This window comes from Akebia trifoliata, chromosome 13 (assembly GCF_017979445.1).
Source record: "Akebia trifoliata isolate Shusen 1 chromosome 13, ASM1797944v1, whole genome shotgun sequence".
NCBI lineage: Eukaryota > Viridiplantae > Streptophyta > Magnoliopsida > Ranunculales > Lardizabalaceae > Akebia > Akebia trifoliata.
In genome coordinates this window covers 32684268-32756356 of record NC_141387.1, presented here as the reverse complement: position 1 = coordinate 32756356, position 72089 = coordinate 32684268, and the positions used below count along the sequence as shown (strand labels likewise).

The following is a 72089-nucleotide window of genomic DNA, read 5'->3' as shown; positions in this document are numbered from 1 at the left end:
CAATGTACCACTCTTTTTATTCTCTTATAAGATTGCCTTGTTCAAATATTGCTTGTAACCCCAGTCGATGCATATTTTGAGGTAATGCTTTTAGTTAGCATGGGGTCAAAAATAAGCTTCAAGCCCTCTTTATCATTCTCCCCCACTTCAATTGTACAGTCACACTTTGACAATCAAGTTAGATAGAAATTCAGTAGAGTAGTGGTATAAAAATTAAAAATTATATACATTTACTTTCAAATAAATACATGTTTATTGAATAAGGAAAATGCTGGAATGACATGAATGAAAACACAAGGGTGACACAAATGATGTGATGGCGCATACATAATCGTAAATGCTTTTTACTCGTATCTCACGGAAAAGCATCTATGGTAATGTGCACAACACCCATGTCATTTTGTCACCCCAACATGACTCATTAAATAAATGTATGTTTGTATCACTAATTGGTTTGCACATATCATGTTCTCAAGAACAAACACATGTTTGCTTTGTTGTTTTGAGAAGCAACTTAATTACTTTCTTGAAAAATATAGTATTGCTTGTGATCAATCTTTGTCAACGAACCATGGATTAAGTGGAACCTACCACCACAATGCCATAACGTTAGGTGGGTAGGTTTTCTAGGGCAAATGCGTGTTTTGAAAATGTACCAATTGCTTCGGTCACATCAAGATGGTGCCTTATTTCGTGGGGTATTATCTTATATGTCCCCTTGCACTAATTTCACTTTCAAACTTGAGCATCTTTGGACCAGTCCTCTAACATAAATCATGCACTTGAAATCTCACATGATTTTCACGTCCCCACAATTAGGATTAGTTGCATAATTTTATATCTATGTAGTTAACTCCGTACTCTTTCTCACATGCATTTTCTCTTCACTAATATTTCACAAGAGAAAATAATAATAATAATAATAGTAATAGAATTAATTAATTGTGAAGTTTTAAATATAATAATGAATTCTTCTAATCATAGTCATCATGTGGTGTGATATTGGGGATTGTTTATTATATAATTGAAGGCATATGTGTGTGTGTGGTAATGAAATTAACAAATACATAGAATTTGTGAGATGATGGGGAGTTGGTAACTAACTATCATACCTAACCATTAACCACGCATTTGATTGATAAATAATAAGTTTAATAGGGCAGACCATGTGATGTGATCTTATCCTTTATATCTTACAAATTTGTTTCTTTTCTTTTTAGGTAAGAAAGAGAAGATTAATAAACCATTAAGATTGAGACATGAGTACGTGTGGGTTATTTTCTTATTCTTCTTGGAATCCTAATCCATTTGTTGACATTGTAGCTTTCAAAGATCAACAACCAATCTTCAAATCTTCAAATAATCAATCAGAGAGGTAATTGGAATTGATAGTGATGTGACAGAGTCATGCATGTGAGTTGAATTGCTCAAAAGGGGCTAAAATAAGCCGACAGGATAGTAAACCATGAATCTGTTAGTGTTATTAAATGTCAGAGCTAACGAAAGAGACAGATGAACCTCTTTTCCTTTAACTTAATTTACTTTAATTACCATACCACTAATAACACACATCAAATTAAAACGCTCAATAAAGCCAATGCAACAGCAACAGCAACTGCAAGAGCAAATCACGGTAGTTTTTGCAGTTGAGATGCTCTATCTAATATTCTAGTTAGGTATCTGATAGGGTGGTTGATAATATGACGTACTTATGCATATAGTTTTAAATCTCAAAATTTATATCTTCATCCTCGAAACAATAATGATAAACCGACGTGAAATGTGCCCAAAATCATAATAATAAAAATTGGTGATTTTTTTTTTTTTTAAAGTCAAGTTTAAAACACAATATGCATCCCTACCGATTAAAACGATAAAAAAATAAGATTTTTTCCTGTGTAACAAAAATCATTGATTTTTTTTTTTACCAAGAACAAAATTTTAGATTATTATTATTATTATTTTTTTTTTTTTTAAATGTGGGATTTGATGCATAATAGAATTTGATTATTCATATGGGATTTGATGATAATAACTTAATTTTATGAATATTCATTAGATATATATTTTTTCATAAGTTCTAATATATTTTTTAACCTTTTATTTTTATCATTTTTTTTTCTTTTTACCGTTTGTTTTTACTAAAGTCTTCCCTTGTCGATTTAAATCCGTACTCCGACTTTGTGACTATGCACAAAACCATAGATTTTTTCTTGTATATCTCGAGGAAAGTCTGATTTCTATACAAATGCCACATCACTTGAGTATGTTTAATCTATATGCCTCGTTATGCACAATTGCACTTCTCTATAAAATGTGTATCTCAAGGAAGTCATGTTTCCTGAGACATACAGATCTACGGTTCTCAAGCTTGTCCACGTCAAGGAGTTGATTGAGTATGCCACCTAACAAGTCATATTATCTAGACTCTTGTTTTTTTAAAATCAGTTTATCATGCCTCATAAATCAATTTGGACAATCTAAATATGAATATATTAATTTTTTTTTAAAATCACCTTTGGTGGGGTCAGAAGTTTTAGAACTGGCTGATTTTTTAGTAAGGATAATCTTCTCATCGTAGAGATCAACCTCACAAAAAATCTGTACATCCCGAAATTTCTGACCCATACATTAAAAAATGTTTGGCATAATGCTTGACTCTCTTTGGGGCCTCCAAAAGCCACCTATATATATATATATATATATATATATATATATATATATATATATATATATAGAAGAATAACTCCCAATTAAAATATAAGTTGAAGGTCGTAAAGTAGTGGGGAAAAAAAAAACCCCATATGAGCATCATTGATTGAGACACTTCTATTAATTACTTGGAATAAAATCGATTGGTGAAACATAAATCATTTAGCCGACCCTGATTCTTTAGAATTAGGCTATGAAAAAACCAAAACCCCCAAAATCTATGTTGATCAGCTTAGAAGAACATAACCCTATGTCAGGTTATGGAACTACTTTGTGTGAATTTAGTTGTTGCTCTACTACATACATTTAAATCACACAAACGCTCCAATTGTATAATAAGAAGTTTATTCAAAGTCAAATAGAAAGAGAAAAAGACACTAGCTTTTTTATGATGGTATGAGGGAATTTTGGGTAAGATATGACAGACCCAATTAAAAGGAGCTATTGAGATTAGGGGTCCTAATGAGGATAATTCATCCATTTGGGATATTCATTCAAGTCTCAGTTGAAACTGGAATGTCTTTGGCGAAACATTCTGAGAAGGAATGAAAGTCGAGTACTTAAAGAGACATCTCATCACTAAAGTAACAAGGATAATTTTAAATTATAACAATAATTCAAAAGGAAAATATATAAGTACTGTCTTCTAGTCCAATTTATAGATTTTTCGATCCATGATTTCTCAGCATCAGTTGGATTAAAGGAGGATCCTGCAAAGTCATTGATATCAGGCGTATTTTGACTAATCATTATTTAGTTATTGAGGTTGATAAAGGAAGTGCTTCTGTTTTACTGGACCAAATGTCACTCAGGAATAATGAATGGGGGATGCATGGGAATGGATTGTACATTCATCTCGATTCCTAATTTATATATCAGGTTTCAGTTGTAAGATCTATGTGTTGGAATTTGGGTTCTACTTGTTCTGCATCCTCCTTTCGACAAGGATTTGTTGGAGCATTCAAAGATCTGTAAACAATTTTCTATTATTAATACACTAATTAGCTTCTTTACCTGGTCAACAACCTTACCTTTGCAAAAGATTTTTTTTTTTTTTGAAAAAAAAAAAAAAAAACAGAAACCAGCACAAATGTGTCCTAAACAATTTATAATATGTTTGACACGAATAAAAAATAAAACCCTGAGAAACTAGTCAACTCACGCATGTATAAAAGCTGGTGAAAACAACTTACAAGCGTTATTTTCCATTCCAAAATGTTAGGAATTTAGTCCCATTTGATTGGATGAAGCAGACAACATGGGCACAAAATGAACCCAACTGACCAACACAATTCCTAACTTTCCCTTTTTTCTTCCTTTCGCGAGATCCTTTTTCCATGTTGCAGAATTCAGATACAAACCAGTTCAAGTCGTGTGCAACAAATTCTCCTGGTGTAATTATATCATCAATAGGTTCCATTCTTTCTTTAAAACTACAAGGTTGGCTGAACTGACTTGTAGGTTGTGTCTTGCTTGATAGGTTTGATGAGCCAAGTCTGTTGGCTACTTTCTGAATCCATCTTGGATATATGTAAAACCTTGCTGTGATAGTCGTAGAGGGTACTCCGATGACCAACACTGACATAGGTAATCCCTGCAGCTGCAATCTGCTTGTATAGATGAGCCTGCAAACACAACAAGTTCAACAGCAAGAATCAGTAGAAATAATAAACAATATGAAATCAGTTATGATCCATTACTTGAAAGGTCCTGAAATCACATAATCCAAATATCATTGTATTTAGCAGATGAATTAAGTAACTTGGCATAGTAATTTTGCTAATGACAAATATTCAGTATGTCTAGATGATCATAACGTATATCCGAGTGTTTTTGCACATCCCCTAAGGGTTGGTACCAAGAAAGAATGTGCTGAATAAATGAATAAAATATTGTTTGCTCATATGCAACAAAGATCGATAACAGCCCCAGACAGAAGGAATATATAAATTGAAGGTTCTAAAAGAGTGATAGGAAGATCTAAAAGGTGGATCTGAACGTACTTGAATAAATGAAAGTCAGGGCTTAGGACAATTGTATTGAAGAATAGGATTCATAAATCTGATGCCAAATTTTTGGGATAGGGCTTTGACGATGATTTATTTCAGGGGCTACTGGAAGGCTCATATTTCCGGGGACTGCTGAAGGAATCCAGTTCTTTCATTCAATTCTGCCTAGAGCCAAGCATTAATTGCATATACGATCTGCAACCCGTATAGTCTACTGGAAATCAAACAGTCAGTTGAGATACTAGGGATTCCCAAGAAAAATGTATCCCTAAGGAAACTATATGATCTCTTCAGCCTGTAAGGCAGTTATCTTTGCTGTTGTGTATTAAATAATTCTGAACATTTCAAAGTCTGATAATCAGACATGCATTAGCCTGTGTTGTCTGTATGCTAAAGCTCTATTTTTACTCCAAATGGTTATGGAAGTATGTTGAGTTATTAGTCTGTTTCAAAGTATACATTTCTTAAAAATTTCAATATACACCACCTATGATTTTTCATATTTGCAGAATATTTACATGACTGAAATTTTTTAGTATCCTATATTGATGAAACTATTCCCATCTTTGAGCTAATTGAAATTGAAAACCCTACTTCTTAGAGTGTGTTTATTCCAGACACAATGTCCTAATACGATCTACAAGTCATTATAGGCTAAAAACTTTACCCAATGTCTTTGGATTCTCCTTACATGTCTAGTAGGTCTCAAACAAAATTTTCAACGAATTTTTAAGTCAAATCCAAGATCTTCCATTATTAGAGAAGAATTGTAGAAAGTGAATTGTCAAGTCTCTTTGTGAAAGCTTGGCAGGAATTTATATTAATAAAATAGTCAAAAGACAAAAATACCCTTACAAGTCAAAAATAAATAAAAGTTATATCTAAATAATAACTAGAGCTAAAATAATCAGATTTCCAATACTCCCTCTCAAACTGGGGTAAATATATCAACTAAACCCAGCTTGACAATGTGAGAATTAGTGATAGATGGACCAACAAACTTCATAAGCATGTCGGCAAGCTAATTTGAAGAAGGTATGAAGACTATCTAAAGATCACCAGATCAAACTTTCTCCCTGAGAAAGTGAATATCAACCTCTATATGCTTAGTTCTTTCATGAATGACTGAGTCGGAAGCAACCATGATAGCGGACTTGTTATCACAGAACAAAGTAGAATAACCAGAGAAGAAATCCCAACTCTGTCAGTAAAGAGCGAAACCAAGTTAGCTCACATGTACCAAGGGCCATAGCACGATACTCAGCTTTAATAGAAGAGCGAGAAACCACATTCTGCTTCTTACTTTTCCATGATATAAGGTTATTGCCATAAAACGTACAGAAACCAGAGGTAGATCTCCCATCTGTGAGAGAACCAGCATAATCAGCATCTGTAAAACATGACAAATGTGATTGAGCAGTGAAAGAATAGAAAAGTCCAAGACCATGACGCGACTTCAGGTAGTGAAGGATACGATAAACGGCATCAAGGTAAGAAGTATGCAGAGTATGCATGAACTGACTGACCACACTCACCACAAAGGACGCGTCTGATCTAGTGTTAGTCAGATAAATCAGACAACCTACAAGTCTCTGATAAGAAGAAGGATCCGATAAAAGATCATCGGAGTCGGCATTAAGACGATGATTTTGATCCATAGGTGAGGAAACAGGACTGCAATCAAACATTCCAGTGTCCTAAAGAAGATCCAATGTGTATTTACGCTGAGATAACGAAATACCACGACGAGAGCGGGCCATTTCTATCCTTAAGAAGTACTTGAGTGGATCCAAGTCCTTAACTTAAAAAATACAATCCAAAAATACCTTAACTCTGTCAATCCACTGTGCATCATCTCCAATCACAATTATGTCATCCACATAAACTAAGACAATGATACAATAACCATCTTCTCGACAAACAAAGCAAGTATGATTTGAGTGACATCTAAAAAACTCCATAGATAAAATAACATCAGAAAATCGTTGAAACTAGGGTCGTGGGGATTGCTTCAAGCCATACAGAGATTTAAGAAAGCGGCATACCTTCCTAGAATACTCTCCCTGAAGACGAAATCCTGGAGGAAGATCCATATAAATAACCTCAGTCAAATCACCATTCAAAAAGACAATTTTCACATCAACTTAGTAAAGTGACCAGAAGTTACATGCAGCTAGAGAGATAAGAAGTCGAATAGTGAAGAGTTTGGCGACAGGAGCAAACGTGACACCAAAATTTTTCCCTGAAATTTGTGTAAATCCCTTAACAACTAAACATGCCTCAAACCGATCAACAATACCATCTGCGAGATATTTTATAGTAAAGACCCATTTACAACCAACGGTCTGTTCCCCAAATGGGAGAGTAACAAGCTCCCAGGTATTATTTTTCTGCAAAGCATCCATCTCAACAGTCATAGCTTTAGTCTATTGAGGATCTCACAAAGCTTCTAATACAAACCGAAGAACTCGAATAGAATTAGTAATTGTAAGGTAGGCCTGATAACAGGAAGAAAAACCTTGATAGGAAACAAATTGGGCAATAGGATGATCAGTAACACACGCCCGCTTACCTTTGCGAAGGGCAATAGGTAAGTGAGAATCAGAAATAGAAGGGGGATAAAAATAGGTATATGTGTAGAGGGAAAAGATGACATAACTGAATCCAAGGAGGAAGTGGGCAAGGTTGCAGGGGGGAGGGGGCAACGAGTGTAATGGAGTTCGGGTTATGTTCTTAAGTCTTCTAAAAAACCTTGCAAGGAATTGGCTAGATCAAGGACAAAGAGGTTGGAAGAGGCTTTACAAGCATTACAAGGCTTGATTGTGGAAGTATAATATAAGGAGGCCGTTCTAGAAGATTCTAAGACTTAAATTGGAGATATCAAAAGCTTCCCCAATGATGGTCAACTATCTTTTTGTGCAAGGGAGTGATTTGTAAGAACAAATTGGATGCAAAGATTAATTGGGAGTTTGATATTCTAATTGTCCTTAGTTTTGGTCTTTTATTTCCAAGGGACTAATTAGACCCAATCTTGATCTAATTTGTCTATAAAAGGGCACCTTATGTTGTATTTTGAACACAATTTTGATAATTTACATTTTACAATTTACGTCTTATGAGTTTGAAGTTTATTCAAGAAACTTTAGCTTTGTTTCATGTGTTCTAATTGAGTTCTTTATACGTTCTTTATGAGTTCTCATTCGAGTTCTTGAAGAAGGGCATGAATCTTCGACTTATCAAGGAAGTGATCAATCCTTGTGGTGTCACTATATTGGGGTTTCAAGGACTTAGTTTCCTTGGGGTTCTAGTCCGATCAACATTTTAAAATTGTTTCTAAACAATCTAGAACGTTTGAAGCCTTAGAATTAAAAGGGTTCCTAGAAGAGTTCATCAAAAGAAGGTCTTAATCCAAGAGGGTTCACATCAGAGTGTAGACCTTAAGCGTTGATGAAGATATAGGAAAAATTAGAAATGACAGCACTATAGGAGACAGGTCCTTCAAAATAGGAGTCCTGTAAAGTAAATGTGGTATGAAAGTATGGAACATTTTCAAAGAAAGTAACATCAAGAGAGTGTATGACACAGTGAAAAACTGAATCATAACATCGATACCCCTTGGACATAAAGGAGTAACCTAAGAAAACACACCGAATGGTTGTCATCCAATTTTGTATAATTGAGAGTCCTATTTTGAATAAAGGACGTGCACCCAAAGACTCGAGGGGTAATACGAAAAAGTATATTATCAGGTTGAAGAACGTGAAGAGGCATTTGCCCCCTCTAAGGTGCGAATCGGGACGCAGTTAATACGAAAAGCTGCAGTGAAGACTATCATATTCCAATATGCCTTAGGAACATGCATTCCTCAGAGAAGACATCGAACAACGTTAAGGAGATGGCGATTCTTACGTTCCGCCACCCCGTTCTGTTCAGGAGTATATGGACAAGTCAACTGATGAAGCATATCATGTTCATGAAGATGGGAGCGTTTTCTATCAGATATATATCCCCCCCCCCCCCCATTATCAGATCGAAGAGATTTAACAATAATATTGTACTGAGTTTGAATCATTTAAAGAAAGTTGACAAAAATAAGAAGCACCTCAGAACAGAAACACATCAGATAAACCCAAGTACAGCAAGAATAATCATCAATAAATGTAACATAATATCTATGACTATTAAAAGCAATAATAGGGGAAGGCCCCCACACATTAGAATGAACTAAATCAAATATTACATTAACGCGATGCATATGAGGAATATAAGAAGTACGTGTGTGTTTAGAAAGTTTACACATAGAGCACTGAAATTTGAGCCCACTAAAGTAGGAAATAAATTACATAAGTGCTGAAAATTAACATGTCCTAAGCGAGAATGCCATAAATCTAAGGTATGAGAAGAAAACGTATGACTCCCAAAATAAGGAAGCATAGAAGCCGGAACCACAGTAGGTTGAGATCCAAACAAGTACAGCTCATCCCTCTCATACCCCTTGCCAAAAATCCTCCTCGAAGTCAGGTCTTGAAAAATACAGTGAGTAGAAAAAAAAGTAACTGAGCAATTTAGAGATCTAGTAATACTACTCATAAACATAAGATTAAAAGATAGATGAGGGACATGAAGCACAGAGTCTAGTGATATCTTAGAGGATAAGAGGATGGTACCTTTGCTGTGGATAGGTGTAAGAGATTCATCAGCAAGGTGAACCTCCCTATGAGTAGTAGGAAACATAGAAGAGGTAAAATGACTAGACTCACCAATCATGTGATCAGAGGCACTAGAATCAATAACCCATGTCAGTGGAATAGAACCAGACTGAGTTACATGGAAAGCAGAGGATGTACCTAGAAGCGTAGTAACAAAAGCCACAGTCGAAGATGAATAAGTGAGCATGAATTTGATCCTAGACAATACTGGCAATCTAAGTATATAACTGTTGCAAATCAATAGTGCCGAGTGAAGACGGAGGGTCACTGAGAGGAATAAATGGTGACTCCACTATAGCAGCACAGGGAGCAGACTGTCTCAAAGATGGAGTGGCGGGAGATCGCAACAAATGGGGATAGAGCTAAAAGCAACAGATGGCCAATCTTCCCACAATGACTGCAAGTAAAGTCATTCCCTTTACCATGACCACAACTACCACGATTCCCAGATCCCAAGGTATTCGAGTTGAGAAAACTCGAGTTGGCTGCTAGAGCCATCTGATCTATAGTTGGAGCGAAAATGATTACAGGGACATGAGTTTGGGAAGGAACAATACGACGATAACACTCATCACTATCAATAGTCGCAAATATCTCAAATAAAGGTAAAAACATAGTAATAAGGATTTGGGTCCGAAGTGTCTCAAACTCAAGGTGTAATCTCATGAGAAACTAGTATGTCTGCTGTCGAACAATCCTCTTAACTACAAAACCGGCTGCTTCTGCAAATAACTTAGCCATAGACTTATAATGAGAGAGCTCCTCCCAACGGGAGTGAAGAAACCCAAAATAATCAACTACACTCTGTATTCCTTGGGTAGCCTGGGCAATGTCTCGATAAAGCTCATAGATACTCGAATCATTCCTGGTGTGAGCATATGTCTGAGTAAGGGCTGACCACAAAGATGGAACAGTTTCATGATACATAAACATAGTATATATCCGCTGCTCCATTGAGTTAAAGAGCCATCCAAGAATAGTGCAGTTATCAATCTCCCACTGTTCAAATTTGGGATTAGTGAGGGGTGGTTTAGTGAGGGTGCCCAAAAGCCATCCAAATTTACCTCTATTACCCAAATAAAGTCGCACAGATCGATACCAGGATTGAAAGTTTCGACCATCCAGTAGGGCATTGGTTATATGCTAGACTAAGGAATTGGCCCCAAGGGTTGCGTTGGAATCTTTGGTCTTATGAGTTGTTGTCATTGCGCACTATGAACAATAAAAAAACTTTGGATCGAAGGGAGATCTACCCGTAGTAGTACTGTCAAAGGGCACTAATAACAGTAGGATAGAAACGATGCTGATAGTTACTAAGAGAGGCTGTCGCAGCACCAAGAACAGCAACTGCTGTTATAGTAGGCAAAAACAATGCTAATAGGTTAAAAAAAGAATCAAAAACACAATCTAAAGAGGCTGTTGTAGCACCAAGAACAGCAATTGCTGTTATAGTAGGCAGAAACGATGCTAATAGGGTTAAAAAAGAACCAAAAACAGAACCCAGAGAAGAATTGTAGAAAGTGAATTGTCAAGTCTCTTTGTGAGAACTTGGCAGAAATTTATATTAATAAAATAGTCAAAAGACAAAAATGCCCTTACAGAAATAAATAAAAGTTATATCTAAATAATAACTAGAGCCAAAATAATCAGATTTCCAATAATTAGAAGTATGGTCTTTTAACTCAAAACTAAGGAGTTGAAATTGTTCAATTCTGAGACCAATTCAAATCAGATGATCTTCATGATTAGTGCCCAAGTCAATGAGAGTTAAAAATAAGATAAAGGTTGGGTCAAGTTGGACTTAGACCACTTACCAAACTGGGAAAAAAAAAGAGAGGTGCCAAGTTAGTCAAGGTTGAGTTAGACTTAGTTAATGCTGAAGAATTCTTATACCGAGTCACGCTACTTGGGTTTATTTACCTAGTAGTAGGTGACACCAAGTTGACTTGAGAGAGCCAAAAAGAGTAATACAAAATTAAAACCATTAGTGAAAGACTAATTTGTGCTTTCATTTGCATCAACCATGCATTTTGATTGTTAAATAAAGAAATATATAAATTCTTACTCAACCTAACAGAGGGAAAACAACTTGGGTACATTAACATCGGTTTATAAGTGGCCATAGTTGATACCACTATAGACCACAATATCCATTCCCTTGCAAAAGATCAAGATACACTAAAATCACCAAGGAGTCCACAATAAAGTTAACATACATCTAAGTGTTGATAAGATGGCCCATAGACCACACCTCAAGATTTGGAGGTCTTGACTTTGAATCCTACCTTAGGGGCCACCCTCTGGGATTTATCCCATAAATTACTTAGTGCATGTGGAGGAAGGGGACTGCACGTGCCCCGAGGATTAGTCGGGTGCTCTAAGAGGTCTGGATACCTCAGTTCCCAAAAAAAAACAGTTAACATGTGTTGGAAAACTTGGGAATTAATTGATCCAATGTGAACTTTAAGGCATTTTAACTGTGAAGCAAACTAATGTAGATGGGTTTGCCAACACTTATCTCAATACCTATGATCGAGTTGAGTTGCGTCGAAAAAAGAAATCAACAACATTGACTGAGTCGACTCTGTTTGACCGAGTCAAGTCGGTCCAATTTTTTACCGATCCTCAAGACCTAGTCCAACTTCAATTAAAACTCTTTCTTTTATTGAGTTTCTATTTTTTAAGTTGTTTAAGTAATCCTAATTAGTTTCTATTTCAATATTAGAAAGTTTATTTTCTAAGTTAATTTTTAATTTGTTTTATATTCAAAATTCGTTTTTATTCTTTAGGTTATAATTAGAAGTCCTTTTAGATGTTCAAATTAAGCTCTAATAAGATTAGAAGGTTAGTAATATGTTATAGATAGATTAGAAAGTTACTTTTTAGTATTTTAAAATGTTTCTAAGTTGTTATGGAGTTATCTATATAAGGAGCTCCAATAAACAAACTCAGTGAGTTAGTTTTTTGAACATTGATTAATAATAAAAAAAAAAGAGAAACTTTTCTTCCCTTTCTTTGTTTTCTTTTGAGCATAAGAGGCCGATATTGATTCTTAATTTTAGTGTTTGCAGTTGATTTCCATCAATCTCAAACCTAGATTGAATTTTCTAATCTGTTTTGCTCGACATAGAGATTCTTCATTACTCCTAGTTCTTGGAATTTCACTCTAGAATCAGATTTTTAACATAAACTCTAGGATTGTGTGTTCTACCCTACATCACAAACAAAATATATTGACATTCTCCGACGTTGATATATTATTTATTTTCTTGCCACATTTTCTGAAAATACTGAATAGAAACATGAGATAGTATACTAAAAAACATGTGAAAGTGTGATTCGGTCGAACACTTGACAAGTAGTATTTATTTAATCAAACCATGAGCATGATTTAACTGAAACAAAATATGTAAATAAATTATGTATGAGCACCTACCTCATTCGCTTCATCTAAAGCACTGGTAGATTCATCCAATAAAACCAATTTTGGCTTTGAAAGCAACAAACGTGCAAATGCAAGGCGCTGCTGCTCACCAAGGGAAAGGACGCTAGACCACTCATATGTAGAATCGAGGCCATTAAAACGAGATAATATATAACCCAGACGGACATCTTCTAACACCTGGATAAGATCATCTTCTCTGGGCTTCTTAGGCTTTTCACCCATATCTTCTGAGCTTGGAACTTGCAATAAGAAAGGCAGTGAACCTGTGTTGTGATCAAATTCAACAGTAGCTCATACAAGTTCTAAATTTCTGGCAAGGAACTGACACATGACAATTAAAACTTGTATAAAGCGGTTTATATATTTATGTGGCATGTTGAATACTTAAAGAAAAAGACAACACAATTGGGACCAGCATAAAGGTATAGAGTGCGGTTTTGGGAGGATATTTGGTGTGGTGATAGCCTCTCATGAATGAGTTCCCATCACTATACTCTTTGTCACTGAAGAAAAACTTTCCGGTCTCAAGCTTTATGATGAATACACGAGGAGACACCTCTTGGGATTTCAGATTTCGTAGAAGCTTCAATGATTGGGAGGTAGGACCCATCACTGGATTGCCATCCTCTCTAGACTCTATAGCAGTTCATCCGAATAGGGAAGACATGCGCACATGGAAAGTAAAGAGGGAGTCTTCTCGGTGAGCACCTCCTATCGATCCTTGCACACGATGGAGGAAGCTCCATTTCCATTGGTGGCTGTTTGGGGACCCACAGTTCCTTCCAAACTGAAAATTTTTATTTGGACTGCAGTTTGGGGTTGACTCCTAACAATGGACAACCTGATTCGGAGGGGATTCTATGGGGTTAATGGTCGTCCAATGTGTCTCTTCAACGGTGAATCAGGGGACCACCTTTTTCTTCGTTGTCTCTTTGCTGCTCAGATTTGGGGACATTTCTTTAGGCTGTTTGGTATTGCCGGGTGCTTCCTAGCCACAGTGAGGCAATTATCTGAAGGATGGTTTATGCAAGGCAATGCGCTAACGGGAAGTAAGAGGCAGTTATGGAGCTCCTTGCCATTCACAATCTGTTGGGGCATTTGGAAAGAAAGGAATAGGAGAGTGTTTGAAGCTAAATCGTCAGACATTCTATCGATAATCTTGTCGGTATTAGGTTCCTTCTTCTATTGGTGCAAAGCTTTTGACCAATTTAAAGGGGTGGGTTTTGACGATTTTGTAGTCAATTGGGATCGTGTTTGTAATGTTCAATTACTCTAGTGGCTTTGTATTCGGTTGTTGCTTGGTTGATCAGCTCGCCTGACCTTGCTTTTATTCTTAATAAAAAATTTGGCTTATCAAAAAAAAAAAAATAACGGCGTATGCCTGAAGAAAGGGTGGATTATAAACCAACTACATGTCAAGGTGCCATATTTCATATTTCTTCACATATCTGAACATAGTGAGTTGAGACATAGATATCAACAAAAATTGTGTTCAGGCCAAGGATGCAAAATATCGTCACAAATGCTTGATTTGCCCAACAAAATGTGTGTGCCAGTTCTGATACTACACTCTACACAAGTAAATTCTGATCCTTGAATACTAAGCTTGCACAATTCCTAAAAGATTTGCTGTGTCTTGTGGAGAGAATTACAAGGTGAAGTTCTCCCCTGGTAAATAGGACGAGGGATGTGGACTGTAGCTTATCCTCTTTGGTCCTTCAACCTTTGAAGAGCATCAGTGGAATGACCTGATTTGTATTTGTGGCGTTTCCAGTGGTGCTTTGTAGAATATGTTGTTTTGCTCTCTTCTTTGGTGTTTGAGTGTGTGAGGAACGGAAAATCATTGGGAGTAATCTTTTAGTCATTTTCCGGACACTTCCTTCTAACCACAGTTTGAAAACCGAGGTTAGAAGTTACTATTAGACATTAGTTATACTTGTGTAGGGGTTCAATAGGGATAGTAGTCTTTACAACTTATTAAGGGCATACATGTAATTTCATTGCCCACCCGCCTGCACGCACAATAAGACTAACATACACACACTAACACTATCACACCCCAAGATCACATGCACACAAACACCATCACCCCCCAAGATCTGGAATCTGGATTATCCCAAATCCCAAGTGTGAATTATCACAACTAATCGAATATGGCATGCATTTATTTATTAATTTATTTTTGACAAAGTAACTTTCATATTTTTACTTATATGGAAGGCCCTGTGAAATTTACCTTGGCACACTATAAATAATTCACTCATATATAGACCATGCGCACCATATTTCCAAACCAAAAACATATGACCATACAAAGCATACTATGCAACTCCACTAACTGGCTATTTGCCCAACAACATCTGATCCACTATAATATATACATACCACTTACAAAATCCTACAAGACCGTATATCACACTCTACACTAGGTACGTCTCAAAGCTCCATAACCTTCACTTCACCACCCGAACATCTACTATAAGTCAATCTTACATCCAATAACAACCTTTCCACAACAACACACACCCTTTCTTTCTTTCTGCTTTTTCTCTCATTTCTTTCCTTCTGGTAATGTAAACCTAGACAACAACAGCAATTCATTGAAATAGCAACCTAAGTTTGCATGCCTCCACAAGTTTCATCCATCAGATGTACGTTAATGCATTTGGCACCAAATAAAAAACCCCACTTTTTTTTCAGTTTTGAAGAAATTAAATTAGATGGCTTTAACCAAAGATAACATATGCATTAAAGCAGCATTTTTGTTTACAAATGTAACCGACCATATATTCGAAAGGTTTTATAACCAAATAAATACCATACCAAAAATAGGCATAAGCAAAAACCTATTACAGTTAAACATCTGAAAGGTTATGTTTTTGAAAGAATTACATACCTTCTTGACTTTATTACAAGAAGTTGCAAACTAAGCACAACAGGTTTTAAGTACATAGCATTCAAAGAATTTAAATATTTTAGCTGCTATATACAGACATGCTACTCCGACATTACACTCATGTGGTATTAATCAATTATGTTTTTCATATGAAACCGAAAATTAAGAAGGAATTAAACAATTAACAGGCAAATCATGTCATCAGAATGTCCTTTCTGAAATATACTTTAGTATCTTCATGTTTAGGTACCAAACTAGAAGCACACAAAAAAATTCATACCATTTAATTTAGTACCATCCGAACTGGGAAGTGAGCCCTCACTCCATGTAGGATAAAGCAATTGCTGACGAAGTGTCCCCAAAGCCATATATGGTCTTTGAGGAAGGAAAAATATGCCCCTAGCTCTTCTGCGTTTGAAGCTCTCAGTAGTCACTTCAAGAGGAGGTGTATCTGTAGAAACGGAGGGTTGTGGATTTTCTGGATCTTTCATATAGAATGTAATTTTACCTTCCCCTGTATTCCAAAGACCAGCCATGGCTCTTAACAATGAAGTCTTCCCACTCCCACTAGGACCTGTGACCTGTAAATGTAGTAATATATTATAGCCACTATCTTTATATAGAAGAGCAAAAAATGTCAGTATATAGTGTGAAAATTGCTAACCAGTAAGTGATCCCCGTTGTTGATCTCCAACGATAGATCCCTAATAAGCGTAGTTTTACATTTTGGTGTCTGTAATGTTAAATTCTCAATTTCCAGTAACTTATGACATTTTTCCAGAGGCATAGATCCATTTGATTGCATATAAGTTGAATTAAGTGCATCACTGTATGTAACAATAATCTCTTGGGTGGGTTCAGAGCTACTTTGTGAGCTGTCGTCAAGAATGTCATCAAACTCACCTGTACATGTGGAAGGCATATAAATCAATAAAGAAAGCCAAGTCAAAGAGATCCACCTCCGCGAAGACTTATTGACAGATTAACATGGATTTGTGGGGTCCATGTAAAGATGACCCAACAGCTAATTTTTTATGAGGATGATTTCCTTATAGCCCAGCAAGAAGTGGATTAAAAGTAGAAAATTTCTGGACCAAGGTTCATGATTAATATCAATGTCCACATTTGAAATCTAAGACCGAGGTTCATGATTTTGAGATGGACCTCAGAAAGGTCCAAAATATTGTCTTCACGTATTGTTTACGCCAAGGAAAAAAACCGAAACATTCCGTGAGACGGAATGGATGTTCCAGACCATTCATCAAGACCAGTATTTAGTGATAAAATTTTGCTTAAAAAAACATGTTTCAGGTAATAAATGAATTCGATGAGACTTTTTCTTGTTGATGAGCACTGGTAGATATTGGTATGCTGAGAATACATGAATTTGGTTTCATGTTTCAAAAAGCAATCAAATCCCGTATACATGATCGGGCAGTAGGGTGCACCTGATACTTTCCCACTCCAAAACCAGATTCTTGGGGCTTTTCTCTTAAAAGAAGTCCAAAAATTGGTCCCAACAAATCTCTCCCCCTTGCATTAATTATCCAAAAGAGAAACCAAAATATGAATGAGGAAGAAAACTAAATGCAGTACCTAGTCGATCAATGACAGCTGAAAAAGCACTGATGGCCTGAAATTGATAAACAATGAGGGAAAAATCCCCAAGGATATGATTAAAAGCTGATACAGACTGATTAATGACCCCAAATTCAATTTTCCCTGAGAAATACATGGGAGCAACAACAGCAGCAGGAAGAATCTGAATCAGGTATCGATAACCACTGGTGAAGAACTCCAGATTTCTAGAGGAAATCAACAATTTCTGCAGATAAACAACAGAAATCAAATAAAATTTAAAATAAAATAAAAATGCATACATAGGAATTTACATTACATTACAGCCTCAAAGTTGGCAAAAAAAATGTATCCAAATGTAAATAGAAGTATTAAGAGAACTTAGTGAAAAAATGATTAAAGAGAACCGTGTTGCAAACTTATCAGTATCAAGGGCGAGGGAAGATTCTAATATCTTAGAGCTATGTAGGATGTGAAAAGTTTCTAGTTTTTTATAAGAGGAGGTATTTAATGATTGTTTCGATGAATATAATATATACTATAAAAAGGAAAAGAGGTCAGGGAGACCTACCTCATGTAGAAGGAAAACACAACACATACTTATAAAAAAAACCAACCCACAAAACAATCGCCCAAAGCCCAAAACTATCCTCTCTCAGTCCAAACAAGCTCCCAACTGAAAAGAAAATTATCAAAAAACACACTCTAGAATTCCTCAAATTGCTTGCACCAAAAGAACATGAGACCGACAATGTTGATGATAACCACATAATGGCCAAGCTCTTCCCATCAAATTCCCCACTATCTCATCACTTCACAGTACATCAAATAACAAAAGGAGCCAAAGACCAAAGGATTATTTTCCTACCACCAAAATCCGCATACTCAACTCTGGAGAAGAGTTAAAACGGACTAGGGGAAGATTAGACTAACACCAAAAATATAAAAGAAATGGGACCAAATAACTCTATCTAGATTATAGTGATTCAAAATATGATTTAACAACTCGCCATTACCTTAGCATAGAAGGTAACACATTGACAGGAATAGTGGTATTCTAGGAATGTGAAGAGTTCTCATGAAGTAACAGCTATCACTAAATGTTTAGCTGGTTTTACAAAGTGAGGGGCCAAGCTAGCCACCCTACAAAGGTACCGAAAGAAACACAAAACAAAAAGGTGGAGAAAACCACATTCCACTCAATCAAAACATAATAAATCCCATATAAACATAAAGTCTTCAATGAAAACACCTTTAAATTCGTTAAAAAAATTTGCTCAAGAGGAATATCAGCGCTACTATGGACATAATGACCTCTTGGAACAAATGCTCCTCTCCTTGAAAAGTCCTACTGCTTCCTATTATATTTTATCTCATTATTCGTTATCATGATACTAATGGCACATCTGTCGACAATAGCTACATATTTTTTGATAGGCACAAATATCTTCTTTTGATAGATACATCTATAATTATATCTCTCTTAAAGGTAGTTCTTTAAACTGTTCTTTAGGAGGCCCCACACAAAGACTGAGTCCACTTCAGTAATGTAAATATTTTATCCCAACAATCAACTTTCACAATCTACATTATGAATCAGTACCCATCCTACACCACAGAATATTGATCCTTTGCCTGCATGAGAGGGTGAACAGGAATGCTATGACTACAGAAAAAGAAAACACAAAAAAGAACAGTTACTACTGAAAAAAGGACATCCATACAGTTAAATTTTCAAAAGCACTTTTGAAACGCTGAAGCAAGAGTTGCTTTTCATTTTCCTCGCCGCCATAGAATGCAATTGATTCAGCATTTTCTCGAACACGTACAAGTCCATAACGGAAATCTGCTTCTTTTTTCTCTTGCAAAAAATTTAACGTCACCAAACCCTGCAAACAAAGGAGACAATTATTCATTAGATTGAGCAGATATGCACCAAATGCTGGACATTGTGAATGTAAGAGAGAGAAATTACCTTCCCAAGAAATACACTAATAGCTGTTCCACCAAGAGAGTATACAAGAAGCACAACAAACAGTGGTGGATATATACCATACAGGATGTTACTGAATGATATCAAGTCTACCGCCGCATTAAAGAATGTCAATGAAAATGAAAGCGCTGTTCCAGTAAAGGAACTTAGATCATCAACAATCCGCTGGTCTGGATTATCAATTATTGATTGAGATTGAATCTTGTAAAACGTCTGATTCTTAAGATACCGTTGCATGTAATAGCTTGTCATCCAAGATCTCCATCTTAGAGAAAGTGTTTCTCTTGCATAGTCTCTCAAAACAAAGAACTGTCAAAAAAATAAATAAATAAAGAAAACTAAAGATGCAACATTACAAATTATATTGAACTGTTTATTGGTGCTATATTCCAAGCGAAATCAGAAGGAAACTAGCAATCCAAGATCCAACCCAACAATATTTCCATCACAGTTTAGTAGATGAATGTCATGTGCAAAAATTTCTTCCTTATTCCGTTAAAAGGAAAAAAAAAAATATAGCCATCCCATGTGCTGACAGTTACTGCTTGTTGCAAACTAGCCTTGTGTGCAGAGGGGACAAACAAGCTTCCCGATGATGCCATTACAGTAGAGATTAAAATGTAAAAGGTATGAGTTATTAAATCTTTCTTTAAAACCAAATTAATCATCAAGCATGGGAAAAAAATTGAAAATCTTAAACAACCAATTTGTGTTTTCAATGTTTCCCAAAAGAGGTGATATTATTGAAGAAAACACTTTCGTCACTAACTAAATTACATGAGCTGAGGGATCATAATCAAATCAATTAGAAAATAATCAGTTTGTTAGAAAAATAATGATAATCATCTTCCTTGGTATAGTTTCTCCTCCTTTTTGTTGGTACGACTCATCTTCATCTACACCTTATGCGCAGGGGCGGAGCTAGTAAGGAGCTGGTGGGGGCAATTGCCCCCACAGAACTTTGAGACACCCTTATATTTTCAACTAATTACATGTCCCATTTATCCCCACTCCCTCACTTCTCTCCCCATTTGCCCCCACACCCCTCATCTCCCTCCAATTTTTGCCCCCACACCCTTACCTCCCTCCATTCAAGTTCTTCAACTATACAGCTAATGATAATTTGCCCCCATTACAAGAAAATCCTGGCTCCGCCCCTGCTTATGCATCCTCAACATTAATCCTATTGCATCATCTAATTCTACCATGAACCATAATTTTGGTCAAGGAAAGTTCGTTCATATCTTTTCCTACTACTTTCACACATTTCATTTTCAGTATTCCTCTCGTTTCTTTAGAGCCCTTGATTAGTATCAAAACACTTGTAATTGTCATTATTATTGGCCTTCTTTGCATATGCCCAAACCATCTTCAAATGATCTTCCCTTATTTTATCTACTATTGGAGCTATTCCTAAATGTCCTTAAACATACTACATTTTGGTTTTCCTTTGCCTATTCTTACCACTCACCCATCTCAATATTTTTATACATTCTTCCCTCACTTTATCAAGACATTTCTTCACAATCCAACATTTAGTTCCATAAAGCACGTTGGTCTTATTGTCATCTTGTAATTTTTTTGTTTTACTTTCCCACTCAAACACCCCCTACGCCAAACTTCTAGATAATTACATTCCTCCAAGAATTGTATCGTTAGTTGATCTATGCATCCCTTATAGTTAGATATGTTTTTCCGTTACATTATGTTAGTGAAGTGTTTTTTTTCTTTTTTCTTTTTTCTTTTTTCTTTTTTTTGAGTTCGTCTAGACCTCTCTAGTGTTCATCATGCTAGTCAATATTGTGAACATATAATTTTTCATATAAATAGTCAATCATACAATACAACAACCTGTATAAAAAAAATTTGAAAATTACGGATTTTGGCAGATTTCTAATAAATAGGAAATATTATTTTTATTTTTTTTCATATGGATTTTAGAGTAATACCTAAACAAATGCAGAGCAATATGTGCTCACCGGAATACCTCCAGCAAATGCTCCTAGGTAGTAAAATAGCTGCTTTGTAAATTGTTCTTGATCTTTGTCTTGCAAAATATAAAATAAAATAGAATAATTGTAACAAGTGTTGAACCATGTATGTAAATGTAATGTAATGTAATTGAGAATGAAAGATTAGATTAGATTAGAATAGACATACTAGCAAGAGAATTATAGAAGTCACGGCCGAGGAAATTGAAACCAACACTAATTCCAGTGGTAGCCAAAGTGAGAGTAAACACAGCTGCAAGGCGTAACCTAGCTTCGGTTTTATCTTCTTCTGAGAACCAATATGGAGCTGCAACTTTCCAGAATCTTCTAAATAGAGTTTGTAGATCTGGAACCTTTCTGTTCTCGTCAGAATCTTCCTGTCCCTGATCATCATCAAATTCAAATTCAAACAGAGAGGATTAAGTTAATTACTCACTCAGTATAACAAATAATAAACCCCAAATCAAACCAATCCAAATCAAGAGAGAGAGAGAGAGAGAGAGAGAGAGAATGAGACCTTATCTTGTTGTGGTGTGTTGAACTGGGAAGAATCAGAATCATCATCACCTTTGGATTTGGATTTGGATTTGGATGTAAAAGTTGGTTTCTGAGGTTGGGAGGAGAATCTGAAAACAGATGTCTTTGTCTTCCGAGGTTTGACCATGGCAGGAAACAAAGAGTTGAAGAAGAAGATTGTGGACACAGAAGAAGAAGAAGATGATGAACAAGTAGTAGTCAAGTGTTGGTACTCTCTCACTCTGTTAGTGTTACATTTACACCAATAAGTACACACCGGAACCGATAGATTCATTTTCTCTCTTTTTCTTTTTCTTTTTTCCCTACTTTTTGGTTAGGAAATTGGGAACGGTGCCAGAGAAGAGAGACGCGGATTGCGGAACTAAATGAGTGCTCTCTCTCTCTCTCTCTCTACTCTTCTGCTAGTCGTACTTAGACGTTCTTCATGTTTAGGATATCGAGGAAAACTGAGCGGTAGATTACCTGTATTCGTTCCGAATGTTAAATTTGCTTGATGAGTGGTGAGAATCTGGATCGTTTATTAATTCAAGGTGATCATCTTGACAATTGAACGGTATTGATCTTTCATACATAGATATCCATGGATGAGAGGTAGATTACGTGGCAAGTTTTGGTGGGATAAAAGCACGTAACCAGTCAAATACTGATTTGGAACGTTCTCAGCCTCAAACGATCTATCCTTGTCGCTTTCTCATCTCAGCCGCAGCTCTCCATCAATATTCACTGTGAATTCGATATATTTTGCAAATTATTTGAGAGCTGCTATTGGCACCCCAATTTTTACTTATTACACCTTAATTGAAAATTTAAAAAAAAATGGTGAATCACCATCACGTGCGCTGATAGGACAAATTTCTGAATTCGGTACACTGTTTATTTTAATTCTCAAAACATGCATTCGTCACTTTTATATCTTGAGAACTCGTGAGTTCATTATGTATTCGTAAATATACCAATGATTTCATTGATAATAAAAGTGACGAATTCACTCGAAAGTTGAAATGCATATTTTGAAAATTAAAATGAAGACAGTATTAAAATCGAAATTTGGACATTAAGTTGCACATGTTTTGAAAAAAATTCCTAAAGAAAATAAGTAAATGATTGATAATAAGTAAAAGTTGGAGTGCCAGAAGAAGTTCTCTCACATTTTACATTTTACATTTTAATTTCTATTTTTTTTTTTTTTTTTGGGTTTAATATTATATATGAGCTTAATCATAATTGTAAACAACTGTTGAAATTGTTTGAACGAGTTTTATAATATTTTGTACTTCTTAAATGATAATTTGAGTCAAACCTTTGTAATGTTTGAATGGTGTGTGTTTTAATCTTTAATTTGGGGTGTGATAAATAATTTAAAAAATTATTGTGTAATAAGAAAAGTTGGGGTGCCAATAACAGCTCTCGATTATTTGTGAGATTAATGTAAATGTTTGTTAAGTACAAATATTTGAGGTATCCTGTAAGGTCTCGGATCAATTTATCATGGATGAGAATCGATTTCGCTTCTATTTTGTTTAATCTTAGATTTCATTAAACATTAAAGTTCATGAAAGAGACCCTATAGTGAATTCATTTTATCTGAAACTTATTTTATAAAAATGTTAAATTATTTAATTAAACATAAATCAATCAAATAATCAGAAATAAAATTAGAATCTAAAAACAAGGTTGGAGTCCTTCCTCTTGGTACAAAATTAAACAACTCCTTTTTCTATCTGATTGATTGCAAGCTGTGCAACTCTTTTCTTTTTCCACCAAAACTGCACTTGCCCCAAGGATTAGTCGGGCTCTAAGAGTCCCATATACCCCCAGTTCCGCACGTGGGAAGAAAAAATTGACCATCTCTTGTAAGAAAGAAGAAAAACAGGTTTTGGTGGGTAGAAAATCCCAGAAATGAAGCATGTCCAGCTTGCAAAATAGGGCCTTGAGAATTTAAAATTTATGAGATGGTGAACCTTTTGTCTGGTTTAACACAAGAAATTCAATGATCAAATGAGAAACAAATCTTTCTATGATGGATGATTGAAATCAAAATCTAGGATTTAACTAATTGTGATTTATTTACATAAAACAGAAGAGAATAAGCTCTGACTAGAAAAATATGGAGAAGATCAACCTTGAAAAGGCAAGGACGGATAAAAAGGTCCCTCCCACAAGGCATATTTGTAGAACTTGAGCTCTCTTCCTACGGCTCAGCAAAGTGATGTAGCCCAGAATCACCTCTAAAATAGAATCACCGTCTAAAAAAAATACCTGAAAAAAATTATTGCTGTTAGTCAAATTCTAACCCTTACAGGTCCTGGTTTCGTTCCCAGCAAGCAGTTTTCCAAACTATATTTTCAAGTTTAAATAAAAAACATTTAATATAAGCAAAATTTTATGCAAAAACAATTTTCAGATACACAACAAACAAGCAATGTAGGAAAATTAACTATATCAAACATTCATGCCCTAGACCACTAAATCATGAAAATAGGGCTGCCCAAGTAATGGAAGCACCACCCAAAAACAGAGGGCATTTCTATTGCACAATGTATGAACTTTCTCCCTATGATGCAAAACTAGGGGCGTTTGCAATTTCTTTCAACAAAACCCAACTCATCAAATGTCGAAATTGGTTTACATTACCCTCTATTAAGCAGGTTTTTTTTTTTTTTTTTTGGGGGGGGGGGGGGGTGCGCGGGGGGGCTCAAATTCAAAATAACTGAAATGCCAATAAAATAACCCTAATCCTACATTATCAAAAATTCTTCAAATAAATCCTAATATAATTGACGTACCAAGCAATTAACTTCAAAAGAATATGACCTCCAAATTTGCAGCTATCTCTTAATCTGATTTTTTCAACAGTCACAGCAAATATGGCTGGCTCACTTGCTTGGACATGGGCATAACTTGTATAACATGAGGATACCACACAAACAGATTACCTTCCTCTTCTTATTCATCTTGGACAAGATATTGACATTTATCTCTAACCACCACTTACCATTAAAAAGAAGAAAAAAAAAAGTTTATATTTGGGTGCCCAAAGTTTTTAACATTAATGCATGTGTGAACTAGGCAATGATGTACATATAGACTAAGATATGCAATGTGATTAAGAACGTACCGGCAAGCTGTTGAGAAGAGCAAGTGTTAGAGAAACATGGAACGTGTAGGCCAGCATCTTCTCCAGCATATTTGGAAGTTGCACACCAAACATGAATGTCCAACGAGGCTGATATGCAGTTAATCGAATTGAGTTTGCCATGGAGAGTACATCTCCAATAAAAACAAAAGTTCCGCCACATTTATTTGCCCCAGAATCAAGACTATCAAAATCCACAGATGAATTTCTTCCAAATCTCAAGCATTCTGAAGAATAAGGGCTTGCATACGTGATCTCAACCCAGGCCAGGCCTTGTGTCAGAACGGGCACTAAGCAGGACTTGTCCTGACCACATGATAAAAAAAAACTTCAATTGTATTGAACATGATTTTTTTTCAGTATTTACATCAGTTCCAAAGCAAGAAAACCACAACTAACCGAAAAGAATGTCAAAAATAAGCATTGTTTCTTAATGAAATATCAGTTTATATCAACAAAAATGTCAGAATTCAGATATTCTTCGTACTTTTTTTTTAAATAAATATAAAACTTTTTTTATCAAAAGAAGGGGGGATATTCTTCATACTTCTATCATTCGAATAGAAAAAAATCCCAATTCCTCTATTAGTTTTCATTAAGGGTGTGTTTGATTGTGCATGGAAAATGAGGTGGAAATCTATTTTACATGCGTTTGATTGGATTTTTCCATGGAAAAAGGATTTCCTCCTCCATCCTTTTGCTGGATTTCATTTTCCCACTCATACCCATGGGAAATGAAATCTACCCTCAAATTTTAAACCATAATCTCTTTCCCCTTCTTCTTCTTCCCAACCACCACCGTCACAGCTGCTGATCACCACCACCACCATCGCCCCCGGTGATTCTCCCTCCTCCCCTACTATTCTTTTTCCTGGCTTTCTCTCCTAGGTAATCAAACACAAAAAGAAAAAAGAAAAAAGAAAAAAAAAAAACAAATTTCCCACCTGCCCATTCTTCCATGGAAAATGAAAATCCATGCAACCAAACACACCCTAAGGCCACTCATAATTCAATATTGAATCACTTGCAAACACTCAAATTTATACCTCTGAACAAACACAGCTGCTTCCGCTGGTCACAGTTGCCGGCCATCCATTGCCACACTTTTTAAGCTGGACAGCATCCCTGGCACTCAAGCAATGTCTGCCTTCTTTTATGTTCCAGTGACCATCATAACTGCCTTCATCATCTAACATAGTAGAATTAAAGCAAGGAACACTTGAGAACATAGTAAGCTCATCAGGACAAGCAGATTGGTCATCTTCCAGATGCATCTTCTTGTTATCTTCTATCCAAGAACTAGGGATACAATATCCCTTTCTATTAGTAACTGCCCGGAAATTTCTAGAATCTTTTGAGCGGTGTGAGTTTTGAAGTGCCCATTCATTCATCAGAGCTATCCTATACATCCATTCTTCAGGGTCATGGACTTGCAAGCCATCCAATGATATAATGATGTCTCCAGGAGATAGATAACCAGACAAAGGTGACGTAGCTATTACATCCAAAACCTGATCCAGGGTAACAATTTAAAATGCAACACAAGTGTGGATACTTACTGTCAAATTAGAGCAAGAGAGTGAGAAATGAAAGAATAAATTCTAAGTCAAGTAAAACGTGAATGGAGGAGAAGTACCAAAGGGTTCTCTCCATGGATGTAAAAGGGACATAAGATCAAAGGCAGAAGAAACAATGCCAGTGCACAAGCTGCGGAACACTAGAGAAAAGTAGAAGGTGATCAGCTTTCAATTAAGATGAAGTATAGAAGGATGTATGTGGATATATTCCACGTACCACTGCCAGCTTTAATAATAAAAACTGTTTCACTAAAATAGAAAAACTTGGCAGTGCAAAAGAAATTCTTGTTTCGTAATGTTTTGCTTCGGTCAAGTTTTAAAAGAGGCAGCAATAACATCATTATGGACTGTGTGTGTTACAATTATACAACTAGTGACTGTTGTAATGTAATTTGCAGCGTCATAAAATTACAATGAACAGTACATCCTTTTTCACTTGATTTATTTTTTAAGTATTTCCAAATAGTATTACTTCATAGCTACTATACTATTAAAATGGACAATATAACAATCATAACGGCCAATATCTATTTAATAACATGGTACGTTAAGGATTTCTGCCATGTCCAAATTTTTTTATTTATTTTATTTATTTTATTTTATAGGCCCGTGTCAGATATTTATTAGACACTCCATCATAATCTAACACGTAAGGTTGTGTCAACCAAGGTTTAAAATCTCATCTTGAGACAATGTTTCGATCAAGATAATAGCAGAGGCAGTTTCGACCAAAACATTCCAATATCTGAAACATTGAATGTTTCAGGGTCGATGTTTTGTTCATCAGAATATTCCGCCGAATCATCTCGAAATGGAACTAAACTTTGATTTTTGCTGTAAATCTTTATTTAACTATTTTCTATTAAAAAAATGTGACTTCTAAGGTGAGTGCAACCATCCTTCATATACTAATTTACTAAAAGTTGTGCTGATAAAAAAAATATTTGTTAAATACAACCATTGTTTGATATTTGCAATCTCTTTTCAGATATGGTGTATACAAATGTTTTCTTTTACTTAACATAATTTCTTTTCCATGTTTTTAATTAAAAAACTTGGTTAAATATAACTAAAATAATATACTGCAATAAAAGAGTTATATTACATACAAAAGGACGGTATGTGCATTTTACTGTTATAGACAGTTTCTTTAACCCATGGTTCTAACATGTACATTTGGTGGGAGTTTCACACTGAACAAGTACGAAGTGAACTCACCACTGCATTATGCCAAATTCCAGCAGAATATACACGGAGGACAGAAGATTGAGGTAAGCTCTGCAACATTTCATAGTTGAAAGCAACCAGAGCCCCGGGAAATAGAACTGCAAGAAAGATGGCAATGTATTCGATTGGTATGCCCTCACTGTTTTCCGTTGAAGTGGTGCCTACAGTACCAGCAATGAGAAACTAGCCTTCTGAAATCCAGAAGCCAAAATCTGAGATACATGAATTTTTCCATAGTGATCATGCTCAAATTAAAAAGCTAGTGGTTAGGACGGTGTAACATCCACCACAAAAATCAGGACATCGAACTCCATAGAATCACACATTTCATAATTATTACAAGCAAAGAGATAAGTTTATTTATTAAAGTTTTAGTTAATGAAATAAAATATATAATAGACTGAAAACTTCAAAGGTTTAAGATCAAGAACTGGAGATCATTTTAACACATAAAGACTTCCTAACAAGTTGAGGTTCTTGACATTCTCCTTATTCTTGTTCCTTTTTTTTTTTTTTTTTGATAGGTAAGCTGGATTTGAACCCACAATCTTGAAGTTGCATTGTAATTTGTCAACCAACAAAGCTATAGGTCTAAATCCAAGTTCCTGACATTCTGGTTAACCAGATAAACTTTGGTTAATGGGATGCAACCATTTAAAAAAAACGATGACGATGAACCAGAACCTACTGAATGTTACAGGAAGAAAAAAATGTCATCTGAAAGCATCTGATTCCTGATCTAGAATACCAAAAGGAAATAATAAACAGTTTATAAGGGGAAATATAGAATCCTTAATGTTTCACAGATTAGTGAAAGATGATACAGCATTTCATCATCATCCCTAATGTCTCATCTCAACTCTTTGTCCACTATTGGAGCCATAACTAGATTCCCTCAAACGATCCCATTTCTGAATTTTTTTTATCACTTACTTCTACATTCATATATGTATATTTGAAATTTTTCCTTCCTAGATTTCCCACTCATTCTTCTCAATATTATGATTAAGAAAACACAACACATGATTTATGACAAAAGCCATGAAAAAACTAAAAAATAATTTAGACTCTATGTTAGGTATTAATAATAAAGGATTCTCTCCTCTTCCAGTTTTTCTTCTAGAAAGAGAATCCTTTCTCATCTGGTTTCTTTAAGTGTGAAAGAAAGCTTGATGATCTTATTTTATATTTTTTTAAATTGCTTTTGTTAATGGTTTTGTGTAAACCAGCCTTTATGACATGATTTTAGCAGGACATTCCATAAACAAGCCCAATCTATAGGATCTCAAACAGTCACATAGTGTGTTTAAAATTTGAAAGACTTTAAAATTTTGACAAAGGAGCATAGTATGTCCCCTTGGGTTTCGATGACTTCATGGTTGATGTGAATGAAACAACTGCACCCTATTCACCAATGAGGTTCTTGAATCCATTTTTTTTGTAATAAGTTGAACCCAAAAAATATGACCTATATTGAATTAATAGTTACAAGAGCACATTTTGAAAATCTTAGGGCTGATCTTCTCTTGGAGCAAAAATTTTGGTGACTTTAGAGTGGTTTGTTTTTTTTAGGATCTTGTGTTTAGATGGGATTCTTTATGCGATGCTTGAGGATTCTGTAATTGTGTCTTTTTTCTTTGTTATTCTTTTTTTTGGTGCTTTTTGTTTCTGGGCCTCCCTTTTTCTTCTTCAATAATATATTCATCTTTACCTATCTAAAAAAAAAATGCTAATTAGTTCAAGGATCTCACTCTTAACTTATTAGGAGAGCCATGTTAACAGCCTGTTATTTTCTAAACAGAGCACCTCACTCTAAAAAAAAATTACTCCTTGAATTATACATGGATAAATGAGAGAAGATCAAAACTTAGGTTATTCTTATCATCTCTGATCTACTAATAAAATAGTGTAATCTAATCTAAAATGGGATGAAATAACAGCCACGAAAAAACAGACCTCGCAGCAGAAACAGCATGTCCAAATTCATGAACAACGACGGATATCAAGGTCGAGAAGATTAAGTATCCACCATCTGTAGGCGACATTCTAAAACCAGGAACCTACACAGCAATCAAACTCAAATGAGAAGATATAATTGAATTACGAGTTTATAATCCAAATTGAGCAGAAGAGATACCAACCGAAGGCGAAGGCAAAGGGAGGTAACCAAACAAGAACCCATTGGAAAGATTTGTAAGCTCAACATTCCCATTGTACAGATGTAAAATTGTGGCTGATTCCCAAAGTAGAACCTAAGAATCATAAGTTTACAAAGTTAAATTAGAATTAAAATGTGATTATAAGATTATCTGATTTTGTGGGTTAGGGTTCTTCTGACCAGAGTTACTACAAGTAATGAGGTCAAGCTGAAACCAATCCCTATCGAGAACCAAATTCTCAAACACCTGTGATTAATTATATGAGAGAGAGATTCAATATAACCTATAAAGCAAAGATTGATGATTGAAGTGTTAGAAAGAAAAAAGAAATTGAAACAAAACCTTGCATGTTTGCGTCCAAAAGAAAATAAAAACTGGTTCAAAGCAGAGATCTTGAAGTCGCAATACCTGAAAAATTATTCCCAAATTAGCTAAGAAACACAAACAGAGACAGAGAGAGAGAGAGGGAGGAAGAGAGAGAGAGACCAACAAGAGACGGAATGGGAGAGGTGACGATGAGTTGTACGGAGGGGAAGGAGATTGCGTCCCCTCCCCAACCTTCTCGCTCTACGAACAGTACCCACCATTACCAATTACCAATACTACCTCTCCTCCCTTCTCTATGGTTCCATAACCCGGTTTTTTTGGATCGTCATGCCACACACCACAACGAGTTGACTCGGACGAGTAAAAATCTGTTTAACGTGCAAGAAAAATTACCTCTCAAGTGGCTTTTGAAAAAATAAAAATTACCATTTCACCATTTCGTTTTAGCTTATTTCACCCACCACCACCTACCGAACAAAATCCCATTTCTTCCTTCTTCCTTCTTCCTTCTTCCTTCTTTCTTTTTCTTCTTTTCTTTATCCTCATCATCTTTTTCTTTATATTTTTTTCTTCTTTTTCATATTCATCTCCTTTTGAATTTTGTGAGAAGTTAAATCAATGAAGATTAGATTTTAGTATTTTTTTTTTAATTATCTTATTTCTTTAAAAAAAATATATATTTTTGTATTTAATCATCAAAGAAGATAGAAAATTATTATTAAAATCTTAAAACAATAATTTTGAATCGAAGAACTCAAAAAAAAATTGATAGTTCTATTCGATAGATTCAAACCGAACTTGTTTTAGCAAATTCAGTAGGTAACTACTAAATATTACTAAACATATTCGATAGGTACTTACAGAACATTACAAAATTGATTTGGTAGGTACTTATCGAATCTTACAAAACATATTCGATAAGTACCTACTGAACAGAACTTTCTCATATGAATGACTTCAACTCAATTGAAAGCGTTTAAGATAAGAAAAATAAATAAGATCAAAACTTAAAATCCTCATTGAAATATTTCTAGATGCAATGATGGAGAAGAGAGAGAGAGAAAGAGAAGAAGGAAAAGAAAAATAATTCAATATCTTTAGGTGGGTGAAATAAGCAATTTAGGTTAAAATATATTTAATAGGTGTGTGTAGATAGTTATTTTAAAGTTAAGGTGGGTATCGCCAAAAAGTGGGTGAAATGTGCTATTCTGGTGTGTGCAAATAGGTACCCCCTTGCATTTTCTTTTCAAGTCACGATCGAGAACAGTGTCTTATTCATATAACAACATTAGGTTTCTACATGGCACATGTTAGTAGGACTTCAAACACATCAAGCTACATGCACGACTTGGTTAAGAGCCCTAGGTGTTTCAAACTTCAACAAAGGCGTGTCACGCAGACACCCTACCTTTATCACAGGAATGAGACAACATATCGGTTCCTGATTAGGGGTGTCAATGGGTACCCATTTACCTGAAATCAAAACCAAAAATCCTATTTCTAGTTCCATTTTTAGTGGAACCGATTAGAGTCAGGTCTAATATGGAACCGAACCAATAGGAACTAGAACCATTAGGTACTATTCGATGGGTAGTCAGAACCAATTTATTTTATCATTTATTTTTACATTATATATGATTTAGGGTTCTCCAATATTTTAAAAATAACATATATATATATAATTCTTCAATTTTTCATATAAACTAAATATTGAAATTTAAAATGACTCATCTCTTCTTAAAGTTTATTACTTCTAAAGAATATAATTTTTAATTTTTGTAGAAAGTCATTAGACCATATTTTTAGTGGAACAAATTAAAAGTTGATACTTTGTAGATAATATGGTATTTTTTAGAAGGAATTTTTTTTCTAATAATTTTAATTTTTTTTTTTTCCATTTGATTCTTGAGAATCAGAACTGATGAGTACCCATGATTTTTGGCAGTTTCAATTCCACTTATTTTAAAATTTGATCCGAGATCAAAAAGCACCGAAATCAAAAAAACATAACGGTTAAGGTTCTAACTTTCTTAAGAACCAAATTGGAACTGACCCATTGACACCTGTAATCTCAAGTCTTTTCTTTTTCAAAAAAATTGAAAGAAAAAAAAAAACTCTTTCAAAACCTTACCATTTTTCAAAAAAATAAATAATTAATTAATTTTTACAACTAGGTGGACCGGATGAGCACGGCCGGGAACCATGGCATATGGACCCTCCCCCCGGGCACATGCAACTATTTTTCAACTTGGTTACATAATCTCTAATTTGTGAGTATTAATGGGTCAATTTTGAATTGAAACTGTTAAATTTTCTCAATTTCTCTCCTAATTCTTATCAATTTCAGTTTTCATTATCAAATTAATGAAATCAGAACAATCAAAAAAATTCTCTTTAAATTTTCTTAGTTTTGACTCTTAGTTTGAGTTTTTACACATCATTCTAATCAATTCCAATGAAAAATTGATACAATCAGCATTCTCAATTCAGATTAAATAGGTACCCATTGACACTCTAATATCTAGGGATAATATTGGCAACAATTAATTACAAGTCTAATAAAATTAATTCTAAATCTACTAAAGTTTTACACCTTTTATTTTGAGAACTGCTTTTGTACCCCAACTTTCACTTATTACACCCAATTAAAAATAAAGAAAATAAGTGAATAATTGAGAATAAGTAAAACTTGGGTGCCACTAGAAACTCTCTTATTTTGTTTTTTTTTCCTAGGATTTTACATGAGCCTAATCATAAACAACTACCAAAATTGTTTGAACGAGTGTCATAATGTTTTGTAATGTGGAGATCATAATTTGAGCCAAACCTTGGTAATGCTTGAAGAGTGTGTTTTAATCTTTTAATTGGGTTACGATAAATAATAAAAGAAATTGGGATGTAATAAGTAAAAGTTGGGGTGCCAATAGTAGCTCTCTTTATTTTTAAGAGAGACGGGAAGGTTGCAAGTTCAAACACAAATGTTATTTAAAATGTTAATCAAAATAGGGTTTTGAAGATTACAATAAGGGTGTTAATGGGTACCCAATTACTCGATGTACCTGAAATCAATTAGTCGGTTTTGAGTCTACGAATACGGACTTATGATTTTCGGGTATGGTTCTAGGAAGATATCTTAAGGACCCGATAAGAATCGAGTGTCCTTAGAGTACCCACCGAGTATCTGATGGGTACCAGACTAATACATTTACAACATTATAATAAAATTAGTAATCTAATTAAATTCTTACAAAGAGGTATCTTGAAGTAAGTATAAGTAAAATTAAAATATAAAGAAAATGTGAAGTCTTTATTTTTTACCTTTTCTCTACATGAACTTCCATTCATTGTCCATGTTTTTATACACTTTCAACAACAAATAAAGAGTTTATACTATAATTTTCTATGATTTTATCCTTAAAAATTTGATTTGCTTTGACATATTTATTATTAATCTTAACTTTCGATTAAGGAATTAAAGTAAAATGGTTACATTTATAAATAATTGCCTATTTTACAGGTACTCATTTTTCTTTCTCATAAATAAAAACATTATCTATTTGGGTATCAGGTATTTGTAGGGTCGGTCATGGATCCAAGGATCTCATACCCAGAACCAAAATAATAAGAATCGGAACTGAGATTTTATTTAAGTTTAGGTATATGTTTATATTACATAGTAAAAAGGATATTTTATAATTTGCTAAAGTAACCAACATGATTTTAGAGACTTGAGATTACAAATTTCTAGATTTTTGACAAAAATGACCTTGATTGTATTAAATTTAAATGTTAAGGTTGGGGTATTTTTTAAATTCAAGTTTTTTATTGGTCTTTCACTAAAGACCGAAGTTAAAGAGGTATGTGATCAGTAAAGACATGAGAATGATCTGACGGTTCATTATATTCTATTATTAGCGTAAAAAATGTAGTTTGTTTCTCTGTTGGTCCCTAAGTGAAGAACAAAGTCAAAGGGTATCTCTAATATTCATCAAAATGTAGAGGGGTAAGTCAAAATTACACATAATAACTGTTTTAACGAACTTATGTTCTTACTCAAAACTGAAGGAGGAGATTTTAAGTTGATTTAGTCTCTCTCTAAATTTAGCAATCTCATAAAGTCAGATGGGTTTCCTTAACCCAAAATTTTCTCTATCATCACATTCTTGAATTTGAATTCTCCATTAAAATTGTAGAGAGACATCAAATCCAATCTGTCCTAAAAAGACCATGTTTAAATCTCCAAATTTATTTTGATTTCTTCTTTTCAATGTAAGATCGAAAAGAAAGACATGAAAATGGTGTGGAGATCGCTTTTCTTCGTGTTTTTCTTATCATCTCACATTATCTTTGTTACAAAATGTCAAGATTATGTATTTGACAAACCTGATAAATCCGCAGCTCCACCACCCGAAGAAGATAATTGTGATGGAATATTTCTATCTTATACATTCATTTCTAGGGAAAAAGAATTTCCACACGTAAAGAATGCCACAGCTCAAGCTTGGGCATTTAAATCCATGGCGACGGTGTTGAATGCTGGCTCCGTGGAACTCAAGGCATGGAAGATCTTTATTGGGTTTCAACATGAAGAGATTTTGGTTTCGGCCGATGGAGCTGTTGTGATGGATGGAGACGATTTTCCGGCTTCGGTTGGTAATGGGACTTACTTATCAGGATATCCTCAAGCGGATTTGAAGACATCCATTGAAACAGCTGGAGATTTAAAGCAAATTCAGGTGGAGATTGATTTAACTGGAACACAATTTGGAGTGAAACCTCCAGCGGTTCCGATGCCCAAAACAATTCGACTTGCTAATGATGGATATAAGTGTCCGGCGCCAATACATCATAGTTAGTATTTCTTTCTAATTTATCAAGAGAAACGCCTACACCCACAATATGATTTAATTTTGATTTCTAGTACTCCTCTTTAATCCATTGCTTTAGATTCATTTTATTTCTTGCTACCTAAGGAAAAAAAAAATTAAAATTCTAAGAAGAACGAAGATCAAATGAAAATTGGGAAATAAAATGTTTGATTATTTATTTATAAATTATCTCTAATATAATTGGAAGATGAAGAACAAGATCAAATGAAAGCTGGGCATAAGGGAAATTCTTAGCTCTTGCATTTTCATGCCTTAGAAATCAAATCTTTGATTTGTAGTTTTTATTTTTGGTTTTTGTGTGTTTGTTTGTTTTGGTTTGCTGTTTTGACAAAACAGAGGTAGCCAATGAAAAGTTGCTTACAACGCATCAAATGATGGTCCATATAATTTGAAAAAGAGGTACCATAACCCATTGATCGGTGGAAATATTCAATTGGCTGCCTTCGATGTTTAATAATTTATGGGGAAAAAAAATTACTGTATCTTTAAAATATGAAGAGAAGTATACAAATGCATGACGATCAAAGGATTCTTTGAGTTTCAATTACGCCTATCAAAATGCTAGGTAAGAGGCCATGGTGAGCGATAAATTAGTTTGGTGTATTTTTTTTTTTTTTGGGGTTTTGGCTGTGTAAGCCCATCATCATGTTTTAGTTGGCTGTGTTTGGTATCGTGTCGTCTGTCAATTCTTGCATTCGAAGGCATCTATAACTCGTTTCTGCTTTTGTTTCGACAGGGAGTTCAATGCATGTATGTTGTTTGAGGAACCCAAAGTTCAAAGCTAATGTCACTAAAGCAACCAAGTTCTTGCCTCGTCAGTATGGCGATCTCTCCTTCACCTACGATGTTATGCAAGCCTTCGAAGGGAACTATCTTGCTCAAGTAACCATTGATAACAATAACCCTCTTGGCCGTCTTGATCACTGGAACTTGACTTGGGAGTGGATGAGAGGAGAGTTCATATATTCCATGAGAGGAGCTTACACTCATAAGAAAGACTATTCAGAATGCATCTATGGTGTAGCGGGTAACTACTACCAAGACTTTGACTTCACTCCAGTAATGAATTGTGAAAAGAGGCCGATCATGTCTGATCTCCCTCCCGATAGAGAGAAAGATGAGAAAGTTGGAAATTTACCTTATTGTTGCAGAAATGGTTCTCTCCTGCCAACCACAATGGATGGAACTAAAGCAAGGGCTATCTTTCAACTACAAGTCTATAAGATTCCACCCGATATGAATCGAACAGCTCTTTATCCTCCTCAAAAATGGAAAATCAATGGAGTTCTTAATCCGGGATATAAATGTGGGCCTCCCATTAGAGTAGACCCAACAGAATTTCCCGACACAAGTGGGCTTATGGCTTATTCTACGGCTGTAGCAAGTTGGCAAGTAGTTTGTACCATTACCAAGCCGAAGAACAAAAACTCTCGATGTTGTGTTTCCTTCTCAGCCTTCTATAATGACTCTGTCATCCCTTGCAACACTTGTGCTTGTGGTTGCCAAAACACTGACACGTGTGATCCAGACGCCGCACCATTGCTTCTCCCTTCGGAAGCTCTTCTTGTTCCTTTCGAAAACAGAACAGCGAAAGCCAAAGCTTGGGCGAAAATTAAACACCACCATGTTCCCAACCCATTACCTTGTGGAGACAACTGTGGGGTTAGCATAAATTGGCACATAAACTCTGACTATAGAAAAGGATGGACAGCTCGAGTGACTCTCTTCAATTGGGAAGATTTCAATTTCGAAGATTGGTTCGCAGCAATTCAAATGAACAAGGCTTATCGTGGTTACGAAAATGTATACTCATTTAATGGAACTAAACTACCACGACTCAACAACACCATATTCTTCCAAGGTCTAGAAGGTTTAACTTACTTAATGGGAGAGACAAACGGGACAAACCCGAAAAGTGATCCTCGTGTACCAGGTAAACAACAATCGGTGATTTCATTCTCGAAGAAACATACACCTGGAATTAACATAGTACGAGGAGATGGGTTTCCTTCCAAAGTGTTTTTCAATGGCGAAGAATGCTCGCTTCCTACACAATTTCCAATGGGAGCTGGTCATCAATCTCATGTTAATCTTCTCCCCATAGTTTTCCTCACGACTATGACCTTTGTATTGATGATGGATCACTTCCATTGATGATCACTCAGGGGATGGGCTAGACTCACCATGCCAAGTTAAGAGTTCTTACTTAGTTGGGTTATAAACTATATAATCTTTCTTTAGTATATTATGGACTCTTTGCCTCTAACCATTAGAGGGGATGTTATGAGATTGAGAGGGAAAAGATTGTTGAAACAAAGGTCCTTCGTAGGAAATTGTGTAATTTTCATGCAATGATTCATCTTTCAGTCTCTCTGTGTTCTTCCCAAGAAGCTTGTCAGCAGTGGAGTGCCCATGTTTTGTTTAAGGAGCTGTTGTGAATGAATTATGCTAGACTTTTTTGTTTTATTGAATGGGTAAGGGTTGTAATTGATGTAAGAACTGATTACTATAGGAAAGACAGTTATTGGATTTGATCTACAAAATTCAATTAAAGGTCTTACAATGTTTATTATTCCATCTGATTGCATCTTTATCATTATAATCTTACATTCAAATTTATAGTCTTTCGCAGTTAAGAGCCATACTTGTGAACTTTTTCTCAAAAAAAGAGTTCCAAGTCATTGAAGGAAAATATTTGGTTTCTTACTTTTTTCGATGATCATTTGCTAGGTACATGCTTTGATCTTCCTTGAAGAAAATGGCAAGACTGTTGTGAACCAAACCATCGCCACTAAGCTTATAACTTTCAATGTCTATACTGAGTAATTGTAGGAAAGATAAATTGACAAGAATAGTGAGGAAACACAATATACACTCATTAGGCATTAATAACAAGTAATTTACTTTTGAGTTCGAATTTTGACATAAAATTTGTGTATTGACATAAGTACACACGAGGGTATGAAGGCATGGCTGGCTTTCGGGTCCGTAACACAAATCTTTTTTAGACATTCTACCCTATATATAGCTATGTCTTCTATCAATGAATATGTCGTAAATATGTTTTTCTTACTATCTCAATTTACATCATTTTTGGATTTCCTTTTGTTATTACTTGAGTACTGATTTCTTATGGACAGAGAGAGAAGAAGTTCGAAAAAATCTTGATTTTTAAATTGAATGTAAAAGAAAAATATTACCAAAAAAAAAAAATGGTTGAAGGATGCACAAAGCACTGTCCTAAAACAAAATTCACCCTTGCTACGGTACCACAGTCTATAGGCATTCATTCTCCAGGATACAACAACCCACGTATCCAAAAGGGTACTCTAAATTGGAAACATGTACTGATAGTCGAAAATATATAAAATAAAATATCAGAGATCAAGTTGTTTTAAATCAACTAAACATTGGATATAAATAAAGAGAAAGTGACTGTTTAAGCTTTTGTGCGCACCTACGTGAGGTATAAATCCGAGATTTTACACCCCCCCTGCGCGCACGCATTACGATTTTTGAACCGGTGAATCCAAATCCCAATTGGAACCTTAGGTTTTCCTCTTGGGCCCCCATGTGCGCGCGTGAGTCCGCCCATTACTTCTATCAACTTTAAAACTATTAAAAGTACAACTATTTAAGAATTGCAAATTAATTCTTTTCTTAATCGATGTGAGATTAAAATTACTCAAGGCAAAAATAAAACTATTAAATAAACTTAAAGTAATAAAGTAAAAAGCATAAAGCATAAGTAAACATGGGATTGAATTACCCTATGATTAATAGATTGATTTACCATATGATTAAAAGTAATTGAATATTAAAGGGTTTTCAAATTCAACCCTCTAAATTCCAACACCTTTCACCTTCTAGAGCGGTCAACTTTTTGAAAGCATTCTTCACTAGTGAGATCACTTTATGTACCTTTGTTTTTTAATTTCCCAACATTTAATTCCATAAAATATTAATTAGCATGATTACTAAAGATAACTATAATATTGAATATCCACATTATCAATCTTATTGTCTAAAAGAATCCTTTAAATCCTTGTGGACTGCCTAACCGGGGACTTAATATCCTTCGATGACACCCAGTATGGCTCACATACTATTAGGTGGAGATGGTGTGGTCGGTCCATGAATTTTCCTTCCTTTTGCACTGCTTAGGCCAATTCCATATATCTTTAGTTAAAGGAGTATTTCCATGGGTTTACCTAGGTGTCGTGTTCATACCGTCGTATTAAATGATCCATAAATTCATAGTAAAGTCATTTTAAGGTTTCTATGATGGAATCTAGGGGTGCACATTGGATTGGGTAAATCCGAGAATCGAACCAATCCGAAGCATTTTGGATTGGATTAGTTCGGATTGAGCATGGTTTGGTTCGAGTATGGATTGTATATAAAAAAATCCAATTGATTTGGTTCGATTCCAGAGTAGGGGTATAATAAAACCGAACCAATCTGAGAACTAAACTAATCCGAAGTATCTATTATAATATATATATATATATAACGAAGAGGTAACTCATCAAAGTCTTCAACTTTATCTCCTCTAGTTTCTTTCTAACAAAAACTCATAAAAAATGTACATAAATCTCTCTCTCAACTCTCAAATGAATTAACCCATTTATGGAAAAACATTTTCAAAGAGTTTGATTCCTTGTGTTTTTACGAGAACCTTTATGCCATGTTTGTTAGATGAAATATACTATACAAAGCTAGGCTTGGATTCGTTAATATACCATTTATGGATTAGTTTTCTCACTAATCCATCCAAAATACCAATTTTAAAATTGTAATTTTTTTTTTTTTAGTCTCATTGAACTTCCTCTAATTTTTAATTTATATAGATTTCAGCCAGAATTTAATCATAAAATCATTTTCATTTTAAAAATAGGCATTATTTATTATCTGATCCAAAGGGTTCCTCTTTTGAAAGAAAAAATACTAGTTTTTCTATTTTGAAAGTATGAGAACCGAGAACCAATCCAAACCAAGGTTGGTTTGGATTGGTTCGATTATATAAGGTAATTGGATTGGTTCGGTTCCAAATTTGTAGAACCGATCATGTTTAGTTCAGTTCCAATTTTACCACAATCCGAACCATGTGCACCCCTAATGGAATCTGTTAGTTTTATTGAAAGGAAGTGAGATTGTGACCCTGTTTTTCAAGAATATATATAGTGAAAGGTTCTCATCATCTTGACGTAGGTAATATTGCTGAACCATGTAAATTGTGTAGTGTTCTCTTTATTTTAATTGTCATCATTGTTTCCTCACACCAATTTTCTTTATAAAAAAAAAAAAAAAAACATCGGTATCTAATTGCAAGAAAATGAACTACGACAATAATTTTTCAACGAGCAAACGAAGGCCAAAGAAATACGCACGCTCCCAAATCATTGATCGACGAGAGATCGAGTCAAAATTGTCGATGGCGATGTTACCCCATCAAAACTTTAAAAGGGTCACTCACAAAGTGTCCCACCATTGGGCAATAGAATTATATATCCATAAATTAATACACTTTTTAACTGCTTAGTCTAACCTCACCAGCAAAAAAAAAAAATTAATAATAGATAAAAGCATCTTGTGCATGAGCACAAAAGGAGGAACTATTCTTCCCGGCTTAAACCACCTCCTCACCCCAAGCCCGGACAAACACTACAACCACACAAGCATGAATCTTAACAGATACCTCAAACTGTCCACGTTGCTTTCATCTCCATAAGAATCTTACATTTTCCATCCTTATTTAAACCATATTCACCTTGAAACAATCACCATGATCACCTTCTTCTACAAAATAAACCTGATTTTTTGTTTCATAGAAATTTTTTAAAAACACTCTCTCAATTTTCAAATCGCACGATACCCAACAGCCAAAAAGATCATGACAAGTGGTAAAAAATCTCGTAGATGCCTCAAGATCTGTTGTTCTGTAACTGCTATTGTCTTGATCACTCTTACATTAGTTTCAGTAGTTTTGTATTTTACTATGTTAAAGCCTAAAGAACCAGAAGTCCTTGCCCATCCTGTTAAGCTCACAAATATACAAATTGTATTTTCCCCCGCGTTAAAGCTAAACATGACATTGGCTCTTGTTGTTACGATAAACAATCGTAATTATGGAAGCTTCAAGTATAAGGACACAATGGCTTATGTTAATTATCGTGGGTTGCTCGTAGCAGAAGCTCCGATTGTAGCTGACATGATCCCTGTACGTAGGAAGCACAACATTAGCACTTCGGTGGTAATTATGGGTGACAAATTGATACCAAATCCTTATTTTTGGCATGATTATCTTGTGGGGTCCTTGAATTTTACATCGACAACCACCTTGCAAGGCAAAGTGAGTGTGTTTAAAATCCTGAATTTCCAAGCAACGACTCGTAGTACGTGTGACATTTCTGTCTTTCATAGATCCAAGATTGTCAATTCCACATGCTATTCCCACGTCAAGTTTTGATTATCATCCATTACAAGTTTTCTCTTCTTTCTTTTTTAAGTTTTTGTTGTAAGAATTGATCTGAGAAATCGATTATCATTGAAATCATCTACTGCTGCTGTAGATGTTATTACATAATTTTATTTAAAGGAGATGTAGTTTTGGCAAACTTAAATTGAAGAGCGACCTTAGTTCATGTTTGGGGCATTAGTTGAAGACATGTCTTTAGACAGAATTGAATTGAGGAACATGATTCATTCACTTGACTCTACATTTTGGGACAAAGCTTCGACGCAGATGTTGACGTCCAGTTTAATCATATAGAAAAATAGGTGTGAAAAATGACGATAACAATCTAAATGAAACGCAATGTACACGTCTGTACGCGGCTCATGTGGCAAATGCACAGAATCATGGATCTTTTTCTTTGAGATACACAAGGAAAAAGCCGCGTACATTTAAGCATTAATCATTGATTGAGCAAAGATTAAGGATAATCAAACAAATAAAAAATACTAATTAAGTTTTTTACACGATTTTGTATGGAAAATAATTTCCTTGGAAAAATGTAATTTTCAAACACAGAGTCATACATTTTGCCTGAAATTCAATTTTTCCAAACAAATATATTTTCGGTCCAAGACCTCCAAAAAAGGGAAAATTATTAAAAGAGGGATGATTTTTAAATTAATTATTAAAAAACAGTAATTTTTAGGAAATTACCGAAAACTACTTAACACGCTAAACAGTCCAACGTTTTGCAAATTGCTGAACCGTTCAACGTGTTAGGCTGGTTTTGTATTTGAGTGTTAAAAAGGGTAATGTTAACCTTACTAAGTTAGTCAGATTTCAAATCTTACTAAGAATCGTTGAATTCACCTTGCGACATACAAAAGCATCCAATTCCACAGGGATGTAGAGGACAAAATTTTATGGGATTAAAAAAAAAAATTTATTTTTTCCAATTAAATTTCAATTTTAAATTTGGGAGTTCAATGGCCATTCATTTTCAAAATCTTGAATCAAAGCCGTCAAATTTTTTTTAATTTTTTTAATTTTTGTGTGTTTTATCTGAATTTTTCCATGAAATCTAGAGGGTTGGTCATCCATTTGAATTCAACGTCCATCAAGTAAAAGGTGATATCTTATTACATTAATAAGGAAAGGGTTATTCTACAATGCCATGGCCTAAAACGCTGGACAGTCCAGCAATTTCATAAAACGCTTCACAGTCCAACGTTTTAAACTATATTTTTTTTAGAATTCACCCCCTCCCCCCAAAAAAATAAATAAATAACACCTTGATTTTTCTTCCCAAAACTAAATTTTCAACGACCCTTTGGAGATTCAGAACAAGGGTCCACTTCTTCGGTTTGAAATCAAAGAAAGTGTTTTTCTTGACAAATAACATGATCCAATGCCACAGGGATGTGAAGCACAAAATTTTAAAAACTATATAAAAAAATAAAAATAAAAACAAACAGAATAATAATTTTTACCATTGGATTTAAAGTACAAATTTGAAAGCTTAATGACCATCCATTTTCAAAGCCTTTAGGCCATGAACTGGCAAAGTATTTGCAACCCATGCGAACCCAACAAGCCTTAGCAAGTGTAAGAGCTTTACTAGCAAATGGGACCATGTGTTATTTTAAAAAGGAGAGGGTGGTTTCCCAAAATTACAAAACAGGAAGGTGAGACAATGAGAGACACAAATGGAACATTATTCACAAAAGAACATTCAGGTTTGTGATGATTGTTTAGCTAATATATTCGGTCACGTTGGATCACCCTTTATCATCTGTACTGTACCATCCAAGATTTAAAAGAGAAAAAACCCCTCAAAAATAAAAATAAAACGAATAATCCAATCACAGCACTAGTACTAGAGTCCCCTAACAAGCAGGTCAAAAACTCTCATTACGAATAATGTATTCAAGTAAACCAAACATCATTACATATCAAAAGTAACCAAAAAGTTTGGGAGAGGATTAATCCAAAGCAAACTAAAGGGAACTGAAAATGTTTTTTTTTCTTTTTTTTTAATAAAAATAAAAAAATCTCTACTGAATCAGCAAGGGACCTTTTACAGTTAATGTTCCTGAACGGTTTCAGTCTCCTTGTTGTCTTCTCCTTCGCCTTCGATAGAGGCCGCAGTTGCTCCTTGTGTTCCCTGTACCGTTGCCATGGCTATGGCCTCCCCAGGAGGTGGGTGGTCAAACCTGCATGTGACACCATACTTGCATGTGCCAGTCTTCATGTAGAAAGGACATATTATTGAACCCTGTAAGCAACATTTCATTCACAACTTAAAACTTCCTGTGCATTGTGCAAGGCAAAACATGTATAGCTCAATACTCGGAATGTGAAATGGCAGAAAATAGATAACACATCAAGTCATCACCCGGCAAATGATTAACTTTTTATATTTAGTACTATTATTTATTGGGTCGGGATCAAGTGACTCATGAATAAACACATGAACCCAACCATGTAAACATGAAATCCAATAATGGGTGACCAATTGGTACACAAGCGCATGTTATCCTTTGTGATGATTCCTACTTCCTAAGCATATGGTTACCAATCATCCAACGATACAATCACGATTCTTAAGGAAATAATTCCAATGGAACCCGCTAAGGAAATAATTCCAATGTCATCAATTTCAATTGGGAACACCGCTGCTGCCCCATATGAGGCCTTAATGCCCTCTCACAGCTCCAATTGAATCTCATGATTTTAATGAAATAAATATCAGAAAGTGACAACTTAGCTAAGTGGTAAGACGTGTGGAGTTTTGTTCCCTTGTCCTAGGTTCAAACTCCCTTGAACACAACTTCATGTGCTAACCACTAGCCCTATACCTATCCAAAAAATAAAAGGAAGAAAGAAATAGATATCAGAATGTGGTTTCAGGTCTTCCCATTTCTGAAGAATCCCGGAAACACTTCTAAAAAAGAAGAGCCTGATAGTATAGTAGAGAGGCCATTTAAGACTTCATTTGTCATTGGATGAAATTCGTTATCGTAGTATGGTATGGATCCTAATTTTCGGTTCAAGCCCCCATATAGGCCACTAGTTAGTCTACTCCTTGGCCAAGGGTAGTGAAAATAGGACTAATCTACAGATGAAAACTACATCTTGCCTACTTCCTTTCTCTTTCTTTCCAAAGCAAATGTTCAATCCGAAATAACAGAGCTCTAGTATACTTAATAAGTTAATATGAGTGAGGCTAGTTTTATCTAAATTATCAAAATAGCCAAAAAGATTAGGAACAAAAAATAAAAACTCTATTTTGAAACCGTAAAACAAAACTAACTTTATTCACATTCAAAACAAACTGGAAGAAAATTATCAAGTGAATTACCTCAGTATCCTGCAAAAACTAATTTAACTTATTTCTACAAGAAATCGGGATTTCAAACCCAATTATCTTTTGCAAGCTACAGCATTTTTTTTTTCATAATACATACCTCTCTCCTAGGTAGGCCAGCAAGAGTGAGCTTTACATTCTGTTGAAGGGCCTGCTTTGCCATCGTTGGTGTTGTCGCTGAACGATCAATGGGGTGATGGAACTTGCATCTTTCTCCAAACTTACACTCCCCAGTTTTCATATAAAACTGCAGAGTTAAGGAATAAAAAAGGTAAAGAATAAGAGAATATACACACAGTTCAATAAAGTGAAGGTACTCATGCACAAAAATAATCACTAAATTGATAAAGAAAACCATATCTGGAACTTCTTAGGAAATAATCCAATGCACAGAGTGAAAAATCTTAACAATACCCTAATACACGATCTCATGGACCAAAGACGGCCAAAGTTCTGAGGATATGAAGATGATTGGTTTGAATTCAAGTGTTCAAGACGATGGATTGAAAATGAGGTTAAATAGATTAAAATTAATTCACTAGAGAGGTTGAAGAGCTTGAAGATGATTGATTTTAGGAAGAAAAATTATGGGTTTTTTATCACAGGTTGAAAATGATGGAATCAAGTTAATTTTTATTAGTCTAGAAAAGAACACGGTCAAAGGGGGAATGTCATCATTTTGAAAATATGAACAACGAAAGGAAGTGGGACAAAATCCAAAATTTTTAATTAAAAAAAAAAAAAAAAGTGTAGTTAATGAGGATGTAAAATACCTCTTCGACGCTGTCCTATAACAAAGGGAACAAAAATTTAACACATCGGAAATAAGGTCATCAAGATTAAGAATCATCTTCAAAGAAGCAAGCTAACTTTAAATATATATATATATATATAGGCAGTTCATGGGACATATGTAAAAACAATGGTTTTTCAAAATATGGGTTAGAGGTTTTGGATTGAGCTGATTTTTTGCAAGGATGGCACTATGATGAGAAGATCATCCTCACAAAAAATCAGCTCAATCTGAAACTTCTAAATCCATCAAAAGTGATTTACAAACTATTGGCAAAAAATTGACGGTCCACATTCTAAACCACTTTTAACGGGGTTAGAAGTTTCAGATTTGACTGATTTTTTTTTTTCGGATGATCTTCTCATCATAGAGATCATCCTCACAAAAAATCAGCTCAATCTGAAACTTCTAACCCATATTTTGAAAATTTATTAATGTTACATTGTTTTTACATATGTTTTTTCGTATGTCCCTTGATCCGTTCCCATATATATATATATATATCTGAGGGGACCTTTGGACTCTAAATACCAATGTGGCTGGATTACTTGATACAAGGATTTAACATAGAATAATCTATCACAAAACATTCCCAAACTCAACACTCATCTTCTAGTGGATACATTTGCACAAGGTATAGAGAGTTGATGAGATTATTAATGACATGCTTAAGCTCCCAATCATTAAGATTCCTCTAAAACTCAGGTCCCGTGAAAAATATGAAACATCCCAAATCATAAATCTCTGAACTGGAGCAACTTCTTAGAAGAAATAGATTATGAATTTACATTTAAGGGGACATTTGCTACAACAATGATCCTCCCAGAACCTGATTCAATTGCACATCCTACCGTGAAAGATATCAATTTTGGTGAACTTGGGAATGATTTTCATAATTTCATTACACACAGCACAACCATAAGGAGACCTCACACAGCACAGCCATTCCAACACATCTTATAAGAACCATACTTTGTTTCTATCACTTCATTTCAAAGTCTCTCTCACAACTCCAAAATGACACTACTACCAAGGATGACTAAGTTAGACAACCTTTTTCTTTAAATGCCTAATCCTCCTGATTTCTTTGGACACATGATTTTCCACTTAACCAAGTGGAATTTTCAAGAGCCTCCATTGTTCCATGAGAAATCATGAAACATCTACTCTAATTCAACTCCACATTTCTTGGAAAAAAAATTTCCCTAGGCAAGCAAGGGGTTAGTGGGTTCATCAAGGTTTGAACCTAGGTCGTGGGATCAACTTTTGACATGCCTTTACCAATTGAGCTAAGTTGGCACCCTCTCCACACTTCTTAAAATTGAAAAAAGAGAGAAAAACATAAATCTGGATCAGCGCAGTAAAAGGGCTATTTGAGAAATGATTCAGATAATCCTCTTCTTGAAATTCTCTAACAACTTGCATTAGGTTATCTTTTAAAGCCCCCTGAAATTTAAAGTCAAAGAGAACCCTAGGCCCACAAAACTCTTTGGCCTAGAAAAATTAAAAAATATATAAAGCTACAGAAAAAGGACAATAGCCTATAGAAAATTCTAGAATATCCTATAGAAAACTCTTTGGCCTAGAAAAATTAAAAAATATATAAAGCTACAGAAAAAGGACAATAGCCTTAATGCTAGTACCCACACATACATCTTGGTAAAAGATCGGATCCTACTTTTCAAGGTCATCCCTAACATGGCAAATAGATTCCAATGCATTAGTGAGCTCTAGGTGAGAATCATCACGGATATCTGTTAAAAATATAATACACCACTTATCTATATATATATATATATAGGATCAGGTTTGGCAGCCAACGATTTGTCCTATATGGCTTAAAATTTTCAGATGAGCTGATTTTTTGTGAGGATGATCTCTATGATGAGGAGATCATCCTCACAAAACAACAGGCCAATCTGAACCTTCTAACCCCATCAAAAGTGATCTAGAATGTGGATCATCAATTTTTTACCGATAATTTGTAAACCACTTTTGATGGATTTAGAAGTTTCAGATTGGGCTGGTTTTGTTGTGAGGATGATCTCCCCACTATAGAGATCATCCTCATGAAAAGTCAGCTCAATCCAAAACTTTTAAGTCATATTAGGACAAAATTGGCTCCCTGATGTTGGCTTCCGAATGCCACCCATATATATATAATACACCTACCAGATCTACTTAAATAAAAAGTTAAGCATCATATAAAACAGGGTTAGGTGGTATTCAATACATACGTCACATTCAATCTGTCCAGGTCGTTGAGGGTAAATGGTTGGGCCTGAACCCATCTGCAAAACAGAGGAAAATAAACATAAATTATGGATTCAAATCTGGCAGGTATCAAAACCACATCTCATAATAAGAAAAAATGTATAATGAACCAATAACCGACAATGCAAGAGGTGGGGGTGTCTTCCACCTAAACCATGAAAGAAGTGGAAAATTTTCCATGAAACTTGTTTGGCAAACTACTGAAATAGCCCTGAAACCAGGCAATTAGGGACAAACCAATCAAAAATATTCCACTTCTTTGTTGTTAAAAATAGTACCAGAAAGATTTTCAATGTTCCATGATGCATCATACAACAAAAATGGAAATAGAGTAGAGACTAGAGATGACCACTTCAAGAGGATCCATAAGGCAACAGTCATACAAGAATGAAGCTGAAAAAAAACGAAATCATCAGCACCATCTCCTATGACATCCCAAATATGGGGTCACAAAGAAGTAACATTTCCGCACCATACCTTCAGTCGAGGCATGTGTCTTCTTTTCTTACTACATCCACTCATGGAAATTTTTTGACCCTCCTTTTTACCTTTTTTGTTTTTGATTGATAAAAGGAAGGAACAATACAACAAAGAAAGGGAAGGTTGAGGTGACCGACCTAGAAAAAAAAAACAACTACAGAAAACAGGAAAAGCACAAAGAAAGACTACAGAACTGAAATAGTGCAAACACTTTCCCACCAGACAATGAATCTTTTAAAAAATCCCTTTGAACACCTTGAAAACCTTGCACCAAAAGAAGAGGATACCAAGAACTGAGAGAAAGATCTCTTGATTAGATTGAATCTTTCCTTCAAATGTTTGGGCTTTTCTTTCCTTCCATAAGCCCCAGGTAATCGCAAAAGGGGTTAAACTTTCCTTCCTTTTTACCTTTAGTGAGTGTTTGACTTGTAAAAAAGGGAAATTGACTACTTTTTTATCCTATTGAAGTTATTCCTAAATTCCCTTAAGATGTACCCATTTCTGATTTTTTTTCCTTTCTAATTGTACACTTTTCCAACAGCATAATGCTTATGGTTGGCAACAGGCATGACATAACTGGTCAACAGGTTGTGTCATCTAGTCAGCCGATTAGTAACCCAAACAGAATCAAGTCAGATGAATGGAAGAGATTGGAAGATGCACAGTACCTAGTTAGCTAACTAGAAGACAACAGGATGGAGTAAACCAATTGGCTAACTAGACAGACCACTCAGAAGAAGACCAGCCTCATGGCAGTATATGGAATTTATGCTTGCTTAAGGTAATTGTCAGATTATGCAATGTGCCTAAATCACTTGGGTGTCAAGCACCCATATTGCACACATTGCGAACACCAGCCGGCTTGTGCAGTAACAGCAAGACAAGTCAAATATGAACTCCCATAGGGGACTATATTAGGGAACCTTCGGACACTTCTTTCCTGCTACTGTACGAGTCAATCCTTTAAGAGGCTTACTTGAATGTCTTAGTATCTTTTACAAAATCCCTAACAGAAAAAAAGAAAAAAAAAGAGAATTGAAACTAAATAAGCAAAGTGATCATGCATTATTGTCTATCAACCTTAATCAATGTCCCATCCCCAGGAGTGTATAATAAAATAGCACTGCATACATTCTCTCTTGGTCCTACTTCTCATAATAAAAGCCTTAGTTTCTAAGGTGCTGTTTGTTAAACTGAAAAAAATAAGTGTTGAATAGCATTAAGCGCTGAAACTTATAAGCATTGAATTTAAGTGCTGAAAAAATTGTTTGTTTAGATGCTGAATCATGTTTGTTACACATTGCTGAAGCTGGTAAATTGTCTTTGTTACCCTTACAATCATATTATACATTGTTTGCATGTTTCAAATGCCTATTTCTTATCAAACACAATAAAATATATTATTTCTTATAAAATTAAAATACAATTCATTTTTAAATAATAAATAATACTCAAATCTTCAATTTATAAATAATAATTTCTATTTATAAAAGTCCACAAATTTCAAATAAAAAATAACAATGTCATACAAGTCACAAAAATTTGAAATCAACATTAAAAGAACTTAAGGTATGTTTGATTGCACATGGAAAATAGGGTGGAAAATCAATTTCCATGGAAAATGACATTTTTCAAGTATTTGATTGCACATGGAAATGAAAATTCATTTTCCACCCCATTCAAAAAGTCCACTAAATCATGGATTTCACTTTCCCACACATATGGGTGGGAAAATGAAATCCACCCATATTTTCCATCCTCAATTCTTCCCTACCACCACCACCACCATTACACTAACCTCGCCGTTGTCGTCATCTCCGTCGTTACCATCGCCATCGGCGGCAGCTCCGTTCCGACCACCTTCTCTCTCTCTCTTCTTCTTTTTCTTCTTCTCCTTCTTCTCCATTCCTCACCTCCTCCGCCACCACCACGTTCTCTCCCCATCTTCCTCACTAAACTCCGTCGCCGCCGTCACCGCAGCCACCGTCGTCGTTGTCGCCGCCACCTTTGTTGCCACCGACGCCACATCCTCCCCCCTCCCTCTTCCTCGTCATCTTCTTCTTCCTCTCCCCCTCCTCTCATCTTCTTCCTCCTTCTCCTCTTCTTCTTTTTTCTCATATTTTTTCCATGATTTTATCCAAGTGAAATCAAACAATGGAATTTGATTTTCCAACCCTACCTATTTTCCACAACTAATTTTCCATGGATTTCAAATTCCATGGAAAGTGACTTTCCATGCAATCAAACATACCCTTAATTTTAAATGAATAATTTTCAATGGAAATGAAGGATGTGTAATTATAAAAGCAACCTATGAATTAATAAGGGCAACCCACACCATAGCCTTTTTTTTTTTTTTTTACATGGGTTAAAGTTTTTGGAATGAGCAAAGTTTTAGTGAGAATGGTCTATATGGTCTAGAGATCATCCTCACCAAAAATCAGTCCATTTTGAAACTTCTAACTCGTCAAAAATAATTTTAAAAAAAAAAAAAAAAAGGAACGATTTACGATTCTTGAACTTGTTTTGATAGGGTTAGAAGTTTTAGGATGTGCTGATTTTTTATGAGGATGATCTCCTCATTGTAAAGATCATCCTCATCAAAAATCAACTAATTCCAAAACTTTTAACCCATATAAGACAAAATAATTTAGTCCTGGTGTGGGTTTATTAATTTGTGGGGTGTTTATATACTTATCCATGGGATATAAGATGTAATATCTTTTTAAGAATAAGGGCATACTTGTCCATCTTTAAAAAAATGAAGGGCATATTTGTCCGTGTCGAAAAAACGAAGTGCTTACCGCTTCAGCACTTTTTTTCAGCATCAAAATAGTGCTGAATTTTTTTCACTTATTTTCAGCAATAAGCGCTGAAAATATAGAGTAAACAAATGCGCTATTTTAACAAAAAGTGCTGAATTTAATTTTTTTCAGCAATAAGCGCTGAAAAATAGCGCAAACAAACACTGCCTAAGTGTTCCTCCACAGTTGTAGTTTCAAATTTACTCCCCCTCTTTAGCTTGATTGATGAGCACTATATGATCAAATAACATATATTAAAAGAGTTACTTGAATATGAGCAGCTAAACCGCAAAGTATGGACTTAAAATGCAGATCTTGGTGCAAGACCACGGTAAGTGAAAATTCACTCATCTAAGTACCAAGAATTCTAGATGCATATTAGCATGAGTTAGAATCAAGGAATCCAAAAAACATGTTGAAAGGTGCTACCGCAAGTTGGAATATGTCAAAAGATGGATCTCTTTGAAGAATAAACTCTCCTTGTCATATGGCAACTAGTTCATAGAATAACTTTAAAAGGTCTCATATGATAATTTCAATTTACCGTTGTCTGAGCTAGCCTGGGATCGATGGTTGGAAAAAAGGAGGCAGAAGGATTCATGACTCCAATGTTCATATTAGTTGCTGGGGAGGGCATAACTGCCTGGCCTAGAGCAGCAGCTACCGAAGTATTGATAGCTGCAGAATATTATTCACAATGAAATTTTGAAGAAAAAACTTAATTGAATAAATCACATCTCAGAATCTTCAAGCATACCACCATATCTGTCAGGATGATTATAGCGGCAAGTGGCACCATACTTGCAACTGATTACAGAAGAAAAAAAAATAGTTTAAGAGCTCCAAGTCATACTATAAAGGTCATTGTGCCATAAAATGACATGAGATGCATAAGATGATTCACCTCCCGGTCTTGAGGTAGAATGGACAATCCACTTCACCCTGTCAGAAGCAAATAATATTTGATAGACATGGAAAATGTCAAAATAAAAAAAAATGTGTCACTAATCATCATTTATCATTTATTTTTATTTTTTAAAAAAACTTGACAAGCTTTTAAAGGATCCCATCACACTACTACTTTCTCATAGCACTACCACAGGAAAAAATAGCCTCATAGTTTAATAGCCAATGGAAAAAAGAGAGAAAACACAAGACAATAAAAGCCACCTTCTTAGTAATAATGAATTTTGGCACATAGCAAATAATCAATGCAGTTCAATTGCATGTAAATCTGAAATTACACATACATCATGCTCATTAATTATTTGAAACTTTTACCAGTCTTATAGGCAGTCCCTTGGAATTATGTAACAATGCTGGGGTGAATGGAACAAATTGCTTCGCTGGCATTGCATCCCCCCCAGTTGTTCCATCATTCCCAACAGCTGATTCAATCTGTCCTCCATCACCATTTTCTTGGCCAGTTGATGGTATTTGGATATCTTTGGGGTGATGAAACTTGCAGGTGGCACCAAACTTGCATTTCCCAGTTTTCATGTAGAACTGTTACGAAGTCGATTGCATAGGGAATATCAAATTAATGAAAAAAAAGAGAAAACTAGAAAGGATGATGCAAACTGTGATACATAAAGAAAATATCTTACAGAACATGGTGCCTCAGTTGGCCTCTCAGGTAATACTGATGTATCAACAGTTTCAGAAGCACCCTGCAGTCACAAAAGAAATTGTCACAAGAAGTTGTCTATATGATCATCAGCAGGATGGCAAAGAAGCTAGGCACCAATAATTCATTTCCACACCAATGCCACCTACCAAAGGATCTGCTGTATCTTTTGGATGATTGAACTTGCATCGAAATCCAAACTTGCATTTTTGGGTCTTCAGAAAATACTGGAGTACATTAAAGTTTTAAAAAAATATATGTAAAACACAAAAAGGGAACGTTCATGGAAAGTTAATAAATCAATGTGGAAAAAAAAAGAAAAAGAACAAAGAATAGATATCCAAAATTAATTCTTACAGGACAATCTGGCTCTCCTGGTCTTTCAGGAAGTGTTTCGCTGGTGACGCTAAGCGGGACCTGCATAAAACAACAAATAAAACATGTCACCAACAGTTCTAAAAGCACTTTAGCATGTCATGCTTTTAGAAAAAAGGAACAGAAACATCCTGTAATGATGAAAAAAAAAAAACAGTAAAACCACTGCAAGCTATAGTATTTCTCTTAAGCCGCGTGAACCTTAAAGAGATACAAGTGGTGATCAATATCTCCTGTCTATAGACAAATACAATTGAGTTACTTCGTCAACACGGACTGCAAAGAATTGATATAAATAGTATATACGGAAACTCAAACTAGAAAGCAATGGAACTGATCAGCAGCATTTCTACTCAAACAAAAAAGCAACCCATAAAAACCAAGGTAGTCACCCTTAAGTCACTTCAGATACATAACTGCAGAGCAAATGCTCGTCTTATACAGTAGGAAAATTTACTGGGAAGATAGAAAGCTTCTTAAAACAGCTCTCAAGAATGGCTATGTGTCTGAGCAACAGTTAGAAAGTTCAAGACTGAATAAATTGTATTGATATAAGGACAAATGATTGAGCATTAGATACCAAAGTGATCAACATCAGTGATCAAGCAGGGATTAACAATTTCATGAAAAACTCGAAGCTAAAGCTACTGAGAAGATGCACCAAAAATCTCACAAGAACTCATACTTCCCCAACGATGCAGTTCATACATATGATTCATTTATGTGCTGACAAAATACCTTCAGAAGACCTAGCCATGACTTTTATTCTGCTTAGCTTGTTTACGACTTACCAAATTCCCACAAATTTTGCCCACTTTGTTTTTTTAAAGAAGGCTACATTATCAACAAGAAAATATTCTAATCAAAAACAATAAAAGGTCAACTTTTCAAAAAAATAAATGAATAAATAAGGGAAGCCATAAAGAATCTATATAAAAAATTAAAATCGCTATTAAAGAGAAATATATTTTCCCACTATAGAGAACACCTCTACTTGTTTTTCTTTTTCTTTTTTTGAATAATTTAGTATTACCCCAGTCTGTTTTATCTTTCAGTCTTCCCTTTTGACAAAGTCGGTCCATCATTGACCAACCAGGCAACATGACCTCCTGAATTCAAAATGTAGAAAGACTAAAATGCCTTCACTTATATAGGATACCGAAATACCCTGATACCCAACCTATGCTTTCTAAGGACTGGTCTTTTGCTTATGAAAGTATTAGGTGTTGAACTGCAAAGAAATCTCCATCGTCCAAACAAACATCTGGCTGTGACATTTTCTTAACAGCAACCCACAATAACCATGACAACTGCCCAAATGCCATATGACATTCTTTGTTGGGCACTCTAGGTGCATGAATGTTTGGCATGCCCCTTTGATTACACCCATAGTCACCAATTTTGGGTTCAGGTATAAGTTGGCGAAGGGAAACTCAAGAAAATTCAAAAGAAAATGGAAAAAATGGGTTACAGTTACTTATCAAAAAAAGAAATTTTGGTTAGGTTCAGAGAGATGAAATTGTTCCTACTAAGTTGTATTCTAATATTGTATCATCAAATCCCATATTCAACTATCATATCAATACCATCTGATCCCATATCAATATCATCTATACGCTCACAAAAAGTAATCATAGGTCCAGAACACTTTTAAGGTTTATATTGCTCAAAATATAAAAAAAGATAACAATCATAAATCCAAGTTAGGATTCATCAACCTATAAAAATCATCAAAAGCAATGTCGTCCTTATTCTCTAATGCCTCATCAGTAAATGGTCACCATCACCACATCAATGTCATCTCCTCTTACTAGTGCATCATATGGGACTGAATATCAGAAAGCTTATAATTTATCAATGCTAACATTCCCTACTTATTAAAACAATATTGAAATACCTCTTTTTCCCAATTTAATCACAAAGTTCTTAAAAGTTGGGATTAAATCGATTTAATCAATAAAGGAAAAAAGTCATGATTTAAATTTTCAAAAAGTTGCTGAATATAATAATTTTGGTAGGTAATTGGGAGGAAAGGAGTATGGTTTGGTAGATAAAAGAGAAGACTTCCGAGAAACAAGTTGATCATTCCATCATGATTACAAAAAAAAAACAATGATTAAATATAATAATTTTGGTAGGCAATTACCAATAATAATAAAAAATTGGTCGGTAATTATCAAAGAGATAGAAAAGGCACTTTGAAGAAGTATATGATTAAGAAGCACACAGAGGACAATTTCCAATCTCAACAAAACTAACCCCATCCCCCCCAACCACCAAACAAACAAAAAACAAATTCTAACTCAATCGAGAATGAAATTGGGTAAGAAAAACAAATATCTATGTGATTTATAAAATAAAACAAGATGTATAGAATGTACTGGTATCCAAAAAAGTCTGATAAACATTGCTAAATTTATAGGTCTAAATATATTAACTACAACACCAAAGAATACAATTTTCAGATGGATAAAAAGAGTAAGCATACCACGCAACGATAGGAAGCTAAAATGTCCACATCTTATACAGCATAAGACCGATGATCAAATTCGCCTTGCAGTCTTGTAGACTATCAATGCTATTTATGATGGAAGTGTCACATTAAGTAACATGGTGTATTCTTGCATATTTCCAAATATAGTAATTGTTAAGACATTCTTTTGTTTCATTTTTAAGAGTATTTATATATTTTAACAAATCATTCCTAAACAAAAAAGTTATAAGTTGATCACCCTCGTTCCCTTTCCTCGAAGTAGCTATGAAAGTAAACGCAAAGAACATCATGGTGCATCAGTATCTCTCTCTTTTATCTAAAACTGAATTAGCATCTTTAAAAAAATATTTCTCTAATATTTTCCAAAATCCCATTGCTTTTATTACACAATTCAGATTATTGCAATAATGGATCCAAAAGAGAGTTCTCTCCAATGTCTTTCAAACAAGTTCGCATTATTTAGTATTTAAACCATAAAATTAAATTAAAAATATATCATTCATATATTGGTCTATACGACTAACGAAGAAGTTGAAAAAGTAATTTCAGCATTTCTTGAAGGGAAACTTCACAACTTGAGCATCATTCGTATCACAGATGCCTACTCCCCAAGGTTTTTAGCAGGAAAAATAACCCTTGGGTTGACTAAAAATCAGAAATTTAACAAAGTAAAGCTTATATGGTAATCATCTTGTATGATAAAAAGTTCAGAATAAAGAAATAACATAGCTAGCCCATATAAGCGGCAAATGCAAATACTGATCTAAGATATAGAATTCAAAATGTATACAAAGTAAAGCTTATATGGTATTCAACTATCTATGTAGAAGTAAAATATTAGCATAAGAGGGAACCCAGTAATACTTGTCCCCCGTGTTAGTAACACCAAATATGACCACGTGGAGAACTCTTCTGGACTAGTAATCTGTTGAATGTGTAGCCGACCCCAAGGTGAAACTACACACCGAATATTAACTTGATAGGTGAATTCTAGCCATAGGATTCAAGCATTCATCAAGGAATTTTTGGGCTCATGATAAATTTTCAATTCTAATGGCTAGAAATCATCAATCAGGCTATTTTTGTGTGAAGGTCCACAAGTTCATGGAGTCCATGAGCTGAATGAGCTTGCCATGCAGAAATATTTGGTGTGATCAACACATGAATGGTGGGATAGGTATTTATGACCAACTCAACAGGTTTCCTCTTAGCAGAGATGTATAAATCCACGTTAAGTATAGAACTTTAAAGGATTTGGTAGTTTCAAAATAATGTTTATATAATATGACAACTAAATATATTTAATTCCTAAAATAAACAATAACAAATTATCACCTCTTTCCAATCCGGAATTCCACCCTCAGGAACCCAAATAGGATGGTCGAACTTGCAGCTCTCTCCAAATTTACAGGTTCTTGTGAGCATATAGTGGGCACAGTCCTTCTCCCCTTGCCTTTGTGGATAAATAGGCAGAGTGGTTGCACTTTCGAATCTAGGGCGCTTGGCTAAAGAGTTTGTAGAAAATAAAGCTTCACTTTGCCCAATAGTGTTATGGGTTCCCAGAACAGTCTGATGGTAGAAAGCTATATGTAGATAATAGAAACATAAAATAAGAAAGCAACATAATATATAGATGATATTTTATTAGTTTGTCTGGAAAATAATTTTAGAATAATAAAACTGTTCATAGAATACCTAAACGGCAGAATACACAAGACACGGAAGATGTTGTAGCTAATATATATGGAAAAGTGCAGATACAATATTATACAATTAGGTGTAAGCAACCTCAGCAATTTTAAAATTTGTCAGCAAAGCAACATATAGAATGGATTTGTATAACCGAATCAAATGCTCAATTCGTACGTACTAAGTAAAGTTGGTCAACCCAATTCTTACACTCAAAGATAAATTTGCAAAGTTAAAATAAAGTAAAATCAATATAAAACATAATCATTTAAAAAAGATTATCCTTATTCCATACAAAAAAATATCAAATACGTTAATAACATCTCCTAGGCATATTATTGATTTATTTTAAAAAATAAATAAATATATGAGCAATTTTATAGCCTCCTTACCTCTCATTGCAAAGTCAGGCATATTTATCTTGAAGTTGCATAGGGAAAAAAGTAGTATGGACAGGTAGAAGAAAAGGTGCAACCTTCAAAAGACTCCACCAGCCAACCCAACATAATAATCTACGACTTTACAAATTACTAAATCAATAATAACCACTCACAAGGTAAAATGTTTAAGAAGATTCTATAATGGCAAGGATGCTCCATTTTCTAAGAACTTGCCGTGTTGAACACCATCATATTCACGTGTTTCATACATGCCAATATTTTCTTTCAAAAATAATTGGTTTATTAAGAAATGATTTCGACATTATTTATATATTGCTTATATGAACATAAAGTATATCAGCTTATCTGAATGTGTTCTTTCTATATTATATACTTAAAAAAGGAAGTCATAACGGATGTATTCCAAAATCTCTCTCCCAAATATGGAATAATGAAGTAACAATCACCATACTAGGTATGTGAGAGTTGGCGTGTCTTGACACTTCATATTAGTGTCAGAAATTGACATATGATCGTGTCTCTAAAATGTAAGCACCTAAACTAGAATAGAAAATGACCACATATAAACATTTGTATCAGTCAACTATGTGAGCCACCACAAAATCAAATCAACCACAAACTTGTTTTTCAGTATAAATAGAACATGCTTCTATTCCAATAAAATTTTGAAAATTCAGAGCAATAGCAATAATTCCGGCAACCGGTTTTCGTAAAGATCGTGTGTGAACTTCCTATAAGAAACCAAGAAACTTTCACCTAATCACCTCCTAAATCCCAACTTTGGCATCAATTATAAATCCCGCATATGGCATGTCACCTGTAGAACTCACCCTGAACAGTTAAGGAATCTCACTATAATCCTCTATGCTAAATTTAAAATTTTCTGCGCCTACTCCACTCCAATTTTCAAGTACAACCCATCTATCTAATGGGGCTGAAATTGAAGTTTGGTCCACATCTACCAGATTTAGAAGCCCACCATGCCAACTCAGCACATTAACACCCTTACATATGTCTGACACCAATACATATGGTTTGGGACTTAGGATTATTAAGACACAGACATGGGCCGGCTTCAAAACCTTGATTAGTTGACTATTCATTGATCAGTTTGGTTCATGCTATATGGATCACAGGTTTGTTTGGGTTGAATAAGATCCAAAACCAGGTCCAACTTATTCAAGTTCTAGAGAACAGTCATGACAAACAAATTGAATATTCATCTAAAGTTTCTTTGATGCATTAACTTGGAGTTTACATGAATGCAGATAATGTCAAGCCAAATCACCTGAGATCTTGATCCCAACTATGGCATCATCTCTAAGATCATCACCTATTTTCAGTATCCTTGTACAAAAGAAACATGTATAAAAAAAACTCACCCTTCCTAACATAATGATGTTATGACAACATCAGAGTTGCCTTGGCTATGCTATCTAAAATGATAGAGAGAATTGAAAATGATGTCCACATGATGAAAGCTTGATGTTCAAAGTGGATGTTTACTTCAGGAGAGTTGTAAGAGACACATTTCACTCAAATTAGAACGAAAATTTAACCTATCAAAAAAAAAAAAAAAAATTAAAAGGAAAATTTTATAAGATGACGGAAGACTGGATATGGATATGTTTAACAGAGTTGAATGTTGGTCAATCAAGAAACATGTAGATGAACTATGTGTAGCACAGTTGAGGATATTGTGAATGAGTGAAAAATGCAGAAATAGTCATGAACTCCTAATAGATTATAAATGGAAAGTCAATTGAGATCATTTGATCATATACAATGAAGACCAATAATAGTCTCAATTAGAAGCAATGCACGGGTTGAATGTTCTTGAAGAAAGAGATGAAGGAAAAGAAAAAGGGAATGTGAATCGAGGTAGTAAGAGAATGGACATGAACACATCTAAATTAACAAAAAAAAAAAAACATCAATTTAGACATAATTTAATTGTGGAACAGGATTCATTCGGATGATCCTAAATTTTGAGATATGATCCTACATTTCTATTTTTTACTAATATATTTTCTTTTTTACTGATAAAAAAAATGTAGGCTTTCTCAACACATTAGAATGTGAGGTCCAAAATCATCCATCTGAGTAAAATGTGGGATTTGAAAGGGGAGTGAGATCCCATACAAGAATACAAACTACATTTCAGTTGCTGCAAGGTTTCTTTTAAAGAACCGGTTTTTGAAACCCAGCTCAGCACTCATCGAATGGAGCTATAAAATTTTCAGTTGAAGTTTTTTTTTACTAACAGTGTCTAAGATTTGACACTAAACCAGTAAACATCACTGTATAAAGGTAACAAAAAACAATCTCTGGTCGTCTTATTATCGAATCTCAAAAATTAAAGAGAACCCCATAAGAAAAAACAAGCAGATACTCATTTCCCGCCATCACCGAGTTACTGATCTCATTAAAAACGTAAAAAGATAAATAAATCCAACCCTAATTATCCAATAACAATGAGCTATTATTAATAACTTAAAAATAAATAAATAAATGAAACCCTAACCTTCAGTCGACCGTTTCGCACCAGCCCCAACCGGATCATAAGCAACAGTGACATCAACACCAGGCCATGAAGCATGAGATAACAACTGATTCGTCGCTGTAGCCATCCCAGCTGAACCGATTCCTCCAGAATTTCTACTACCAGAGAACCCCCCACTCATCCCACCAATGTCGCTTCCTGGATACCTTAAACCATCGTTCTGGCTCAAGTATAAAGAGTACTTGGAAGAATCAGAAGCAGAGAGAGAATCCGAACTGAGATATCTGGAAGAACCCATCAAAGATGAATCAGAGAGGTATGGATCTGCGATGCTTCTAGAAGGATAGACATTAGATAGGCCACTTCCTCCGTATGAAGGATTGTAGCCGTACATCTGGTTCGACATTTAGAAGAAAAAAAACCAAAAACCCTAGAAAAAATGGAGGATTCTGTGATAAAGGGTGGAGTTTAAAACTTTAAAAGGCAAAACCCTAAAAACAGAACCACTGGTTTGATGCCGTGGCGCTAAGTGTCTTTACATCATGCGCGAATTGGTAATAAAGACACGCGCACTCCACGTGTTACTCCGTAGCGTCAAACCAGTGGGGAGAAGATGAAAAGATCCATTTAGAATAACTCAATGATAATTGATTTTTTTTATGGAAAGAAAAAAAAAGAATTTTTGAAGATGATTGGTTTAGGAAGAAAAACAATTGTTTTATGATTAGATGTAGAAAATGAGAGTATTTAAGTCATTTGACATTAACAATGTGGGGGTATTCTCCTTAGTTACCTTCATTAATTCGATCATGATTTTTAGGTACATTCTGATGTTCAAGTCAATAAATAATCTGATAGAGTAACAATTAGAATTCAGAAAATTGTAAAGTGTAACTTGAAATGGTTGTTCGTCTTTATAAAATCTTTCTTATGATTTCCTTCTAATTTGTATTCCCTCATCACGTGGTTTTTGTGTTAGGCATTCTTTTTCTATTCTATCAAGATTTTATCTTATCTGTTTGTCACATCCGTTGTAACCATTTTAGTACATTTCTAATTGTTAAGATTTGTCTAGTTTCTTGAATAGCATCTCATGACTTTCTAACATGGGCATGCGAGTTCATTAATACGTCATATTTAATCTTTCCTTGATTCTTGTTTGTCTTCTTTCCTTGGTCTTCTGAGACAAGGTTTACCTCTATTCTTGACAAGATTTTTATATCATGTCCTTACAAACATATACTAGCCGAGATAGAAGAGTCACTGAATTTGAGGGGTGACATGGTGGGCATGTCTAACTTTTCATAGAAACAAATGTATGAAGTCTTTGCTTCAAGCTCGATTCCCTTATAAGGCATGTATCGGCCTTTTAAAGTGGAATATTTCCTCCCATCTCAAGTATATGTCTCATGCTTCTTTCATTAATACTTGAGAGATGTTCGAAACTAGGGCAATCTCTTAATAAATGTAATATTAAGTCTTTATCTTTCAAAAGTTGGTGTCATTGATCTGTAATAAACTAATGCTGACCTTTTTTTCTCAAATTAATTTTTTATAAATTAAGTTACCAAAATATTATGATAACAATTGTTAAAATATATCGTTGAACTGTATAGAATTGTCTTTTGTATCTAAACTACAGTTTTTTTTTTCAATGTTCGTCATTCTCTTGGCGATTCACCTAATTTGTTCATCTTCATTTATTTATTTTTTCTCTTCCTTCTTCCCTCTTCCTTTGTTAACAACCTCCGAAACATCATCTTCAAGGGCATAACTGTAAATTTAGTTTCAAATATTTTCTTTCAGATAGTGATCGGAAGTAATTAAAAGCTCGTAAAAGAATTTATGAGGATTGTTTACATGTAAAAACTTCATTTATTTGTCAAGAAAGTGAGATAATGAGCTATGATTTTTTTGATACCTACGAGAGATAACATTAATTATAATATTTATAGTAGGAGAATAATGCTAATTTTAGTTTCTATTTTGTTTTTCCAATCCACGTGTGTGAAAATTACTCACATCAAAGCAATCATACGATCTTGAACGAAAAGCTTCTAAACTGCCAACTCCAAGGAAAATTGAGTTCATTGGATCATGCAATCAAAGAGCCTAGAGAAGAAGTGACGCCAATTTAAATTAACAGTAACACAAGTATTTGTCCATCTCATACTAGGTGTAGAAAATTAGTGATTATGGAGTCCAATTAAAATTAAATTAATTTCAAGATTTTCATATAAAAAGCTTAAAAAGAGTGATATACATAAATGATTATGTAATAAAAATTGTGACTAGTAAATATAATTAATTTTTTTAAAATTAAACGGTTGTGGATTGCAATTTTGAATTGCATATTTACTTGGTGAACAATTTATCTCCAAATTTACTTCCCCAAAGCCTCATCTTTGATATACATGGCAATACCTTAGGATATGTGACGACAGTGTGATGGATACCTTCTCATATTCAAACAAACATTTTACATATCATCATCCTAGACATAGGGACCATTCGTAGCTTTGTTCCGTTAAGTATCAATGTAGCCCTTATAGATTTTGCTGTCCAATCTATAAGTATTTCCATAATATTAAAAATTAAAATAGTATAAGAGACCAAAATCAATAATTAATGATGTAGTATAACACCTATGAATCCATCTTTCTTTTATTTTTTTGAAACACGATATCCCCGTTGGTAGAGGATCAGGACTCGGTCCATCAGGCAGTCCATAAGACAGGCCCAACCCAAGTCTCCCAACCATACCTGATAGGATTAATCCATGACCACATGCACCAACCCACACAACATTTGTGGCATTTTAATCAAGAAATCGTCCTCAGTTTCGAACTCACAACCTAGAGGGGCAAACTCTAGTTGTTGGTCTTAATACCGAGGCACACCCTTAGTAGGTAACACCTATGAATCTATCGTTCATAGAAAAAGCCAGCACTACATTGATCTAATATAAACTAAAGTGCTAAACCAAATAACCATCATTCACAAGAAAAACAACATCAATATCGAGATTGAAGTACATTTGTCAATTCAATCGACATAATTTGAAATAATATTAATTTTCTCTTGATCCTATTCTCAAAATTGTGGGCCTATGAAATGATAGCATGCATTAACACCTGGCGCAAATTCGTCCAAACAAATGGAACAATATCCCATCACATCAATCAGAATTTGATTTCAATGTGTCTTCAGGCTCACTAGTTGTTTGCCTACCCTGATCATTATTGGATGAGTCGTGATGAATGCACACGGTAAATCATACGCGGTTTGTACATGGTTGACGTGGCAAGGGCATAGAACCTTAGACTTTTTTTTTTAAGATACACAAGAACAAGGATTTGCGATTTTGTGCCCTTGCCACATCAACCGCGTGCATTCATCATTGCTCTTATCGGGTACACAAAACTTGTGTAGGATTGTTTGATTAGTAATCTCATACGGTCGATGGCCTAACATTTCGATTAGAACATTTATTACAACATTGGATAATTAGATTAACAAATACGAACTTACATTTTGGATGTAAAGGTCATCAAGGTAATAAGATGTTGAGCTTGAGATCGAAACTAAGGATTGGGACCTCAAATGAGTTAACCCACATGTTCACTCATAAAAATCAATTGTATGTGATTCAACTCGTACCTCAAACCTAAGAAACCTATAGACATGAGATGTTCATTTTTGAACCTCAATGCTACGTTGTTTAGAGTCGTCATCATTTTTTTTTTGAAATAAGTGTGAATGGACACTTGAATTAATTTTTTAGAAAAGTCATTTTTATGGCATTTTAGTGACTCTCATTCATGGAAAATGCATGTCTACCTAAAATTTAGGTAAGGAGATTTGGTTAGAGAATGTGGAAGGTATTAAGCACCCTATTCTCTTCACCTATGATAGTTATTTTTTTAAACTTGACCATTTTGAATAGTTAAAAATGAATAACAAAATGCATAAGATGCATAAAGTGGATATGTGCACATAGTGGGATATACCTCTTTGAAAGATGACTTAATATTAGTATTGACATGTATGAATATCCTATGAAAAATGACATATCATGAAATCATTGCATTCTTACGTAAGTTGAAATATTGATTTAGGACTTTAGAGAAATTACATGGATAGAGTTTCCTTAGATCCATAACCTTGATGCATGCATATTTGACTAGAAACTTAGTATTCCCACCCTACTATGAGAGTTACACATTTCTTCATTATAGTCAAGTATGTGTGGTGTATGCGCATAGTATACATTATGATGCATAAGAGATAAATAGGTTAAAATGGGCTTTAACCTTCATCATTTCGGCGCCTCAAGCATTCCATACCCAAGGTTGAAATTCAACCTATTCGAGATGAATGAGGGTTCTCCACTATATCCTAAAAGTTTTTTAAAACAAATAAATAAAGAATGATAAAAGAAGAAGATGCAAGCTTAAAATAATATATATCCTAACTCACCTTGTCCCAGGATAATCTTGAATGAGATTGTCTTGAGTAAGAAACTTGATGTTGAAAGTTTTGGCTAAGTGTTGAATGTAAGAGATGAGTGATGGTTTTTTCTATTTGAAAACTTGAAGGTTGGGAAATGGTTGAAGTAATTGAACAGGGATTTTGATAGGGTTTGAGATTAAAAGATGGGGGTTTAAGAGCATGAATTGCTCATAGAAAATGAGACTGTTTGTAGAATTTTTAGAAATCTTTTAGGGGTAAAGTGGTCTAACGCTAAAAATAAAAATAATAGACATGAGCTTTTGGTTGTCTTTTTTGAGATTTTTCATTTTAATAAGGATAATGGTGGAATTTATGAGAAAAAACCCTAAAAATATTTTAATCTTTAATTTTTTGGTAAATAGAAGTAAGAGAAGAAAAATACTTTTGAAGGGGTGAGTAGGGGTGACATGTGTAAAGGTGAAGTGGTAGATAAAAAAGAAATCTTAGTACATTTGTAAATAACTCATAAATCAAAGAGTGAATGTATATTTTTGAAATGAATTAATGGAAGAGTTCAATGTCTATACTTGAAGATTCTCACATTTTGAGAGTAGGATTGGAAATTCTCTCAACTTCTGGGTTTTTTTTATCAAAGACCAAGACACATTTTTTATTTGACTTTACTTTTTAATGAGGGTATTCATGGATTTTCTCAATAGGAGTTGACTCTCCAATTAGGTTGGAGCATTGGGCATTAGGGGCTTATGAGAGACCAACATGTGTCATCTTTAAGAGAATGAGCTTGGCATGGATTTGAGTTAAGTTTAAAAATGGGTTTAGTATTGGATTAGGAGATGGATAATGGATTGGTTTATGGGTTAGGGGAGTGGGTATGTAATTGGATGTAATTGGATAAACTTGTATGGATAGGCTAAGGACAATGTTTGAGTATAAAAAATAATATGAGATAATACATGGGTGCATGTATGCATGAAAAAATGTGTCAATGTTTGAGTATGAAAAATAATATGAGATGATACATGCGTATGCATGAAGAAATGTGTCAAGCAACAATTATTATGTAATCGTGACTCGTTGAAAGGTTTTGAATTTTTAATCGAAATCAACTTGAGATTTTTGAAAATTCCTAATGGATTCGTGCAAATTTGGGTGTCTGAAAAATCTTGTGGGTAAAGACTTTGAATCCCACACTAAACTTCCAAATACATCAAAAAAATCTAAAAATTCACCAGATCTATCGTAGATAGTGTATTTATTACAAATAGATAAATAAGACAATGCAAAATCAAAAAACCCCAAACCTAATGAAATTTTTTTTGAATCGAGCAGCCCACTTCAAAGTTTTGAAGGAGCCCTTTCCATTAAATTATACGTGGCATTTCCAATGAGGTATTTCAAATTTCGACAGAAATGTAGAGGCGTGAAATAAATTCAAAATGTACGTGCCGTTTAACAATGATTTACATTTTGAACTCAACCCCAACACCTTGAACCACCTATGAATTTGGGAACATCTTGAATTTGACACTGGGCCTAGAGACTAGACTAAAAGCCCGCATTTGGTGGTTGAAAATAGGAAAATTTAGTCTTACCCCCTATAAAATTAGCGAAATTAGGGATACCCCCGCTAAATGCAAGATGAGGTCTACCCCCCTCAACTTTTGTTGACTTGGTCCAACTGTTAATAAAAATAGTTCATCGTTAACTGAGACCTACAAATGACTCAAATACCCTCAATACTGCAATTACCAAACTACCCTTGATTCACATGTGTTTTAAGTGAAAGAATTAAAAATTTTAAACATTTACAACCGTTAGATCAAACGAATGTAATTCATCGATTTGTACTTCATCTTCTTTACCCTAACTTCATCTTCTTTAAAAATGAACCTAAGGTTTTCTTCTTACACAAATTAGGTACTCATCTTTAATTTTTCTTGCAAGATCTTGCATTATCAGATGAAACAAAAGATTCCTCAAACCATTTTGAAGTCAGGTAAGCACATCAGTTATCCCTTTGTAGAGATCAATGGAATTCTCTCTATTTCCTTCTTTTTTTTTTGCTTCATTTGAGTGGGTTTGTTGAGGATACTAGATGGAATCTCCATAATTTGTTAATTGGAGATCGACCCATTTGATTTCTTCATGACAAAGTTTTAATTTTTACTTGGAAGTGATACCACCATTAACGACTTCAAGGTTGGGAGGTTTTGATTTTCAGTTGGAGGTGATGTCGTCATTAATGACTTCTTCAAGGTTGGGAGTAGAAAACTCTTAGATCTGAAACTTCAATAGGAAAAGAGACACGATCCAGTACAATGTCCCTTTCCTATCACAACAAACGTTGTCTACATGACACATTTTATTTTGATTTAAAACACAAAGGGTTGCGTGCATGGCTGGACTCTTGTGAAAGAAGTCAAGTCGAGATTACATGTTTCTATGAGGTTGTACTAATTAAATGAGGGTATTACAGTAATTTCACTCTCCTCGTTAACAGAACACTATTTTATTTTATGGTTTGACTAAGTCAATGAAAGTTAAAGGGATAGACCTTATCTTGCAATTCGTGGGGGATATCACTAATTTCACCAATTTTATAGGGGAGTAAGACTAATTTCCCTTGAAAATATAACCAATGTCAATCCTCGCTTTATATCCCCTATTGAGAGTGAAGTCGTCACTAGTAGTCCAAATTAAGAATAACATCACGGGTACCCACCTTAAGTACTAAAAAATCTAATGGCACAAGCATTTTGATATCAAAAAAATAAGAAAAACATATTTGTGCAAGAAGACCAACGATCACCTGAACCATCTAGTTAGATAAAAAAAAAAAACTGTGTCATATCATCAGTATGTTTGTGCCAAGTTAACAATCCCCCATAGCCAAATCAAGATCACTGGAAAAAAAAATATGCCATGATTTGTTTATTATTGTGTCGAGAAATTACTCTTGTTTGAAATTAAGTCATTTTTCCCTATTTTCTATTGTCTATAATGAGAACATGAAAACCAAGTCCCTAATTGAAATATACGGATCCATCCCTATACTCACCTAGATCTAAATGAGACATTGCTTTGAAAATTATATTTTTAGGTTTCAATACAACATGAATTCTTCTAAAATAAAAAGTTTATGATGCTAAAATAAGATAGTATAATAAATAGCAAAGAAGTAAAGCAAAAAAATGTTAAGAGGTCTAGTATTACCCAATCCGACCTGAGCAAAATAAGCAATTCGGGTCGAATCAAGTTTGATATGGTTTTATTGAAAGTGAAATGATTCAGATATGGCTTTATTTAGTATTATTTGAGTTGAATTTGGATCCAAATAAAAAACATTTAGATTTAAACATGGATATACTCATATCCGACCAATTTTAAGTCTTAGTATTGCTAGTAGAACCTTAAAATTTCTTGAAAAATCCTGAGAGACCGATAAGATTTGAAATGGAGTCCAAACCTAGATTCTCTCAAAATTAAAATAAAAAAGAAAATTCAAGAAAATATTTGAGAGAAGTAACCAAATAAATGAGAATATATGCTCAAAACATGTCCCAAAAAAAAAGGCACAAAAAGGCTTTGTTCGTGCTTAGGGCATGCACCCGTGAAATTTGGTTCGGTCCATTCCCTAAGCATGGACTGGGAAATGGACCAATGCAATTTGTACAGACTTTGGCCTAGGACCTAACCCAACAAAATTATGTTTCAATTTTTGTCTTCACTTGGCACTCCTCTTACATGTACTCTTGGACCACCTCCACTTGTATCTCGATGAATAAAAATCTATAGTTCTTTGCCTACTACCATGTCGTGGCATCACAATGTCCAAAAAATTCAGTTTAGAACAACTATTTTGAATTTTGCATAAATAACAAGATTAAATACATAGGAGTCGATCTTTGCCAATGTCCTAGGACACTAGGTTAGACATGACACCGAGTTGACATGAACACGTGCAAAGAGCCATTGGCGTTTCCTCAAGATACTAGTTGTAGGTGAAAACATCTATGGTTCTTTGCAAATGTCCATGTGTCGGCATCCAACATTGTTGTAAATAACATTGAAAAGAAAAATGGATGACCTTCTAAAGAACATTGAAATATGAGGATCTTCTGCAATATGACTTTCATGCATGCTAAAGGATTCCAAGCTAGTTTCACTCATCAAAGGAGGATTTTTTTCTTTTGGGCTAAATCTCTTATTGGTATTTCAGTGATAAACATTGATTGTTCATTCTTTACCATTAGAGGTGGTTATGGTGCCTTAATCCATGACCACAAAGGTAGAGTAAAGGCTACTATTGCTGGTGGAGACACCCCAAGGTTTGTTTTATACCACGAGATGCAAGGCATCCTTAAAGGGTTGAAGCTTACAGCTTCTCAAGATTGCTTGAGAGTTCAGGTTCAATTGGATTTCATAGTGGCTGTTAATATTCTTAACGGAAAATGGGAAGCTTCATGGCTTGTTTTGCACCTTGTCCTCTTGATTAAGAATCTTCTTCCTAATTTTCAAGATATGACTTTCACCCACATATTCAAATAGGCCAACAGGGCTGTAGACTCGATTGCCTCTATGCATTTGCATGTAGGTAGCTAACTGCTTATTTGTAATGCTTTCCCTTCTGATTTATTGTCCATCCTAGATCAGGATAGTTGTGGTATGATGTACTTGAGGTTGTAGTTGGTTTGGGTTTGCCTAACCTTGATAATTCTTAAAAAAAACATTGAAAAATGGACGACATCCCCGTTACAACATCATTGAAAAATGGATGTCATCATAGCTATATAAATACTAAGCAAATCGGTGTACAACAAAAAATTGTTACGACATTAATTCGAGTACGATTTGGAATATATATTTAATAATTTGTTTAAAAATTCGGTCAAAATTCAAAGAACGACAAATATGCGATACAAAATGGTTTGTGTATATTTGACTTCAATACTTTAAAAAAACTTTCAAAAATTTGTGTGCATATATATTATAATTTTCATAGTACTCATATCCAAATATTTATAAAACTCCTGAATCTTTTTAAGATTTATTCTTTTTATATACTATTTTTCAAAATCACCATCAGTATCCTTCATCTTTGAATTCATCCTTAGTAAATTAAGAACATATGATATTTTAATGCATGTATATCAAACACTTAAGCCTTATTAGAAAAGTTTAATATTTATTCAAAAATAGAATATTTAGAAGAAAATTTTAAAAAGAACATATTTTTTTTTCTTATGTTTAATCATACCATTAACACAAATTTTCGTAATGCAAAGCATATACTGTCTTAATTGAATAACCAATACTGATGTTTAAAAAATTTGAGAGGAAAGAGAAGATATGTAAAAGGGGTGAAAAAACTAATTGTTGATTAATAATTGTAAGATTCAATAACAAATAATGATTAATGTGAAAACAATCAACAATTAGTGATTGTTTAATGATAAAACCTTTAAGTGTAAAAAAGAATACTGAAAATATTATCATGTGATATTGAGATAAAAAAATTATTATAAAAATATGGAGTAATTTGTGTGTTAACCCTTTTTGTATAAAATATTTTTGATATGTTTAATTTGGATCGAAAAAAAATAAATCGCGGATGACTCGAAAAGATTCAAAAAGTCAATAATTTTTAATAAGAATTGAATTGGACGAAAGTTTTAATCATTTTGTGTATCATTCAAAAAATTCAGGTATAATTCGTGAATTATTCAAAGAATTGCTAACTATGATTATAACACCATTGAAAAATGGACAACATCTATCCTGCAATGTTGCCATAAACATTGTACCATGTTTTTTTTACAAGAAATAGTTGTCTACCTATCCTCATTTACAATCATTTTTTTCATCTAGGAAAGGAACTAAAAAGGTAGGAAAAATATTCATTTTATTTCTTTATAAAACCTAAAATCAATCCACCCCCGATCCAATCGGGGCTATTAGATAATTGAGCATAGAATTGATTGTTGTACATAGGAGTGCACATTTCAATTTGATTTAGTTTGATTTTATAATCTGGAATCGAACCTAGAATTGAACCTATCGGTTCAAATTGAGAATCAAACCAAACCAAAGCATTTCAATTTGGTTTAGTTTGATTTTATAATGCATTGATTCGATTCTAGGTTGTTAAATTAAAAAAAAAAAAATCGATTAATTCAACAGTTCAATAGTATCCTACTACGTCATAATGGGTAAAATACTTTTTGCAGAAAAACGATAGTTTTAAGTCGTCGTTTTAAGCGACGGATTCCAACAGTCACTAAACCTGCCTCAAACTCATTTTTTCGCCACAAACTCAACTCGTCATTATTGCCTCAAATTCAACTCACACACTCGATTTAGTTCGATCGACTCTCTCTCTCTCTCTTTCCCTCACACTGGATTTTGTTCAATCGACTCTCTCTCTTTCTCTCACTCACAAAATTGATCAGATTTTGAACATAAGATCTTCGTTTGATCTCTTACTCACATAATCTTGAATTTTGAAGAAAAATAACTAGGGTTTTGATATCTCCGAGCAAACACAATCAAATTTCAAAATCATTGATCTAGGATTTCGATCTCTCACTCGACTCTCTCAGATTACTAAGGTCATATTTAACAGATTTGAAGAAGAAAGAGGCAAGAATTTGCCTATATTAAATTATTTCTTATGTTTGAAGGTATTAAGGGTTTTTAATTGATATTATATTGGAAAATACCCTTATTTGAATATTTTCTTCTTGATTTCTAATTGTAGCAATTCATATCCTGTTCATAGAATTGACTAAGATCCACTAATAAATCCTTAGTCAAGATTGAGTTTTTTAATACTATTGTGACTAAACAGCTAGAAGTTAACCTAAAAATAATATTTGAAAGAATTGAGCAGTTCTAATTGTTAGATATTTTTATGTGGCCCACGTGACTTATTTTATTATTAGTTATATTCGACTTGATTTTAATATATATTTATGGTTAATAATATTAAGTGCTAAAAATCCTATTAGTCAATTAAGGAGACAGTTTCTAAATAATTATTCACGTTGATGGAACGTGAAAAAGATAAAAATCCTATTTTAGACTTAGTCCTCTCTCTACAAAAATAACAAAATATAGTTTTCTCTCCATAAAAAAATGTGTGTCAAACTAAAGGGGTCAAAAGAGATA

The 72089-nt window shown here is 34.4% G+C and overlaps 5 protein-coding genes across 8 annotated transcripts; 2 read left to right on the top strand and 3 right to left on the bottom strand.

Moving 5' to 3' along the window:
* Nucleotides 1–3843: 3843 nt before the first annotated feature.
* On the bottom strand, nt 3844–22272 carry LOC147388375 (ABC transporter D family member 2, chloroplastic-like). Of its 2 annotated transcripts, none has more exons than XM_086420346.1 (10): nt 21851–22272; nt 21503–21716; nt 21322–21389; nt 19325–19651; nt 19074–19238; nt 17368–17596; nt 16436–16674; nt 16067–16352; nt 12867–13138; nt 3844–4337 (listed from the first exon to the last, which is right to left on the bottom strand). In XM_086420346.1, exons 1-10 carry the CDS (start codon nt 22142–22144, stop codon nt 4146–4148), a joined length of 2286 nt encoding a protein of 761 aa, XP_086276472.1. In that variant the 5' UTR covers nt 22145–22272; the 3' UTR covers nt 3844–4145. The 2 variants fall into 2 exon arrangements, with proteins under 2 accessions (XP_086276472.1, XP_086276471.1); XM_086420345.1 differs by having other exon boundaries at nt 16052–16352; nt 21851–22271.
* A 1623-nt stretch (nt 22273–23895) lies between these two features.
* LOC147388374 (Peptidase M50 family protein) lies at nt 23896–30640 on the bottom strand. Of its 2 annotated transcripts, XM_086421067.1 has the most exons (10): nt 30456–30637; nt 30312–30377; nt 30149–30215; nt 29952–30062; nt 29767–29870; nt 27802–27949; nt 26643–26723; nt 26053–26517; nt 24989–25312; nt 23896–24129 (listed from the first exon to the last, which is right to left on the bottom strand). In XM_086421067.1, the coding sequence occupies exons 1-10, from the start codon at nt 30554–30556 to the stop codon at nt 23968–23970; spliced, it is 1629 nt and encodes a 542-aa protein (XP_086277193.1). In that variant the 5' UTR covers nt 30557–30637; the 3' UTR covers nt 23896–23967. The 2 variants fall into 2 exon arrangements, with proteins under 2 accessions (XP_086277193.1, XP_086277194.1); XM_086421068.1 differs by lacking the exon at nt 26643–26723 and having other exon boundaries at nt 30456–30640.
* A 3810-nt stretch (nt 30641–34450) lies between these two features.
* Nucleotides 34451–37762, top strand: LOC147388373 (COBRA-like protein 10). Its single transcript, XM_086421582.1, has 2 exons — nt 34451–35147; nt 35922–37762. The coding sequence occupies exons 1-2, from the start codon at nt 34586–34588 to the stop codon at nt 37337–37339; spliced, it is 1980 nt and encodes a 659-aa protein (XP_086277708.1). The 5' UTR covers nt 34451–34585; the 3' UTR covers nt 37340–37762.
* Nucleotides 37763–41078: 3316 nt separating this feature from the next.
* On the top strand, nt 41079–41654 carry LOC147388372 (uncharacterized). The gene has a single exon (XM_086420322.1). The coding sequence runs from the start codon at nt 41079–41081 to the stop codon at nt 41652–41654; it is 576 nt and encodes a 191-aa protein (XP_086276448.1).
* Nucleotides 41655–43519: 1865 nt separating this feature from the next.
* HUA1 (floral homeotic protein (HUA1)) lies at nt 43520–60997 on the bottom strand. 2 transcript variants are annotated; one of them, XM_086420330.1, is made up of 12 exons: nt 60471–60992; nt 57192–57439; nt 53345–53404; nt 53137–53214; nt 52968–53030; nt 52642–52866; nt 52265–52302; nt 52118–52167; nt 51905–52038; nt 48040–48093; nt 45110–45256; nt 43520–43917 (listed from the first exon to the last, which is right to left on the bottom strand). In XM_086420330.1, the coding sequence occupies exons 1-12, from the start codon at nt 60853–60855 to the stop codon at nt 43726–43728; spliced, it is 1674 nt and encodes a 557-aa protein (XP_086276456.1). In that variant the 5' UTR covers nt 60856–60992; the 3' UTR covers nt 43520–43725. The 2 variants fall into 2 exon arrangements, with proteins under 2 accessions (XP_086276456.1, XP_086276457.1); XM_086420331.1 differs by lacking the exons at nt 51905–52038; nt 52118–52167; nt 52265–52302 and having other exon boundaries at nt 60471–60997.
* Between the last annotated feature and the right edge of the window lie 11092 nt (nt 60998–72089).

Coding starts and splice junctions, on each gene's coding strand:
- LOC147388375 (XM_086420345.1), bottom strand. CDS start 22,144: ATGAATCTATCGGTTCCGGTGTGTACTTATTGGTGTAAATGTAACACT. Junction 19,239..19,324: donor TTAGTGTATTTCTTGGGAAG/GTAATTTCTCTC, acceptor CTTTGTTTGCAG/GGTTTGGTGACGTTAAATTT. Junction 17,597..19,073: donor GTGCTTTTGAAAATTTAACT/GTATGGATGTCC, acceptor GTTTATCTGCAG/AAATTGTTGATTTCCTCTAG.
- LOC147388374 (XM_086421067.1), bottom strand. CDS start 30,556: ATGGTGGGTACTGTTCGTAGAGCGAGAAGGTTGGGGAGGGGACGCAAT. Junction 27,950..29,766: donor CATGCTGTTTCTGCTGCGAG/GTCTGTTTTTTC, acceptor AACGGAAAACAG/TGAGGGCATACCAATCGAAT. Junction 25,313..26,052: donor GCAGCTGTGTTTGTTCAGAG/GTATAAATTTGA, acceptor TCATGTGGTCAG/GACAAGTCCTGCTTAGTGCC.
- LOC147388373 (XM_086421582.1), top strand. CDS start 34,586: ATGAAAATGGTGTGGAGATCGCTTTTCTTCGTGTTTTTCTTATCATCT. Junction 35,148..35,921: donor TCCGGCGCCAATACATCATA/GTTAGTATTTCT, acceptor TTGTTTCGACAG/GGAGTTCAATGCATGTATGT.
- LOC147388372 (XM_086420322.1), top strand. CDS start 41,079: ATGACAAGTGGTAAAAAATCTCGTAGATGCCTCAAGATCTGTTGTTCT.
- HUA1 (XM_086420330.1), bottom strand. CDS start 60,855: ATGTCGAACCAGATGTACGGCTACAATCCTTCATACGGAGGAAGTGGC. Junction 45,257..48,039: donor CTGGACAGATTGAATGTGAC/GTATGTATTGAA, acceptor TTAACTCTGCAG/TTTTATATGAAAACTGGGGA. Junction 43,918..45,109: donor CTGGCCTACCTAGGAGAGAG/GTATGTATTATG, acceptor TGTTGCTTACAG/GGTTCAATAATATGTCCTTT.